This window comes from Rutidosis leptorrhynchoides, chromosome 3, assembly GCF_046630445.1.
Source record: "Rutidosis leptorrhynchoides isolate AG116_Rl617_1_P2 chromosome 3, CSIRO_AGI_Rlap_v1, whole genome shotgun sequence".
Classification (NCBI taxonomy): Eukaryota; Viridiplantae; Streptophyta; class Magnoliopsida; order Asterales; family Asteraceae; genus Rutidosis; species Rutidosis leptorrhynchoides.
This window is the reverse complement of record NC_092335.1, coordinates 662,697,220-662,769,308: the sequence shown is the minus strand read 5'-3', so window position 1 is coordinate 662,769,308 and position 72,089 is coordinate 662,697,220. Positions and strand designations below refer to the sequence as shown.

General features: G+C 34.2%; 1 non-coding gene across 1 annotated transcript; it reads left to right on the top strand.

The window, feature by feature from the left end:
- The first annotated feature begins 61,749 nt into the window (after positions 1 to 61,749).
- On the top strand, positions 61,750 to 61,856 carry LOC139903365 (small nucleolar RNA R71). The gene has a single exon (XR_011778190.1). It is a non-coding gene; the product is annotated as a small nucleolar RNA R71 (small nucleolar RNA).
- Positions 61,857 to 72,089: the final 10,233 nt, after the last annotated feature.

Sequence of the window (72,089 nt, the reverse complement as noted above, 5' to 3'; positions counted from 1 at the left end):
TACTTTAATAATTCACTTTAATAATTCATACTTTAATAATTCACTTTAATAATTCATACTTTAATAATTCACTTTAATAATTCAAAAATCTATTATAAATAGAATTCAATAGGTTTCATTATTTGATAGAAACTTGAAAATATTTTCTCTAAACTCTCTCAATCGATTTACATATATATATTTACTCCGTATTATTTCAAGATATTATCAGTATACATAAAATATTACGATGGAGTGCTGTCCGAGTGATTTCGAAATTGTTTTTCGAGCGGGATAGAGCTAAGGAAATTATGGGTTAAAGCTATGGAGGTTATGGGTATGGTTCGGGAGTATTGCTCGTGAGTCAAACTAGTGTTTATCATCTCCGTTGCGTCTAAGTACTTTTCCTGCAATATTGATACGTTCGTGAATCCAAGGCCAACATTGCACTTGTTCAATGACGTCATATGTATTTTTACTACCAAATACAGTATTGTGAGTTTCATTTGCTCCCTTTTATATATATTTTTGGGACTGAGAATACATGCGCTGTTTTTTATAAATGTTTTACGAAATAGGCACAAGTACTAAAACTAATTCTACGTGGGTTTAAACCAAAAATATACCCTTAGCTTGGTAACATTAAACTACTTGTCTATGTACGGTAGGCGCGAATCCTAAAGATAGATCTATTGGGCCTGATAAACCCCATCCTGACTATGGGATGCTTTAGTACTTCGAGGTTATTTTAAACACACCTGATCTGGTGTACTTCAGAGGGTAAAACATGAACGTTAAGGCTTGTTACCGAGTGCTTACAAATTATAGAATACTTTTATACACTTGCGAGTGTACATATATTTATAAACGGAAATCTTGTGGTCTATTAATATATTGAAATGATTGTTATGATAAACCTATGAACTCACCAACCTTTTGGTTGACACTTTAAAGCATGTTTATTCTCAGGTATTAAAGAAATCTTCCGCTGTGCATTAGCTCATTTTAAGGATATTATTTGGAGTCATTCATGGCATATTTTGAAAGACGTTGCATTCAAGTCATTGAGTTCATAAAGATTATTATTAAGTCAATTATAGTTGGATGTATTATGAAATGGTGTGTCAATTTTCGTTGTAAAGAAAGTTTATCTTTTAAAAACGAATGCAATGTTTGTAAAATGTATCATATAGAGGTCAAATACCTCGCGATGTAATCAACAATTGTGAATCGTTTATAATGTATATGAACGGGTCCTTTCAGTTGGTATCTGAGCGGTGGTCTTAGCGAACCAGGTCTGCATTAGTGTGTCTAACTGATAGTCGTTAGGATGCATTAGTGAGTCTGGACTTCGACCGTGTCTGCATGTCAAAAGTTTCGCTTATCATTTTTGTCGGAAATCATCTGCTTATCATCTTTAGGAAATTACCTGCTCATTATTCTTAGTCTAGACACCTTTTACTGTATTGATTGCATGAATAAGTGTATAGTCAAAATTCATATCTTAGCGTATCTGTTACTGTAGACCTTGCCTGATGTCTCTCGTAAATTTCTCCATAATTTAAGGGATCCTGGTACTATATATATCTATGCACATTATGCATTGAGAATACCATCCAACTATCAATTTTTGTCACTAAACTCTTCATACCAAAAATCTTTTCTGTGATCGCTTAAGATGGCCTCTACGAATTGACCAAGTTCCTCTGACTCCGAAGATAGCATGACAGGAGCACACCAACCAATCAACTACCGTGATTACTGGAGAAAATGGGGGTGGGTTCGCGACATACTCACCCTATGGAGAAGGGAAGAAGGTACTCCATATCATGAACCAAATCTACCACCTAACCTTAGAGTACTTGACCCGCTAACCGGCGAACCCGTTCGCAACACCGTTTATACCCTTTTTGCAAGAATTTTTCGTCTTGAGAATACCATTAACGGAACTAGAGAAGATATCCGACCTTTACCTCACACCGATAACCAACCAGGGTTAGTAGAAGAAGTTAAAGAACTCGGAGCTCGAGTGTTAACTTTAGAGAGTACGGTACACAATTTGCAAGCACCTGCAGTATCACCAACACCAGTAACATCACCATGCAGTATCACCAACACCAGTAACATCACCAGCCTCAGCACCAACAGCACTAGTACCACCAACAACAACATCCGCATCACCAGCTTCGACATCTCATTCTGTACCTCGAGTATAATCATCGTTCTTCATGACGTTCTACATCATTTATTTTCATTCGACATAGCAATTATGTAATATCGAATGTTTTAGAGATTATATATTCTTGTTCTAACGGTAAATCAAATGAGTTTAATATCATATTGACTCATTAAATTAATGATTACATCCGAAGAAAATATATAGGTATATATATTTTTTTTTCATAAAGATTGTAATTAAAAATTCTTTCGTACAAACTGTTAATGTTGAAAATATTTTAACGGGTAGGTAATACCTGAGGAATATTTAGATTTCACATTAATAAGTTACATTGTACATTCTTCGAATCTGATTCAACAGTCATTTACTATCCTACTTACAACCACTAATATACGTATCCGTTCACCGCAGAATAATCATTTTCATCCAATTTTATATTTGGATTTTGACCTATCAGAATCCAACAAGTGGCATAATGAAGAAAACATTGGACAAAATAAAATTTGTTAGAAAAAAACAAATTAACTATGAGAAATTTTGTTAAGAATCCACACTAACTGTTCCTAGCTAACTGTTCCTAGCTAACTGATTACATTTTATCTATCGCAATTTATTTATCGCAATTTATATCCTTGCAATTTTATTTATCGTCATTTAATTTCTGTTATTTATTTTTACGCACTTTAAATATCGAGACACGTATACAAGGTTTTGACATATCATATCGACACATATATATATTATTTGGAATAACCATAGACACTCTATATGCAGTAATGCTGGAGTTAGCTATACAGGGTTGAGGTTGATTCTACAATAATATATATACTTTGAGTTGTGATCGAGTCTGAGACATGTATACGGGTCACGATACGTATTAATTAATTCGAATATTATATATTAAACTATATATGAATTATTAGACTGTTAATTGTGGACTATCGACTGTGGACTAATAACATTAGAACAATTAAAATGAATTAAAATATTGATTATAACATATGAAACTAAACAATTCTTCAAGTTTGCCACTTGATTTCATCCTAAACTTCATTTGTATCTTGACGATTACAATCTGCATTCAAATCTTTCATGATTCTTGAAAACACCTCAATCGAGAGAATAAACCAACCGCACTTCATCTACGGAAGAAAAGATCGATGCATATAGTTATGCACCTGAAAACACTCGGAACCTGAGTAAACGTTTAACACGTATCTGTGGTAGTTCCCTGGGCGTTGTTATTACCAAAAATCACTTTGCAATTCCTTTTCAAAGTAGCAAATTTTGTCACAGCTCCAGCAAATCAATTTCGACTTTTCGTTCGAAACGACCATATCATAATTTTGAGATATATGCGTGCTCTTTATTGTTACCGGGGAACCTTTTATATTCCACCATATTACCATCAACGTTTAATCATCTAAAAACACAATTCTCTTGAAATCACCTTGGATTGATAATCGATGACCCAGATATGGTAGCATTAAATGCAGAGGAAACAGTAAAATCGTAGATGGTCTAAACGGCCAAAAGTTTGATAATAAAGAATGAAATGTTGGGAATGCTCGATAGAAAATTTGTTACTGAAAAACAGATTGAGCTAACCATGAAGGAGACCAATGACAAATACAAGGACCAAACTCTATATTCAAAGAATCCAGGTAATTCTGGATCTGATGAAATATTTAGAGAATGTCCTGCTTCGAAGTCATGTGAAAATCTTGCGGAAAATCTTTCTTCATCAACCTTCGATCTTAGAAATTCCAAAAATATCATCATAAATATCTTCGATATTTCTGAGGATATTTTCATAAGTATTCTTGTCCGAAATCATTTATCTCTTCGCGATATCAGTGTTATATCATAAAGGAAACTGTTTAGTTTCTAAAATCATCTTCGAGTTTGAAGTATGAATGTTTTCGAAGTAGTGTTGGGAACTGAAGCATGAGTTAGTATAATATAATGACACTTGATCAACGTGGTTATATTACAGTAAGTCATGCTGAGTTTCTAATTAAACATGATGATTCACAGACCATAACGTCATCATGTGCCATGTTACGCGACTCTTACATTCTATCTAATCTCTAAACATATCAAGAACATAATTTCTTGATAATTCTGTCTTTTCTCGTGAATTCTGGTAATTTAACCAATCAAGATCGTGCTATTACAATTTCTTCCTTAGAACATTAGTCATGTTCATTCGAAACTCCATACTTACGAATTCTGAACCATTATTCGCTGACTTAAAGTCGAGAAGAGAAAACAAAAGGATGGAACTCCAAAATATAAAGGAAATAAAGAGGGTGGATTTATAATGAAATATCCGACAGAGCAATCAAAACAGATTATCGCATTTAACCAAAGAAGATCCTATTCCTTAATCTCCGAAGAATCAAATTTTATTCAGATTTTAAAGATTTCTTTAAATCCCTTGAATTCTAGAAATCCACCGTGACTACGTCAAAAGTTAAATTTCAATCTCAAACTATTGTGACAGCTACCCTCGTACACTTCACATAATCGAATCGTTTTATCTACATTACTCAGTAATGATGAAACTCTATTTATCAACTCATATTGGTCATGAAAACAATTTTATGGTTAACCATGACGACCTTACTCAAATTTCGGGACGAAATTTCTTTAACGGGTAGGTATTGTGACGATCCGGAAATTTCCGACCAAATTGAAACTTTATCTTTATATTATTCCAACACGATAAGCAAAGTTTGTTAAGTTAAATCTCAAGAATTTTAAATTGTGTTCATACATTCATTATAACCTCAACTAAATTCCGACGATTCATAAACCGTTATATATAAATAAATATGTATATATATGTATTATAACTTAAAAATATTAATAAAGTATTAAACGTATAATACTTTACATGAACGTATTTATTTTAATATGTTTATCGATGGAATTAGAAGATAATATCAAATGATTGATTTATCAGATACATTATGATATGATTACGGGTCTATGTTATAAGGTCCACTGTGATTTAAGAAATCTATTCTTTTTGACGACATTCGGAAAATGGTAAAGTGATTTATAAGTAAGAACGTGGAGTGTAAATAACTTAGATGTTGGATATCGACAAGTTAAGTAACTCGACATTTTTCATTAAGATTATTTCATACGTTTATTTAACCTTTGAACTTTATCGCATGCTTCACCAACACACTGTAATTTAAAAACTTGAAACCTATTATGAAAATATATGATTTTACTTTTCTAAAACGTTTTATGATATAACGATTTCCATTATTTTAACCTTTAAACAAAATGCTTCTTAAATATATTTAGTTTTGGAAAACAAAATTATCATATTTATTTGATTTAGTTTCAAACGTACAAAAACGTTTTCAGTTTAAAAAGAACTTTGTTATTAAAACGTATATAACTTTTATAAATATCTAGAACCACTTTTAACAACTCATTACTTAACTAGTATGATAAAGATAACGATATTTATATTTTATTTTATTAAATATATATAACGATTTAAATTAATATTATATATATTTATACGCGTATTATACGTACATAGTTTTATACTTTTACTATACTTAAACTTTACCTTTACTTTATTTTTACTTTACCTTAACTTTAATAATTCATACTTTAATAATTCACTTTAATAATTCTACTTTAATAATTCACTTTAATAATTCGTACTTTAATAATTCACTTTAATAATTCATACTTTAATAATTCACTTTAATAATTCATACTTTAATAATTCACTTTAATAATTCATACTTTAATAATTCACTTTAATAATTCATACTTTAATAATTCACTTTAATAATTCATACTTTAATAATTCACTTTAATAATTCATACTTTAATAATTTACTTTAATAATTCATACTTTAATAATTCACTTTAATAATTCATACTTTAATAATTCATACTTCAATAATTCATACTTTAATAATTCACTTTAATAATTTATACTTTAATAATTTACTTTAATAATTCATACTTTAATAATTCACTTTAATAATTCATACTTTAATAATTCACTTTAATAATTCAAAAATCTATTATAAATAGAATTCAATAGGTTTCATTATTTGATAGAAACTTGAAAATATTTTCTCTAAACTCTCTCAATCGATTTACATATATATATTTACTCCGTATTATTTCAAGATATTATCAGTATACATAAAATATTACGATGGAGTGCTGTCCGAGTGATTTCGAAATTGTTTTTCAAGCGGGATAGAGCTAAGGAAATTATGGGTTAAAGCTATGGAGGTTATGGGTATGGTTCGGGAGTATTGCTCGTGAGTCAAACTAGTGTTTATCATCTCCGTTGCGTCTAAGTACTTTTCCTGCAATATTGAATCTCAATATTGATACGTTCGTGAATCCAAGGCCAATATTGCACTTGTTCAATAACGTCATATGTATTTTTACTACAAAATACAGTATTGTGAGTTTCATTTGCTCCCTTTTATATATATTTTTGGGACTGAGAATACATGCGCTGTTTTTTATAAATGTTTTACGAAATAGGCACAAGTACTAAAACTAATTCTACGTGGGTTTAAACCAAAAATATACCCTTAGCTTGGTAACATTAAACTACTTGTCTATGTACGGTAGGCGCGAATCCTAAAGATAGATCTATTGGGCCTGATAAACCCCATCCTGACTATGGGATGCTTTAGTACTTCGAGGTTATTTTAAACACACCTGATCTGGTGTACTTCAGAGGGTAAAACATGAACGTTAAGGCTTGTTACCGAGTGCCTACAAATTATAGAATACTTTTATACACTTGCGAGTGCACATATATTTATAAACGGAAATCTTGTGGTCTATTAATATATTGAAATGATTGTTATGATAAACCTATGAACTCACCAACCTTTTGGTTGACACTTTAAAGCATGTTTATTCTCAGGTATTAAAGAAATCTTCCGCTGTGCATTAGCTCATTTTAAGGATATTACTTGGAGTCATTCATGGCATATTTTGAAAGACGTTGCATTCAAGTCATTGAGTTCATAAAGATTATTATTAAGTCAATTATAGTTGGATGTATTATGAAATGGTGTGTCAATTTTCGTTGTAAAGAAAGTTTGTCTTTTAAAAACGAATGCAATGTTTGTAAAATGTATCATATAGAGGTCAAATACCTCGCGATGTAATCAACTATTGTGAATTGTTTATAATGTATATGAACGGGTCCTTTCACAAGGGAATACTAATGGGCAAGGCTGCGGAAGAGTTTTCAATATTAATGTGGCAGAAGCGCAGGAAGACCCGGAGCTTGCTACGGGTACGTTACTTATTGACAATACATCTGCTTATGTTTTATTTGATTTGGGTGCGGATAGAAGCTATGTGAGTAGAGATTTTTGTGCTAAATTAAGTCGTCCACTGACGCCTTTGGATAATAAATTTTTACTCGAATTAGCAAACGGTAAATTAATTACAGCAGATTATATATGTCGGAATCGAGAAATTAAACTGGTTAGCGAAACATTTAAGATTGATTTGATACCAATAGAGTTAGGAAGTTTTGATGTGATAATTGGCATGGACTGATTGAAAAAGGAGAGAGCAGAGATCATATGTTACAAAAATACAATTCGCATTGTACGAGAAAAAGGAAAACCCTTAATGGTGTACGGAGAAAAGAGCAACGCGAAGCTAAATCTTATTAGTAATTTGAAGGCGCAAAAGCTAATATGAAAAGGTTGCTATGCTGTTTTAGCACATGTCGAGAAAGTACAAACCGAAGAAAAGAACATCAATGATGTTCCCATCGCAAAAGAATTTCCCGATGTATTTCCGAAAGAATTACCGGGACTACCTCCACACCGATCCGTTGAATTTCAAATAGATCTTGTACCAGGAGCTGCACCAATAGCTCGTGCTCCATACAGACTCGCACCCAGCGAAATGAAGGAACTCCAAAGCCAATTACAAGAACTTTTAGAGCAATGTTTCATTCGACCAAGTACATCACCGTGGGGAGCTCCTGTTTTGTTTGTCAAAAGAAGGATGGTACATTCAGATTGTGTATCGACTACCGAGAGTTGAACAAACTTACCATCAAGAACCGTTATCCATTACTGAGAATCGACGACTTATTTGATCAACTACAAGGCTCGTCAGTTTATTCGAAGATCGATTTACATTCCGGGTATCATCAAATGCGGGTGAAGGAAGATGATATTCCAATGACTGCTTTCAGAATGCGTTACGGTCATTACGAGTTTATGGTTATGCCGTTTGGATTAACTAACGCACCAGCTATATTCATGGACCTCATGAACCGAGTGTGTGGGCCATATCTTGACAAGTTTGTCATTGTTTTCATCGATGACATACTCATTTACTCAAAGAATGATCAAGAGCACGAAGAACATTTAAGAAAAGTGCTAGAATTATTGAGGAAGGAACAACTGTACGCAAAATTTTCAAAGTGTGCATTTTGGTTGGAAGAAGTTCAATTCCTCGGTCACATAGTGAACAAAGAAGGTATTCAAGTAGATCCAGCAAAGATTGAAACCGTTGAAAAGTGGTAAACCCCAAAAACTCTGAAGCATATTCCCCAATTTTTAGGACTGGCTGGTTACTACAGAAGGTTCATACAAGATTTTTCCAAAATAGCAAAACCCTTGGCTGCATTAACGCATAAAGGGAAGAAATTTGAATGGAAGGATGAGCAGGAGAAAGCGTTTCAATTGTTGAAGAAAAAGTTAACAACGGCACCTATATTGTCATTGCCTGAAGGAAATGATAATTTTGTGATATATTATGATGCCTCAAAGCAAGGCCTCGGTTGTGTATTAATGCAATGAATGAAGGTAATTGCCTATGAGTCCAGACAATTGAAGATTCACGAGCAAAATTATACGACTCACGATTTGGAATTAGGTGATGTTGTTTTTGCATTAAAGACTTGGTGGCACTACTTATATGGGGTCAAAAGTATTATATATACCAACCACAAAAGTCTCCAACATATATTTAATCAGAAACAACTGAACATGAGGCAGCGTAGGTGGATTGAATTGTTAAATGATTACGATTTTGAGATTTGTTACCACCCGGGGAAGGCAAATGTGGTAGCCGACGCTTTGAGTAGAAAGGACAGAGAACCTATGCAGGTAAAAGCTATGAATATAATTATTAGTACTAACCTTACTACTCAAATAAAGGAGGCGCAACAAGGAGTTTTAAAAGAGGGAAATTTGAAGAATGAAATACCCAAAGTTTCGAAGAAACATCTTTATATTAGGGAAGACGGAACCCGTTATAGGGCTGAAAGAATTTGGGTACCAAAGATTGGAGATGTGAGAGAAATGGTACTTAAGGAAGCACATAAAACTAGATACTCAATACATCCCAGAGCGGGAAAGATGTACAAATATCTCAAGAAACACTTTTGGTGCCGGGTATGAAAGCCGATATTGCTAGATATGTAGGAGAATGTTTGACGTATTCTAAGGTCAAAGTTGAACATCAGAAACCATCAGGTCTACTTCAAAAACCCAAAATCCCAGAATGGAAATGGGAAAACATTACCATAGATTTCATTACTAAATTGCCAAGGACTGCAAGTGGTTATGATACTATTTGGGTAGTAGTTGATCGTCTCACCAAGTCAGCACACTTTCTGCCAATGAGAGAAGATGATAAAATGGAGAAGTTGGCGCCATTATACTTGAAGAAAGTTGTCTCCAGACACGGAATACCAGTCTCTATTATCTCTGATAGGGATGGAAGATTTATTTCAAGGTTTTGACAGACATTACAACAAGCATTGGGAACTCGTCTAGACATGAGTACTGCCTATCATTCACAAACTGAAGGGCAGAGTGAAAGGACGATACAGACGCTTGAAGACATGCTACGAGCATGTGTTATTGATTTTATAAATAGTTGGGATCGACATCTACCATTAGCAGAGTTTTCCTACAACAACAGTTACCACTCGAGTATTGAGATGGCACCGTTTGAGGCACTTTATGGTAGAAAGTGCAGGTCTCTGATTTGTTGGAGTGAAGTGGGCGATAGACATATAACGGGTCCAGAAATCATCCAAGAAACCACAGAGAAAATCATCCAAATTCAACAACGGTTGAAAACCGCCCAAAGTCGACAAAAGAGCTACGCGGACATTAAAAGAAAAGATATAGAATTTGAAATTGGAGAGATGGTCATGCTTAAGGTTTCACCTTAGAAAGGTGTTGTTCGATTTGGTAAACAGGGGAAACTAAATCCAAGGTACATTGGACCATTCAAGATAATAGATCGTGTCGGACCAGTAGCTTACCGACTTGACTTTCCTCAACAACTCGCCAGGGTACATAACACTTTTCATGTCTCGAATCTGAAGAAATATTTTGCTAAAGAAGATCTCACCATTCCGTTAGACGAAATCCAAATCAATGAATACCTTCAATTCATTGAAGAACCTGTTGAAATAATGGATCGTGAGGTTAAAAGACTTAAGCAAAATAAAATACCAATTGTTAAGGTTCAATGGACTGCTCGTAGAGGACCCGAGTTCACCTGGAAACGTGAAGATCAGATGAAGAAGAAATACTGGCACTTATTTCCAGAATATGCGTCAACACCTTCAACTGCTTAAAATTTCGGGACAAAATTTATTTAACGGGTAGGTAGTGTAGTGACCCGAACTTTTCCATGATTATATATACTAAATGAAAACTATATTTGCATGATTAAATGTTTCCAATATATTAAGCAATCAAACTTGTTAAGACTTGATTAATTGAAATGAGTTTCATGTAGACATGTGTCCACCCGAGTTGACCGGCGATTCACGAACGTTAAAACTTGTAAAAACTATAGAATGATATATATATATATATATATATATATATATATATATATATATATATATATATATATATATATATATATTGTTAACATGATATTATGATATATAGTATCTCACAAAGTATATTAACAATGAGTTATGTACATAAAATGAGATTATTGAATTAAGAAACTCGAAACGATATATTTAACTATTCTCGTTATGACAACGGCTTACTTGTTACACAATATTTAACATGATAAAATGATAATTATATATATATATATATATATATATATATATATATATATATATATATATATATATATATATATATATATATATATATATATATATATATATATATATATATATATATATATATATATATATATATCATCAAGTATGTTAACAATGAACTACATATGTAAAACAAGACTACTAACTTAAGAATTTCGAAACGAGACATATATGTTACGATTATCGTTGTAACAACATTTTAATGTATATATATCACATTAAGATATATTCATACATCATAATATCATGATAATGTAATAATTTAACATCTCATTAGATATAATAAACATTAGGTTAACAACATTAAATGAGATCATTAACTTAAAGGTTTCAAAACAACACTTACATTTAACGACTAACGATGACTTAACGACTCAGTTAAAATGTATATACATGTAGTATATTAAGATGTATTAGTACACTTTTGAAAGACTTCATGACACACACCAAAGTACTTCTACTTAACAAAAATGCTTACAATTACATTCTCATTCATTTTCATCAACAATTCTACTCGTATGCACCCATATTCGTACTCGTACAATACCCAGCTCCTAGACGTATATACTATTGGTATATACACATAATAATTCAGCTCTTAGCAGCCCTAGATAGTCAACAAACATGTGGAACCAACCATTTGGCAACTAGCATGAAATATCTAACAAAATTACAAACTAATGGAGCCTATATCTTGACTCCATTTTCATGAATTCATGCACCCTCACAAACACTTTCATTTTCCAACTTTTATGCATCAAACACATCTCTGTCAAGTGTTCTTCCATTGTTCTGAGTGTTCTTCATCATCTTCATCAAAATCTAGCTCAATCTAGTTCAAAAATCCTAACATAAAACAACTTACAAAACAACTACTCAAGAACATATCAAGAACACTTTCAAGGTTACTAGCTTACTTCCAATCTTGCAATTCCATTTTAAGTGATCATCCAATCTCAAGAAATCCTTGTTATTTACAGTAGGTTATCTTTCTAAATCAAGGTAATACTCATATTTAAACTTTGATTCAATTTCTATAACTATAACAATCTTAATTCGAGTGATAATCTTACTTGAACTTGTTTTCGTGTCATGATTCTACTTCAAGAACTTTCAAGCCATCCAAGATCCTTTGAAGCTAGATCAATATTTGTCACTTCAAGTAGGTTTACCTACTAAAATTGAGGTAGTAATGATGTTCATAACATCATTCGATTCATATATATATAACCATCTTATTCGAAGATCTAAACTAGTAATCACTAGAACATAGTTTTGTTAATTCTAAACTTGTTCGCAAACAAAGTTAATCCTTCTAACTTGACTTTTAAAATCAACTAAACACATGTTCTATATCTATATGATATGCTAACTTAATGATTTAAAACCTGGAAACACGATGAACACCGTAAAACCGGACATACGCCGTCGCAGTGAAATCGGGGGCTGTTTTGGGTTAGATAATTAAAAACTATGATTGATAATGCTAAAAACGAACATATATTTTATAGCATTATCCTTCAAGAAAGACAAGTGATGAAGATCAAAGGATCCGTTAGAAGACAAAAGCTCTTCGCAACAACAATTAAAAACACAAACGTGTTCTTAATATGCAATTACGTACCCTTAACAAGACGTACATATAAAATAAAGAGTGTAAAACTAAAAAATTATAATAATTCAAAGATGATTGGTAGCTTCTCCTCCGTGTACATATGAGGCTGAGTATATATAATAATTCAAGATAACAAAACGTAACCGACTATGTATCCTAACCTTATCACAATTGTGAGTTAAGGGAAACAAATATTTTAGATAAGTAAATAAATAAATAACATAAATAAAATCGGCAGTTTCTTTCGCAGCAAGTAAGACTTGAGTTGAGGTCCAATCCAATTAGCTCTTAGTCCCACATCAGTCTTCCCCACCTAAAAAGAACTCACCCTCGAGTTCCAACTCAAATAAGACAATATACCCGGATCAAAGATAAACCAATCAGTGACAACTCGGTGAGTCTAACTCAAATAAAATGATATGCCCGAGTCAAAGATAAACACATCAATGACAAACTCATCGTTGCCACTCCAAATTTGTTTGCGACGATCTCTTTCAAAACTATTATGCTCTATGAAATGTCCCGTTCTTATTGATTAAAAACGTTCCATATTAATTGATTTCGTTGCGAGGTTTTGACCTCTATATGAGACGTTTTTCAAAGACTGCATTCATTTTTAAAACAAACCATAACCTTTATTTCATAAATAAAGGTTTAAAAAGCTTTACGTAGATTATCAAATAATGATAATCTAAAATATCCTGTTTACACACGACCATTACATAATGGTTTACAATACAAATATGTTACATCGAAATCAGTTTCTTGAATGCAGTTTTTACACAATATCATACAAACATGGACTCCAAATCTTGTCCTTATTTTAGTATGCAATAGCGGAAGCTCTTAATATTCACCTGAGAATAAACATGCTTTAAACGTCAACAAAAATGTTGGTGAGTTATAGGTTTAACCTATATATATCAAATCGTAACAATAGACCACAAGATTTCATATTTCAATACACATCCCATACATAGAGATAAAAATCATTCATATGGTGAACACCTGGTAACCGACAATAACAAGATGCATATATAAGAATATCCCCATCATTCCGGGACACCCTTCGGATATGATATAAATTTCGAAGTACTAAAGCATCCGGTACTTTGGATGGGGTTTGTTAGGCCCAATAGATCTATCTTTAGGATTCGCGTCAATTAGGGTGTCTGTTACCTAATTCTTAGATTACCAGACTTAATAAAAAGGGGCATATTCGATTTCGATAATTCAACCATAGAATGTAGTTTCACGTACTTGTGTCTATTTTGTAAATCATTTATAAAACCTGCATGTATTCTCATCCCAAAAATATTAGATTTTAAAAGTGGGACTATAACTCACTTTCACAGATTTTTACTTCGTCGGGAAGTAAGACTTGGCCACTGTTGATTCACGAACCTATAACAATATATACATATATATTAAAGTATGTTCAAAATATATTTACAACACTTTTAATATATTTTGATGTTTTAAGTTTATTAAGTCAGCTGTCCTCGTTAGTAACCTATAACTAGTTGTCCACAGTTAGATGTACAGAAATAAATCGATAAATATTATCTTGAATCAATCCACGACCCAGTGTATACGTATCTCAGTATTGATCACAACTCAAACTATATATATTTTGGAATCAACCTCAACCCTGTATAGCTAACTCCAACATTCACATATAGAGTGTCTATGGTTGTTCCGAAATATATATAGATGTGTCGACATGATAGGTCGAAACATTGTATACGTGTCTATGATATCTCAAGATTACATAATATACAATACAAGTTGATTAAGTTATGGTTGGAATAGATTTGTTACCAATTTTCACGTAGCTAAAATGAGAAAAATTATCCAATCTTGTTTTACCCATAACTTCTTCATTTTAAATCCGTTTTGAGTGAATCAAATTGCTATGATTTCATATTGAACTCTATTTTATGAATCTAAACAGAAAAAGTATAGGTTTATAGTCGGAAAAATAAGTTACAAGTTGTTTTTGTAAAGGTAGTCATTTCAGTCGAAAGAACGATGTCTAGATGACCATTTTAGAAAACATACTTCCACTTTGAGTTTAACCATAATTTTTGGATATAGTTTCATGTTCATAATAAAAATCATTTTCTCAGAAGAACAACTTTTAAATCAAAGTTTATCATAGTTTTTAATTAACTAACCCAAAACAGCCCGCGGTGTTACTATGACGGCGTAAATCCGGTTTTACGGTGTTTTTCGTGTTTCCAGGTTTTAAATCATTAAGTTAGCATATCATATAGATATAGAACATGTGTTTAGTTGATTTTAAAAGTCAAGTTAGAAGGATTAACTTTTGTTTGCGAACAAGTTTAGAATTAACTAAACTATGTTCTAGTGATTACAAGTTTAAACCTTCGAATAAGATAGCTTTATATGTATGAATCGAATGATGTTATGAACATCATTACTACCTTAATTTCCTTGGATAAACCTACTGGAAAAGAGAAAAATGGATCTAGCTTCAATGGATCCTTGGATGGCTCGAAGTTCTTGAAGCAGAATCATGACACGAAAACAAGTTCAAGTAAGATCATCACTTGAAATAAGATTGTTATAGTTATAGAAATTGAACCAAAGTTTGAATATGATTATTACCTTGTATTAGAATGATAACCTACTGTAAGAAACAAAGATTTCTTGAGGTTGGATGATCACCTTACAAGATTGGAAGTGAGCTAGCAAACTTGAAAGTATTCTTGATTTTATGAAACTAGAACTTTTGGAATTTATGAAGAACACTTAGAACTTGAAGATAGAACTTGAGAGAGATCAATTAGATGAAGAAAATTGAAGAATGAAAGTGTTTGTAGGTGTTTTTGGTCGTTGGTGTATGGATTAGATATAAAGGATATGTAATTTTGTTTTCATGTAAATAAGTCATGAATGATTACTCATATTTTTGTAATTTTATGAGATATTTCATGCTAGTTGCCAAATGATGGTTCCCACATGTGTTAGGTGACTCACATGGGCTGCTAAGAGCTGATCATTGGAGTGTATATACCAATAGTACATACATCTAAAAGCTGTGTATTGTACGAGTACGAATACGGGTGCATACGAGTAGAATTGTTGATGAAACTGAACGTGGATGTAATTGTAAGCATTTTTGTTAAGTAGAAGTATTTTGATAAGTGTATTGAAGTCTTTCAAAAGTGTATAAATACATATTAAAAAACTACATGTATATACATTTTAACTGAGTCGTTAAGTCATCGTTAGTCGTTACATGTAAGTGTTGTTTTGAAACCTTTAGGTTAACGATCTTGTTAAATGTTGTTAACCCAATGTTTATAATATCAAATGAGATTTTAAATTATTATATTATCATGATATTATCATGTATGAATATCTCTTAATATGATATATATACATTAAATGTCTTTACAACGATAATCGTTACATATATGTCTCGTTTAAAAATCATTAAGTTAGTAGTCTTGTTTTTACATATGTAGTTCATTGTTAATATACTTTATGATATGTTATCTTATCATAGTATCATGTTAACTATATATATATATATCCATATATATGTCATCATATAGTTTTTACAAGTTTTAACGTTCGTGAATCACCGATCAACTTGGGTGGTCAATTGTCTATATGAAACATATTTCAATTAATCAAGTCTTAACAAGTTTGATTGCTTAACATGTTGGAAACATTTAATCATGTAAATATCAATCTCAATTAATATATATAAACATGGAAAAGTTCGGGTCACTACAGTACCTACCCGTTAAATAAATTTCGTCCCGAAATTTTAAGCTGTTGAAGGTGTTGACGAATCTTCTGGAAATAGATGCGGGTATTTCTTCTTCATCTGATCTTCACGCTCCCAGGTGAACTCGGGTCCTCTACGAGCATTCCATCGAACCTTAACAATTGGTATCTTGTTTTGCTTAAGTCTTTTAACCTCACGTTCCATTATTTCGACGGGTTCTTCGATGAATTGAAGTTTTTCGTTGATTTGGATTTCATCTAACGGAATAGTGAGATCTTCTTTAGCAAAACATTTCTTTAAATTCGAGACGTGGAAAGTGTTATGTACAGCCGCGAGTTGTTGAGGTAACTCTAGTCGGTAAGCTACTGGTCCGACACGATCAATAATCTTGAATGGTCCAATATACCTTGGATTTAATTTCCCTCGTTTACCAAATCGAACAACGCCTTTCCAAGGTGCAACTTTAAGCATGACCATCTCTCCAATTTCAAATTCTATATCTTTTCTTTTAATGTCAGCGTAGCTCTTTTGTCGACTTTGGGCGGTTTTCAACCGTTGTTGAATTTGGATGATCTTCTCGGTAGTTTCTTGTATAAACTCCGGACCCGTAATCTGTCTATCCCCCACTTCACTCCAACAAATCGGAGACCTGCACTTTCTACCATAAAGTGCTTCAAACGGCACCATCTCAATGCTTGAATGGTAGCTGTTGTTGTAGGAAAATTCTGCTAACGGTAGATGTCGATCCCAACTGTTTCCGAAATCAATAACACATGCTCGTAGCATGTCTTCAAGCGTTTGTATCGTCCTTTCGCTCTGCCCATTAGTTTGTGGATGATAGGCAGTACTCATGTCTAGACGAGTTCCTAATGCTTGCTGTAATGTCTGCCAGAATCTTGAAATAAATCTGCCATCCCTATCAGAGATAATAGAGATTGGTATTCCATGTCTGGAGACGACTTCCTTCAAATACAGTCGTGCTAACTTCTCCATCTTGTCATCTTCTCTTATTGGTAGGAAGTGTGCTGATTTGGTGAGACGATCAACTATTACCCAAATAGTATCAAAACCACTTGCAGTCCTTGGCAATTTAGTGATGAAATCCATGGTAATGTTTTCCCATTTCCATTCCGGGATTTCGGGTTGTTGAAGTAGACCTGATGGTTTCTGATGCTCAGCTTTGACCTTAGAACACGTCAAACATTCTCCTACGTATTTAGCAACATCGGCTTTCATACCCGGCCACCAAAAATGTTTCTTGAGATCCTTGTACATCTTCCCCGTTCCAGGATGTATTGAGTATCTGGTTTTATGAGCTTCTCTAAGTACCATTTCTCTCATATCTCCAAATTTTGGTACCCAAATCCTTTCAGCCCTATACCGGGTTCCGTCTTCCCGAATATTAAGATGCTTCTCCGATCCTTTGGGTATTTCATCCTTTAAATTTCCCTCTTTTAAAACTCCTTGTTGCGCCTCCTTTATTTGAGTAGTAATGTTATTATGAATCATTATATTCATAGATTTTACTCGAATGGGTTCTCTGTCCTTCCTGCTCAAGGCATCGGCTACCACATTTGCCTTCCCCGGGTGGTAACGAATCTCAAAGTCGTAATCATTCAATAATTCAATCCACCTACGCTGCCTCATATTCAGTTGTTTCTGATTAAATATGTGTTGAAGACTTTTGTGGTCGGTATATATAATACTTTTGACCCCATATAAGTAGTGCCTCCAAGTCTTTAATGCAAAAACAACCGCGCCTAATTCCAAATCATGCGTCGTATAATTTTGTTCGTGAATCTTCAATTGTCTAGACGCATAAGCAATCACCTTCGTTCGTTGCATTAATACACAACCGAGACCTTGCTTTGATGCATCACAATAAATCACAAAATCATCATTCCCTTCAGGCAATGACAATATAGGTGCCGTAGTTAGCTTTTTCTTCAATAACTGAAACGCTTTCTCTTGTTCATCATTCCATTCAAATTTCTTCCCTTTATGCGTTAATGCAGTCAAGGGTTTTGCTATTCTGGAAAAGTCTTGGATGAACCTTCTGTAGTAACCAGCTAGTCCTAAAAACTGGCGTATGTGTTTCGGAGTTTTCGGGGTTTCCCACTTTTCAACAGTTTCTATCTTTGCCGGATCCACCTTAATACCTTCTTTGTTCACTATGTGACCGAGGAATTGAACTTCTTCCAACCAAAATGCACACTTTGAAAACTTAGCGTACAATTCTTCCTTCCTCAATACTTCTAACACCTTTCTCAAATGTTCACCGTGTTCTTGGTCATTCTTTGAGTAAATAAGTATGTCATCAATGAAAACAATGACAAACTTGTCAAGGTATGGTCCACACACTCGGTTCATAAGGTCCATGAACACAGCTGGTGCATTAGTTAAACCAAACGGCATGACCATAAACTCGTAATGACCGTAACGTGTTCTGAAAGCAGTCTTTGGAATATCATCTTCTTTCACCCGCATTTGATGATACCCGAAACGTAAGTCAATCTTTGAATAAACAGACGAGCCTTGTAGTTAATCAAATAAGTCGCCGATTCTCGGTAGTGGGTAGCGGTTCTTGATGATAAGTTTGTTCAACTCTCGGTAGTCGATATACAACCTGAATGTACCATCTTTCTTCTTGACAAACAAAACAGGAGCTCCCCACGGTGATGTGCTTGGTCGAATGAAACCACGCTCTAAAAGTTCTTGTAATTGGCTTTGCAGTTCTTTCATCTCACTGGGTGCGAGTCTGTAAGGAGCACGAGCTATTGGTGCAGCTCCTGGTACAAGATCTATTTGAAATTCAACGGATCGATGTGGGGGTAATCCCGGTAATTCTTTCGGAAATACATCGGGAAATTCTTTTGCAATGGGAACATCATTGATGCTCTTTTCTTCAGTTTGTACTTTCTCGACGTGTGCTAGAACAGCATAGAAACCTTTTCTTATTAGTTTTTGTGCCTTCAAATTACTAATAAGATGTAGCTTCGTGTTGCCCTTTTCTCCGTACACCATTAAGGGTTTTCCTTTTTCTCGTATAATGCGAATTGCATTTTTGTAACAAACGATCTCCGCTTTCACTTCTTTCAACCAGTCCATACCGATTATCACATCAAAACTCCCTAACTCTACTGGTATCAAATCAATCTTAAATGTTTCGCTAACCAGTTTAATTTCTCGATTCCGACATATATTATCTGCTGAAATTAATTTACCATTTGCTAATTCGAGTAAAAATTTACTATCCAAAGGCGTCAATGGACAACTTAATTTAGCACAAAAATCTCTACTCATATAGCTTCTATCCGCACCCGAATCAAATAAAACGTAAGCAGATTTATTGTCAATAAGAAACGTACCCATAACAAGCTCCGGGTCTTCCTGTGCCTCTACCGCATTAATATTGAAAACTCTTCCACGGCCTTGTCCATTCGTGTTCTCCTGGTTCGGGCAATTTCTAATAATGTGGCCTGGTTTTCCACATTTATAACAAACTACATTGGCATAACTTGCTCCGACACTACTTGCTCTGCCATTACTCGTTCCGACACCATTTGTTCCTTTCGTTCTATTAACCCCTGGTCCGTAGACCTCACACTTCGCCGCGCTATGACCATTTCTTTTACACTTGTTGCAAAATTTGGTGCAGAACCCCGAGTGATTCTTTTCACACCTTTGGCATAGCTGCTTCTGATTGTTGTTGTTGTTGCGGTTATTATTGTTGTTGGGATGATTGTTGTAGTTGCTGTTGTTGTTGTTGTTGTTGTTGTTGGGCCGTTTGTTGTAGTTGCGATTGATGTTGCGATTGTTGGGATAATTGTTGCGATTATTGTTGTAATTGCTGTTGTTGTTGTATTGGTGATTCTTATCACCGTTTTCCTCCCACTTTCTTTTGACTTGCTTCACATTGGCCTCTTCAGCAGTCTGTTCTTTAATTCTTTCTTTAATCTGGTTCACTAGTTTGTGAGCCATTCTACATGCCTGTTGTATGGAGGCGGGCTCGTGTGAACTTATATCTTCTTGGATTCTTTTCGGTAATCCTTTCACAAACGCGTCGATCTTCTCTTCCTCATCTTCGAATGCTCCCGGACACAATAGGCACAATTCTGTGAATCGTCTTTCGTACGTGGTAATATCAAATCCTTGGGTTCGTAACCCTCTAAGTTCTGTCTTGAGCTTATTGACCTCGGTTCTGGGACGGTACTTCTCGTTCATCAAGTGCTTGAATGCTGACCACGGTAGTGCGTACGCATCATCTTGTCCCACTTGCTCTAGATAGGTATTCCACCATGTTAACGCAGAACCTGTGAAGGTATGCGTAGCGTACTTCACTTTGTCCTCTTCAGTACACTTACTTATGGCAAACACCGATTCAACCTTCTCGGTCCACCGTTTCAATCCGATCGGTCCTTCGGTTCCATCAAATTCCAAAGGTTTGCAGGCAGTGAATTCTTTGTAGGTGCATCCTACACGATTTCCTGTACTGCTAGATCCAAGGTTATTGTTGGTATGTAGCGCAGCCTGTACTGCGGCTATGTTTGAAGCTAGAAAAGTACGGAATTCCTCTTCATTCATATTCACGGTGTGTCGAGTAGTCGGTGCCATTTCCTTCAAAATAGTTAAATGGAACAAGTTAATCATACAGAATATTAAGAGTAGTTAATAGTATTTCGTAGCATAATATGAACTCATTTATAAAAGCTTTTTCTTCATATTAGCGTTTTATAAGTTTAAATTCGGGTAGTACCTACCCGTTAAGTTCATACTTAGTAGCTAATATACAATTCAACTACTACAATTCTATATGAAAAACTGATTGTAATAATATTTCGCGTTCAAACTTTTATACAATATTTTACAAACTTACAATACCGCTTATTTTACATAAAGCATGAAATATAGCACACAATAACTTTGATACAAGATAGTTGTGAAGACAATTCTAGCTAGTACACAAGTCGTTCAGCAAAGGCAATAAAGACACGTAATTCATACGTCCAGAAACAAGTCATGCATTCTGGTTTTACTAGGACTACTTCCCATCCTTGGTCTTGTGCAACATAACCGTTATGGCCGTTGATAAGACAGCGTGTTGTAACGTCATCAAAGGGACGAGGGTTACGTAATGTCCAACAGTCCCGTAATAATCTAAAAACCTCATTTCTTACCCCAATTACCGACTCCGTCACTTGTGGAAACGTTTTGTTTAATAGTTGTAGCCCGATGTTCTTGTTCTCACTTTGGTGAGAAGCGAACATTACTAATTCGTAAGCATAACATGCTTCTTTATGTTGCATGTTAGCCGCTTTTTCTAAATCACGAAGTCCAATATTCGGATATATTGAGTCAAAATAATTTCTTAACCCGTTGCATAAAATAGCATTTGGGTTCCCCGCAATATATGCGTCAAAGTAAACACATCGTAACTTATGGGTTTCCCAATGTGATATCCCCCATCTTTCAAACGAAAGTCTCTTATAAACCAAGACATTCTTGGAACGTTATTCGAATGTCTTACAAACTGATCTCGCCTTAAATAGTTGTGCCGAAGAATTCTGGCCGACTCTAGACAAGATTTCATCAATCATGTCTCCGGGTAGGTCTCTTAAAATATTGGGTTGTCTATCCATTTTGTGTTTTTAAACTGTAAAATAGAAAGAGTTAGTTTCATAAAAAAAATACTTATTAATACAAGCAATTTTTACATATATCATAAAGCATAAGAACACTATATTACATATATTACACCACACGAATACAACTATCTTATTCCGACTCGCTCATTTCTTCTTCTTCGGTTTTGGTTCGTTTTGCCAAGTTTCTAGGGATATATGATGTTCCCCTAATACGAGCCGTCGTTGTCCACATTGGTTTAGAAAAACCTGGTGGTTTAGAGGTTCCCGGGTCATTGTTACAACTTAAGGACTTCGGGGGTTGACGATACATATAAAGTTCATCGGGGTTGGAATTAGATTTCTCTATTTTTATGCCCTTTCTCTTATTATTTTCTTTTGCCTTTTTAAATTCAGTTGGGGTAATTTCTATAACATCATCGGAATTCTCGTCGGAATCCGATTCATCGGAGAATTGGTAATCCTCCCAATATTTTGCTTCCTTGGCGGAAACACCATTGACCATAATTAACTTTGGTCGGTTGGTTGAGGATTTTCTTTTACTTAACCGTTTTATTATTTCCCCCAACGGTTCTATTTCTTCATCCGGTTCCGATTCTTCTTCCGGTTCCGATTCTTCTTCCGGTTCCGACTCTTCTTCCGGTTCCTCTTCGGGAACTTGTGAATCAGTCCACAAATCATTCCAATTTACATTTGACTCTTCATTATTATTAGGTGAGTCAATGGGACTTGTTCTAGAGGTAGACATCTATCACATAATATCAAACACGTTAAGAGATTAATATATCACATAATATTCATATGTTAAAAATATATAGTTTCCAACAAAAATGTTAAGCAATCATTTTTAAAGAAAACACGGTCGAAGTCCAGACTCACTAATGCATCCTAACAAACTCGATAAGACACACTAATGCAAATTTTATGGTTCTCTAAGACCAACGCTCGGATACCAACTGAAATGTCCCGTTCTTATTGATTAAAAACGTTCCATATTAATTGATTTCGTTGCGAGGTTTTGACCTCTATATGAGACGTTTTTCAAAGACTGCATTCATTTTTAAAACAAACCATAACCTTTATTTCATAAATAAAGGTTTAAAAAGCTTTACGTAGATTATCAAATAATGATAATCTAAAATATCCTGTTTACACACGACCATTACATAATGGTTTACAATACAAATATGTTACATCGAAATCAGTTTCTTGAATGCAGTTTTTACACAATATCATACAAACATGGACTCCAAATCTTGTCCTTATTTTAGTATGCAACAGCGGAAGCTCTTAATATTCACCTGAGAATAAACATGCTTTAAACGTCAACAAAAATGTTGGTGAGTTATAGGTTTAACCTATATATATCAAATCGTAACAATAGACCACAAGATTTCATATTTCAATACACATCCCATACATAGAGATAAAAATCATTCATATGGTGAACACCTGGTAACCGACAATAACAAGATGCATATATAAGAATATCCCCATCATTCCGGGACACCCTTCGGATATGATATAAATTTTGAAGTACTAAAGCATCCGGTACTTTGGATGGGGTTTGTTAGGCCCAATAGATCTATCTTTAGGATTCGCGTCAATTAGGGTGTCTGTTCCTTAATTCTTAGATTACCAGACTTAATAAAAAGGGGCATATTCGATTTCGATAATTCAACCATAGAATGTAGTTTCACGTACTTGTGTCTATTTTGTAAATCATTTATAAAACCTGCATGTATTCTCATCCCAAAAATATTAGATTTTAAAAGTGGGACTATAACTCACTTTCACAGATTTTTACTTCGTCGGGAAGTAAGACTTGGCCACTGTTGATTCACGAACCTATAACAATATATACATATATATTAAAGTATGTTCAAAATATATTTACAACACTTTTAATATATTTTGATGTTTTAAGTTTATTAAGTCAGCTGTCCTCGTTAGTAACCTATAACTAGTTGTCCACAGTTAGATGTACAGAAATAAATCGATAAATATTATCTTGAATCAATCCACGACCCAGTGTATACGTATCTCAGTATTGATCACAACTCAAACTATATATATTTTGGAATCAACCTCAACCCTGTATAGCTAACTCCAACATTCACATATAGAGTGTCTATGGTTGTTCCGAAATATATATAGATGTGTCGACATGATAGGTTGAAACATTGTATACGTGTCTATGGTATCTCAAGATTACATAATATACAATACAAGTTGATTAAGTTATGGTTGGAATAGATTTGTTACCAATTTTCACGTAGCTAAAATGAGAAAAATTATCCAATCTTGTTTTACCCATAACTTCTTCATTTTAAATCCGTTTTGAGTGAATCAAATTGCTATGATTTCATATTGAACTCTATTTTATGAATCTAAACATAAAAAGTATAGGTTTATAGTCGGGAAAATAAGTTACAAGTCGTTTTTGTAAAGGTAGTCATTTCAGTCGAAAGAACGACGTCTAGATGACCATTTTAGAAAACATACTTCCACTTTGAGTTTAACCATAATTTTTGGATATAGTTTCATGTTCATAATAAAAATCATTTTCTCAGAATAACAACTTTTAAATCAAAGTTTATCATAGTTTTTAATTAACTAACCCAAAACAGCCCGCGGTGTTACTATGACGGCGTAAATCCGGTTTTACGGTGTTTTTCGTGTTTCCAGGTTTTAAATCATTAAGTTAGCATATCATATAGATATAGAAAATGTGTTTAGTTGATTTTAAAAGTCAAGTTAGAAGGATTAACTTTTGTTTGCGAACAAGTTTAGAATTAACTAAACTATGTTCTAGTGATTACAAGTTTAAACCTTCGAATAAGATAGCTTTATATGTATGAATCGAATGATGTTATGAACATCATTACTACCTTAATTTCCTTGGATAAACCTACTGGAAAAGAGAAAAATGGATCTAGCTTCAATGGATCCTTGGATGGCTCGAAGTTCTTGAAGCAGAATCATGACACGAAAACAAGTTCAAGTAAGATCATCACTTGAAATAAGATTGTTATAGTTATAGAAATTGAACCAAAGTTTGAATATGATTATTACCTTGTATTAGAATGATAACCTACTGTAAGAAACAAAGATTTCTTGAGGTTGGATGATCACCTTACAAGATTGGAAGTGAGCTAGCAAACTTGAAAGTATTCTTGATTTTATGAAACTAGAACTTTTGGAATTTATGAAGAACACTTAGAACTTGAAGATAGAACTTGAGAGAGATCAATTAGATGAAGAAAATTGAAGAATGAAAGTGTTTGTAGGTGTTTTTGGTCGTTGGTGTATGGATTAGATATAAAGGATATGTAATTTTGTTTTCATGTAAATAAGTCATGAATGATTACTCATATTTTTGTAATTTTATGAGATATTTCATGCTAGTTGCCAAATGATGGTTCCCACATGTGTTAGGTGACTCACATGGGCTGCTAAGAGCTGATCATTGGAGTGTATATACCAATAGTACATACATCTAAAAGCTGTGTATTGTACGAGTACGAATACGGGTGCATACGAGTAGAATTGTTGATGAAACTGAACGAGGATGTAATTGTAAGCATTTTTGTTAAGTAGAAGTATTTTGATAAGTGTATTGAAGTCTTTCAAAAGTGTATAAATACATATTAAAACACTACATGTATATACATTTTAACTGAGTCGTTAAGTCATCGTTAGTCGTTACATGTAAGTGTTGTTTTGAAACCTTTAGGTTAACGATCTTGTTAAATGTTGTTAACCCAATGTTTATAATATCAAATGAGATTTTAAATTATTATATTATCATGATATTATCATGTATGAATATCTCTTAATATGATATATATACATTAAATGTCTTTACAACGATAATCGTTACATATATGTCTCGTTTAAAAATCATTAAGTTAGTAGTCTTGTTTTTACATATGTAGTTCATTGTTAATATACTTTATGATATGTTTTCTTATCATAGTATCATGTTAACTATATATATATATATCCATATATATGTCATCATGTAGTTTTTACAAGTTTTAACTTTCGTGAATCACCGATCAACTTGGGTGGTCAATTGTCTATATGAAACATATTTCAATTAATCAAGTCTTAACAAGTTTGATTGCTTAACATGTTGAAAACATTTAATCATGTAAATATCAATCTCAATTAATATATATAAACATGGAAAAGTTCGGGTCACTACACTCTAAAACCCTTTTACCCTTCTCCCCTTCTCGAAAAGAACTCGACCTCGAGTTCTCATTGCACGGTTTATACACGAACAAATCTCCTTTATTAACACTCTTACTTGCATCTATGGAGTTATTCAAATAAGCATATGATACTTTCTTGCCTCCATAATCTTTTGAAATCTCTACAACTACACCTTCATCATGGATACCTTCCGAACTCGCGGCTAAATTACATAAGGATAAATTCTCTTCTATTAAATTAGAGCCTAACGAATTTGGATCTTCTTCAACACTAACAACTATATCATTCTGCATCTCCTCCAAAATAATTTCTTTTTCTGGACACGAGGATATATTTTCTGCCTCAAGCTGACTCTCTTCAACTATTTTATTATTTTCTGCCTCAAGTTGACTCTCTTTAACAGGATGACTCTGCTGGTAGAGTTGCGGTTGATAGTATGGTTGATGGTAAGGTTGTGGTTCATAGTAAATGGGGCATCGGTGATATTGTGGGAGTTCATATTGATAGTATTGTTGTGATTCGACTGAAGCATCGTAAGTAGCTCTTCGGGTTTCTTCTTCAAGCCATCGTTGTTTTGCACATTCGTTGGACTTGTTAACTATATCTAACGTGTTCTTGAGTCTTTTTAGGGCGTTAGCGAGATCGCGACTTTGATTACCCTTATCGGCCATTGAATAAGAAAAGAAAAAAAATTCTTTTTTTTTGATGAACAATATCAAATAGTAAAATTTGAAGATTGAACAGTTCTTTCTGACGGATGAACAGTATGGCGTGAACAGTACCGTGAACAGTGATTTCGGATTTTTTTTTTTTTTTTTTTTGAGATAGGATATCAAAACCCAAACGTGGGAGAGACCCAAGTAATCGAATTAAGATATGTGAGATAAACTATCAAAATTCAAACGTGGGAGAGACCCAACTAATCGGAATGATGATAGGATGGATCGATTGCTCTGAATACCAATTGATGAAGATCAAAGGATCCGTTGAAAGACAAAAGCTCTTCGCAACAACAATTAAAAACAAAAACGTGTTCTTAATATGCAATTACGTACTCTTAACAAGACGTTGTAACGACCCGGAAATTTCCGACCAAATTTAAACTCTAATCTCTATATGGTTCCGACACGATAAGCAAAAACCCTAAAGTTGACCCGCACTTTTTCGATCGTTCTATACTTATAAGATTAATATTTACATAAATTAAACCTTACCAACATGATAAGCAATCCAAATTGTTGAGACTTATGTTTTCGAAAAGAGTTTTACACAACGTTTGACCGTCTAGTTTGACCGATGATATCACGAACTATACAATATATGATAATTATACGTTTGTGTATATATATGTATATATACATATTTAACATGATCTAAGAATGTTTTAATATCTCATTTTGTATTAATAACAACAAGTTATATGTGTATTTTGAAACTACTAACTTAAGTTTTCAAAACGATAACAATACGTAACGTTATTTGACTTAAATACTTAAGACTATAATGTTTATACATATATTGTATAAGTAATGTATTTAATCACTTTTAAGAACTTAAATACATAAAATCATATAAGTGTATTCACAAAAGATAGCTATATTTGAATCCTCATTCCATTTTTCACAAAATTTCTATACGTATATTTAGAGTATTTGTACTCGTATCATACCTAGCTCCTATACGTATTTACTAATAGTAAATACACATCAAAATCACCACCTAACCAGCCATTATTCATGCCCTTAGAGCTAGGTAATTACTTTTGAATCATTGCAAGACTAATTACAAAAATACAAACTAGAATTTTGTCATGTTATCCTTAAAGATCACATTTTTAGGAGTATATATGTATCATCATTTTTGATTCATTTTTACTTCAATCTCTTAACTAAAAACACACACTCTTTCTTACTCTCTAAACTCCATAACAATCCAGCAAAGTTCCATAAAGATCTAGCTTCAAAAACCATACTAAAACACCATAAGAAAACCATACAAAAACACTTCAAGAAAACCTTCCAAGAACACCAACTTACTTCCAATCTTTCATCCACTTCCATCACCCTTTTGATTCTAGCTTCTTACTTCTCTTTTACAGCAAACTTATCCAAGGAACTTGAGGTAGAATCTATGTTCATAACCTTATTCGATTCATATATATATAGCTATCTTATTTTGTGGTACAAAAGTTTAACAACAAGAACATAGTTTGAATGTTTTCAAACTTGTTTGCAAACTAAATAGATCCTTCTAACTTAACTTTTAAAATACTTCAAGACCTATAATATAACTTATGTATATACTAATTTAACAAGGTAAAACTTGGTTTTTCAAAGTATAAGTATTTTTAGAAAAATGGTCATTAAATGATTTTGTTGTAACAAAAATGTTTAACTTCATATGTTTCACTAATGTTTCACTTATGCCGTATGATTTTGAATACAAACCAAGGTATTTACAGTTCATAGTCTTAAAGAAGAACTCGATCCAAGAAGATGGCAATTTGAATCAACGAAAACGGATTTGTAACGAAGAAACTATGACCGAAACAAAATTGGTTATCCTAGATCATTTCAACTACGGGATCAATTGGAAAAAAATGATATAAATCACATATTTCTAAGATAACATGATATTTTATATATATGTACTTATAATTCAATTTTATATGGTTCAGGATCACCCGTAAACAACACGAGAAGATTAATCATAAGATCCCATGTTTGTACGCAACACGTCATTTGACAACACCGGTACTTTATGTACGCAACACGTCATTTGACAACACCGGTACCATGGGTCAAGATTAATCTCGACCAATACATATACGATGGGGTTTTATTTATTTCGTTGGGGGTTTTATTTATTTCATTGCGGGTATATTAAACATCTAAAAATGAACCATTAAAATTGAATTACTAACAACGAGCTGCTAACTACGGACTAAGGAATTATTCAAAGTATTAAAAGTATAACAAGTATATATATGTGACGTTTGTTTAAAAAGAAAAGGTATTGATATATTATATATGGATAGGTTTGTGATATCAACCGGAGACCAAGTCAAATTATATATATCTTCAAGACGAAAGTGAGTATATAGTCCCACTTTTAAACTCTAAATATTTCGGGATGAGAATACATGTATTTTATGTTTTACGATATGGACACAAGTAACTGAAAAATATGTTCTACGTTGAGTTGTACCACTGGCATACTTCCCTGTAGCTTGGTAACTAATATTTACAGCGGTATTGTAAACGCGAATCCTGTTGATAGATCTATCGGGCCTGACAACCCCAACCGGACTGGACGACCAGTATTCAACGGTTGCACAGTACTTCGTTTTGTGACTACACTTGGTACGGTGTAGTAAGATTTCATATTAAAGGGAATATGCGACGTGATTAAATGTTAAGTATGGTTACCAAGTGCTCAACCACTTAGAATATTTTTATTAAAATGTTTATATATGAAATCTTGTGGTCCATCGTTATATCGCTGCTAGCATCAAACCTATATATCTCACCAACTTTATGTTGACGTTTTAAAGCATGTTATTCTCAGGTATGAATTAAGACTTCCGCTGTGCGTTAGCTCATATTAAGGATACTAGTTGGGACCATTTAAGCCATGATACAAGAACGTTGCATTCGAGTCATTGAAGATCATTAAAGACATTTATTAAGTAAATGACAGTTTAGGTCATTTGGATATCGAGAAATGTTTGACGAGTTTATTAATTTTTTTATGTAAAGATAGATTGCCTTTTAAGAATAAATGCAACGTTTGTAAAATGTATCATATAGAGGTCAAGTACCTCGCGATGTTATCAACTGTTGTAATTCGTTTGTAATCAATATGGACATCGTCCGGATGATTAGTTTCGGATCCTTTCAGTTGGTATCAGAGCGTTGGTCTTAGCGAACCAGGCCTTGCATTAGTGTGTCTAACTAGTAGTTGTTAGGGTACATTAAGTGAGTCTGGACTTTGACCGTGTCTGCCTGTCAAAAGTTTTGCTTATCAATCCTAGTCGGAAATCATCTGCTTATCATTCTTAGGGAACTGCCTGCTTATCATTCTTAAGTCTAGACACGTCTTACTGCATTTAGTGCATCGATAGTGTATAGACAAAATTTATATCCTAGCGTATCTGTTACTATAGACATTGCCTGACGTATTTCAAAGATTCTCCGTAATTCATGGGATTTTGATATTATATATACATATGTAAATTATGTATTGAAGAGTACCAAACCCAACTCCTATAATCTATTCCAAACCAAAAATTCATTTCTCCGACCATACAAGATGGATTCTTCATCCAGCTCAAATTCCTCCAACTTCGATAGCTTCGCCGACATGGATTTCCATTCGAGCTCCGAGAACAGCGTTACCGGAATGGATCAACCAATTTCCCATCATCTATTCTGGATGAATTGGGGATGGGTTCGTAATATACTAAATTTCTGGAGGCAAGAAGAAGGTGATCCATTCCATCCACCAAATTGTCCTCTTAACGATGAACCTGAAGCACTTACCGGCGAACCTATTCGAAACACCATTTTCTCGCTCATTTCTAGAGTATCTCGTCATGATTACATACTATCCCATATTTCAAATCTTGTTCATTCGCTCGTTCCAACCGTCAATCATCCCGGTATAATAGAAGAAGTCAACGAACTCCGTGCTCGGGTAGTGGTTTTGGAGAATATGGTGCGAAGGTTACAAACACCAACAGCAGCACCAGCAGCATAATCCGTACTACCATCGTCAACGCCGACAGTACCTTTATCACCCCAATCACAACCGCGCCTTAAATCTCAACATCACAATCTGTATCTCGAATATCAACATCACACGACTCAATATCTGTACTTCGAGTATGATCTTCGTTCTATATATCGTTCTACATCGATTATCTTCGCTTTACGTATCGTATGACGATTATGTAATTTCTAAAGTCTTAGAGATTATGTAACCTAGAATTAACGATAAATCAAATGAGTTTAATATCTTATTGACTCATTAAATCTATGATTATCTCTGAAGAAAATATATATGCAAGTATATTTTCATAAAGATAGTAATTAAAAATTCCTTCGTACAAACTATTAATGATGAAAATATTTTAACGGGTGGGTAGTACCCGAGGAATATTTAGAATTCACATTAATAAGTTATATTGTACATTCTTGAATCTGATTCAACGGTTATCTATTATCTTACTTACAACCACCGATATTCGTATCCGCTCACCCCAGAATAACCATTTTCAATCAAATTTCATATTCGGATTTTGACCTACCAGAATCCAACAAGTGGCATAAAGAAGAAAACATTGGACAAAATAAAAAAAAAATTGTTAGAAACACACGATTTAACTAATTAAAAATCTATTAAGGATTCCACGCTAACTGTTCCGGCTAACTTTGGACAATTAAAATGAATTAAAATGTTGATTGTAACATATGAAGCTAAACAATTCTTCAAGCTTGCCACTTGATTTTATCTTAAACCTCATTTGTAACTTGACGATTACAATTCGCATTCAAATCCTTTCATGATTCCTGAAAACACCTCGACCGAGAAGTTGAACCCGCCGCACCTTGCCTACGGAATGAAGATTTATACATACAGTTATACACCTGAAGAACTCTCGAACCCAAATTCATAATTTAACACATAACGTATTGAATCCTTTGCCATTTATTAGCAAGAACAACCCTACAATTCCTTTTCAAGAAGCTAATTTTGTCACAGCTCCACTTCGACTTTTCAGTGAGATTATTTCTATTATAATCATGATATTTATACCTTGTCCTTTCGCCGTCATTACCGGAAAACCTTTTATATCCCTCGACAACATCAACAGGTGCACCAGCAGATCGTTATCCTTTTGGCGAAATCAACAATCAGTATTTTGAAAATCTCGCGGAACTTCTTCCATCATATCTATAATGTCTATCCCTAAGAATTTCATAATCTGAACGTGAAGTTTCTGAAAAACACCCGGGACTATGAAATAGTTCTTGAAATGCTAACGAAGCAGCAAAAACTGTAAACGACTTTAACGGTCAAAAGTTTGATGACAAAGAATAGTAAGGTGGTAAAGCTGAAAAAAAAAAAGTTTAGAACTAGAAAACGGATGAAGCAAAGTATGAAAGAGGCTGTGGATAAATCACAGGGACTGAACCTGCTCTCAAAGAATACAAACGATTCCGTACCTGCTGAAACCGTCAGTAAGAACCCTACTCTTTATTCAAAACCTTGCCCGGATGATATTTTTCATCATCATCTTATCTTAGATATTATAAGATATCTTCATTTCATTCGTTATACATATTTTTCATATTTCTGGAGATATTTTTACAACTATTCCTATCTGCGATCATTTATCTCTCCGTAACATCTGCGTTACAATATAAAAGAAACTGTGTTAATTTCTAAATTCTGAAACCTCCGAGATTAAAATATAAATGATTTGAAGTAGTGTTGGGAACTGATGCATGAATTAGTATAATATAATGAAACTTGATCAACTTCATTATATTACAGTAAGTCATGTTAAGTTTCTAATGGAATGTGATGATTCACAGTACCGTCATCATGTGCCATGTTACACGGCTCTTACATTCTATCAAGTCTCCAAACATATTAGAACGTATCACCTTGTTAGTTCTATTTTTCCGGAATATTCGAGTAATTTAACGAATCAAGATCGTGCCATTACAATTTCATTCTAAAACCAATAGCTAGGTTCATTCCAAATTTCCTACCTACGAATTTCGAACCATTGTTCGCTTGGCTCGAGGACAGGAAGAAGAAACGAAGGGACAAAACCTCAGAATAGAAATAGGAACATAAACCACAGCAAATAAGAGAGAGCATTAACTGTGGATGACAATGATTTTAAGGGATGGGAGTAGGAACATCGAAATATAAGGGAAGGTATAAAACCTAACAACAACCCCGAAACTACAAACCGTGCATATCAATACGTATTGCAACGTAAAGGCACGGGAGAATTAAAAACATTATAATTCCAAGGAAAGGATAAAAGAGAATAGATTCTTCTGGTGATAGATGAAAAAGAAGAATGAAAGATATGAAAGTTAGAAATATAACAAGGATTAGAATGGGATGGAGCATATTAGCGAATGTCTTAAAGTAGGAACTAAAGAGAAAGAATAGAAGATGTGGGAAGAAAGAAAGGGAAGGAGGTAAATTTATAGTGAAATATTCGACAAAGAAATCAAAACAGATTGCCGCGTTAAATCAAAGAAGATCCTGATCGCCGCAAAACTAAATCTTATTACATAAGATTTTCTTTAAAACCCTTAAATCCCGGAAATCGATCATAATCACGTCATCGGTTACAACAATTCTATATTTACTCATTTCACTCTTTTGTGATAGCTTCGCTCGTGCGTCTCACATAACCGAATAGTTTTATCTAAATCTTTCAATAATGATAAAATTTCATTATTACCTCATATTCGTCATGAAAACATTCCTATTGTTATTTATGACAACCTCTACCAAATTTCGAGGACGAAATTTCTTTAACGGGTGGGTACTGTAACGACCCGGAAATTTCCGACCAAATTTAAACTCTAATCTCTATATGGTTCCGACACGATAAGCAAAAACCCTAAAGTTGACCCGCACTTTTTCGATCGTTCTATACTTATAAGATTAATATTTACATAAATTAAACCTTACCAACATGATAAGCAATCCAAATTGTTGAGACTTATGTTTTCGAAAAGAGTTTTACACAACGTTTGACCGTCTAGTTTGACCGATGATATCACGAACTATACAATATATGATAATTATACGTTTGTGTATATATATGTATATATACATATTTAACATGATCTAAGAATGTTTTAATATCTCATTTTGTATTAATAACAACAAGTTATATGTGTATTTTGAAACTACTAACTTAAGTTTTCAAAACGATAACAATACGTAACGTTATTTGACTTAAATACTTAAGACTATAATGTTTATACATATATTGTATAAGTAATGTATTTAATCACTTTTAAGAACTTAAATACATAAAATCATATAAGTGTATTCACAAAAGATAGCTATATTTGAATCCTCATTCCATTTTTCACAAAATTTCTATACGTATATTTAGAGTATTTGTACTCGTATCATACCTAGCTCCTATACGTATTTACTAATAGTAAATACACATCAAAATCACCACCTAACCAGCCATTATTCATGCCCTTAGAGCTAGGTAATTACTTTTGAATCATTGCAAGACTAATTACAAAAATACAAACTAGAATTTTGTCATGTTATCCTTAAAGATCACATTTTTAGGAGTATATATGTATCATCATTTTTGATTCATTTTTACTTCAATCTCTTAACTAAAAACACACACTCTTTCTTACTCTCTAAACTCCATAACAATCCAGCAAAGTTCCATAAAGATCTAGCTTCAAAAACCATACTAAAACACCATAAGAAAACCATACAAAAACACTTCAAGAAAACCTTCCAAGAACACCAACTTACTTCCAATCTTTCATCCACTTCCATCACCCTTTTGATTCTAGCTTCTTACTTCTCTTTTACAGCAAACTTATCCAAGGAACTTGAGGTAGAATCTATGTTCATAACCTTATTCGATTCATATATATATAGCTATCTTATTTTGTGGTACAAAAGTTTAACAACAAGAACATAGTTTGAATGTTTTCAAACTTGTTTGCAAACTAAATAGATCCTTCTAACTTAACTTTTAAAATACTTCAAGACCTATAATATAACTTATGTATATACTAATTTAACAAGGTAAAACTTGGTTTTTCAAAGTATAAGTATTTTTAGAAAAATGGTCATTAAATGATTTTGTTGTAACAAAAATGTTTAACTTCATATGTTTCACTAATGTTTCACTTATGCCGTATGATTTTGAATACAAACCAAGGTATTTACAGTTCATAGTCTTAAAGAAGAACTCGATCCAAGAAGATGGCAATTTGAATCAACGAAAACGGATTTGTAACGAAGAAACTATGACCGAAACAAAATTGGTTATCCTAGATCATTTCAACTACGGGATCAATTGGAAAAAAATGATATAAATCACATATTTCTAAGATAACATGATATTTTATATATATGTACTTATAATTCAATTTTATATGGTTCAGGATCACCCGTAAACAACACGAGAAGATTAATCATAAGATCCCATGTTTGTACGCAACACGTCATTTGACAACACCGGTACTTTATGTACGCAACACGTCATTTGACAACACCGGTACCATGGGTCAAGATTAATCTCGACCAATACATATACGATGGGGTTTTATTTATTTCGTTGGGGGTTTTATTTATTTCATTGCGGGTATATTAAACATCTAAAAATGAACCATTAAAATTGAATTACTAACAACGAGCTGCTAACTACGGACTAAGGAATTATTCAAAGTATTAAAAGTATAACAAGTATATATATGTGACGTTTGTTTAAAAAGAAAAGGTATTGATATATTATATATGGATAGGTTTGTGATATCAACCGGAGACCAAGTCAAATTATATATATCTTCAAGACGAAAGTGAGTATATAGTCCCACTTTTAAACTCTAAATATTTCGGGATGAGAATACATGTATTTTATGTTTTACGATATGGACACAAGTAACTGAAAAATATGTTCTACGTTGAGTTGTACCACTGGCATACTTCCCTGTAGCTTGGTAACTAATATTTACAGCGGTATTGTAAACGCGAATCCTGTTGATAGATCTATCGGGCCTGACAACCCCAACCGGACTGGACGACCAGTATTCAACGGTTGCACAGTACTTCGTTTTGTGACTACACTTGGTACGGTGTAGTAAGATTTCATATTAAAGGGAATATGCGACGTGATTAAATGTTAAGTATGGTTACCAAGTGCTCAACCACTTAGAATATTTTTATTAAAATGTTTATATATGAAATCTTGTGGTCCATCGTTATATCGCTGCTAGCATCAAACCTATATATCTCACCAACTTTATGTTGACGTTTTAAAGCATGTTATTCTCAGGTATGAATTAAGACTTCCGCTGTGCGTTAGCTCATATTAAGGATACTAGTTGGGACCATTTAAGCCATGATACAAGAACGTTGCATTCGAGTCATTGAAGATCATTAAAGACATTTATTAAGTAAATGACAGTTTAGGTCATTTGGATATCGAGAAATGTTTGACGAGTTTATTAATTTTTTTATGTAAAGATAGATTGCCTTTTAAGAATAAATGCAACGTTTGTAAAATGTATCATATAGAGGTCAAGTACCTCGCGATGTTATCAACTGTTGTAATTCGTTTGTAATCAATATGGACATCGTCCGGATGATTAGTTTCGGATCCTTTCAGACGTACATATAAAATAAAGAGTATAAAACTCAAAATTATATTAATTCAAAGATGATTGGTAGCTTCTCCTCCATGTACATATGAGGCTGAGTATATATAATAATTCAAGATAACAAAACGTAACCTACTATGTATCCTAACCTTATCACAATTGTGAGTTAAGGGAAACAAGTAAATAAATAAATAACATAAATAAAATCGGCAGTTTCTTTCCCAGCAAGTAAGACTTGAGTTGAGGTCCAATCCAATTAGCTCTTAGTCCTACATCAACAAGCTTTTAGTTGCAAATGTTCTATTTACAAGTGATATTCGTTTAAATAATAAAAGGTGAAGATAAAAGACAGATTCGACGATTTGAAGACGCATACGACCAAAAAGCTAAAAAATACAAAGTACAATCCAAGTGGTTCAATTTATTGATAAGAAACGTCTCAAAATTACAAGAGTACAAGCCACAAAACGCAAAGTACAAGATATTAAATCGTACGAAAGGACGTTCGAAAATCTGGAACCGGGACAGTAACCAACTATCAATGCGCGATGCAAAGGACCTAAAATTACAAGTCAACTATGCACAAGAATATAATATAATATATATATAATTATATAAAATTATATATATAATATTATATATATATAAAATAAAACGTCGGCAAACAAGAAAACAAAAGTATGCGAGCTGTCCCAGGCCTCCATACGATCGCATGGGAATAACACTCCCAGCATGGCCCCAAATTATTGGTCAGGTGCTATAAATTGCAAGTTTGGGCGACGAGTTATTTACACCTTCACATACATGTAGTGACCCGAACTTTTCCATAATTATATATATATTAAATGAAAACTATATTTGGATGATTAAATGTTTCCAACATATTAAGCAATCAAACTTGTTAATACTTGATTATTTGAAATGTGTTTCATATAGACAATTGACCACCCAAGTTGACCAACGATTCACGAACGTTAAAAACTTGTAAAAACTACTTGATGATATATATATATATATATATATATATATATATATATATATATATATATATATATATATGGATATATATATATGATTAACATGAGATCATGATAAGTAAGTATCTCACTAAGTATATTAACAATGAGTGATATACATAAAAATGAGATTATTCAATTAAGAAACTCGAAACGATATATATATATATATATATATATATATATATATATATATATATATATATATATATATATATATATATATATATATATATATATATATATATAACGATTATCGTTATAACAACGTCTTACTAAATACATATGAATCATATTAAGATATTGATACACTATGTTTAACATGATAAAATGATAGTTAAATATATCATTAAGGGTGTTAACAACAAATTACATATGTAAAACAAGACTACTAACTTAAGAGTTTCGAAACAATATATATATATATATATATATATATATATATATATATATATATATATATATATATATATATATATATATATATATATATATATATATAACGATTATCGTTGTAATCGTATTTTAACATATATATATGATGTTAAGATAGGTCAACATAACAATTTAACATCTCATTTAAGTATAATAACAATGAATTAACTACATTAAATGAGATCGTTAACTTAAAGGTTCCAAAACAACATTTACATGTAACGACTAACGATGACTTAACTACTCAGTTAAAATGTATATACATATAGTGTATTATGATGTATTAGTACACTTTTGAAAGACTTAAAAACACATATCAAAGTACTTCTACTTAACAAAAATGCTTACAATTACATTCTCATTCAATTTCATCAACAATTCTACTCGTATGCACCCGTATTCGTACTCGTACAATACACAGCTTCTAGAGGTATATACTATTGGTATATACACTCAATCATCAGCTCCTTAGCAGCCCTTGTGAGTCACCAACACATGTGGGAACCATCATTTAGCAACTAGCATGAAATATCTCATAAGATTACAAACTAATGAAGACTATATTGCCATCCTACTTCACGTGAACTAGCATCACCATAAACACATTCATTTTTCAACTTTCTTGAATCAAACTCACCTCTCTCAAGTTTTATCTCATTGTTCTAAGTGTTCTTCAGCATTTCCTTCATAATCTAGCTCAATCTAGTTGACCTAGATCAACTTACAAAACAACAACTCAAGAACACATCAAGAACACTTTCAAGTTTACTAGCTTACTTCCAATCTTGAAAATCCATTTCAAGTGATCATCCAATCTCAAGAAATCTTTTTTATTTACAGTAAGATATCTTTCTAATTCAAGGTAATACTCATATTCAAACTTTGATTCAATTCCTATAACTTTAACAATATTATTTCGAGTGAAAATCTTACTTGAACTTGTTTTCGTGTCATGATTCTACTTCAAGAACTTTCAAGCCATCCAAAAATCCTTTGAAGCTAGATCAATTTTTGTCACTTCCAGTAGGTTTACCTACTAAACTTATGGTAGTAATGATGTTCATAACATCATTCGATTCACATATATATAACTATCTTATTCGAAGATTTAAACATGTAATCACTAGAACATAGTTTAGTTAATTCTAAACTTGTTCGCAAACAAAGTTAATCCTTCTAACTTGACTTTTAAAATTAACTAAACACATGTTCTATATCTATATGATATGCTAACTTAATGATTTAAAACCTGGAAACACGATGAACACCGTAAAATCGGACATACGCCGTCGTAGTAAAATCGCGGGCTGTTTTGGGTTTGATAATTAAAAACTATGATAAACTTTGATTTAAAAGTTGTTCTTCTAGGAAAATGATTTTTCTTATTAACATGAAACTATATCCAAAAATCATAGTTAAACTCAAAGTGGAAGTATGTTTTTTCAAAATGGTCATCAAGACGTCGTTCTTTCGACTGAAATGACTACCTCTTACAATATTGACTTGTAACCTATTTTTCTGACTATAAACTTGTACTTTTCCTGTTTAGTTTCATAAATTTTAGTTCATTATGAAACCATAGCAACTTGAATCACTCAAAACGTATTTAAAATGAATAAGTTATGGGTAAAACAAGATTGGATAATTTTGCTTGTTGTAGCTACGTGAAATTTGTAACAAATCTATACAAATCATAACTTAACTAACTTATACTGTATTATACATATATTAGAACATATATTATGTAATCTTGGGATACCATAGACACGTATACAATGTTTTGACATATCATATCGACCCATCTATCTATATATTTCGGAACAACCATAGACACTCTATATGCAGTAATGCTTGAGTTAGTGATGTTATGCGAGGTGTATATGAAATAGCTTATATTTTACTAGGAAAAACTATTAAATACGATACAATTTTACACAAGATATTTATTTATTTATAGAATGGATATACTTAAACCTTGCTACAACACTTATAGGCAGTGTACCTAATCGTACAGTAGTGTAGTTTTTAGTAAGTCCGGTTCGTTCCACAGGGAAAATCTTTAAACAAAGCTTAACGCTATATTAGTTTTAATTTATAAAAATACAAATATATAAATAAGTAATATTATTATTATAAAAGGGGGGTTTTTACCGTTTAATGACCGGTTTGTCGATTTTAAAAACTTTAGTCGCAGTTAAAACCTAATGTAAAATAATAAAAATAAATATAACTTAATTTAAAGCGTAAAGTAAATAACGATAAGGAAATTGCGATAAATAAAAGTGCGATAAAATAAAATTGCGATAATTAAAAAGTACGATAATTAAAAGTGCAATTAAATACAAAGACAATAAATAAAAGTTCGATAATTAGAAGTGCAATTAAATGTAAAATAAAGGAAATTAAATATGAAATAAAATAATTATGCTTATTTAAACTTCCGTAATCATGATGTTTGGCGTGTTGATTTTAGTTTTATGCCAATGGGTTAATTGTCCTTTGTCCTGGATTATTTAATATGTACGTCTGATTTTTGTCCATAACAGTCCATCAGTCATAAATATAAAGTGCGATTATCCTCGTCAAATTATCCTTATACCCGAAGTCAAATATTCCAACTAATTGGGGACTTGAACTGTAACAAGATTTTAATACTTTGTTTAATAATTACACCAGGTTATCAACTGCGTGTAACCCAAGGTTTTAATACTTTGTTATCAATTATGCCAAGTATCATTGTACATAATTTCACCCCTGTTTTAATAATTCTAGTGACTATTAATCCATTCCCGTATCCGGTTAAATGAACGATTATTCGTACATATAAATACCCCGCCCATCGTGTCCGATTGAGTGTATATGGTTATTTATAGGTACGTCCAATTGTAAATCTTTATATTAAAATTAACAAACTATCATTTAGTTAAACAAATATAAAGCCCATTAATAGCCCATAGTCTAATTTCCACAAGTGTCGTTCTTTTGTCCAAACCCCAATTATGGTACAAAGCCCAATTACCCAATTTTAGTAATTAGCCCAACATCATGACTACTTCGGTATTAAATAGGCATAATAATAATTTAGCTACGAGACATTAATGTAAAAAGGTTGAACATAACTTACAATGATTAAAAGTAGCGTAGCGTTACGCGGACAGAATTTCGACTTACACCCTTACAACATTCGCTAACATACCTTTATTATTAGAAATTAAAATTAAAAGTAAAATTAAAATATAAATAAATATATATATATATATATATATATATATATATATATATATATATATATATATATATATATACGTTTAGATAGAGAGATTAAAGGATATATAAAACGTTCAGAATGCGCTAGCTTTTATAGGCATTTTCAGAATTTGGGGCTCCGCGAGTCGCGGTATTTTTGCCCTTCAAACTCCGCAAGTCGCGGAGTTTGCTTTTACAGCTCATCCCTTTTTGGATCTTCTTTGCCGACGTTTTATTATATAAATATAATATATATATAATTTATATAATTAATTATATATTATATTATATTTATATAGATAGTTAACTTGTAATTTTTAGTCCGTTGCATCGAGGGTTGAGAGTTGACTCTGGTCCCGGTTCCGGATTTTCGAACGTCCTTGCGTACAATTTAATATCTTGTACTTTGCGTTTTGAATCTTGTACTCTTGTAATTCTGAGACGTTTCTTATCAATAATTGGAACCACTTTGATTGTACTTTGTACTTTTGAGCTTTTTGGTCGTTTGCGTCTTCAATTCGTCGAATCTGTCCGTTGTCTTCACCTTTTATTATTTAAACGAATATCACTTGTAAATAGGACAATTGCAACTAAAAGCTTGTCTTTCTTGAGGGATAATGCTATGAAATATATGTTCGTTTTTAGCATTATCAAATATTCCCACACTTGAGCGTTGCTTGTCCTCAAGCAATATAGTCTTGAAATACTAGAATCACTTCTTTATTCTTCACACTTTGTACATCAGTGATTTCTATACGGCGGTATAAATAATGGTAGTAACGATGTGGTTTACAGTCTCACATGACTATAAAAATTTAGATCCATTAAGGAAATTGGATCTTTATGAAAACATTTGATCTTTTGAAAATTCATTCTAGCTTTTACCCTAGTTAAGTTTTCCGGAATAACCCTTCACCGGTGTTTGCAAAATATTTTTGTGGGTTTGGTGGGTTTCAGATTTGAAAATTGTAGCTCAAAACTTGTGGTTTTGTGTCACCCACTTGCTAACCTTGTATTGGGAAAGCAACACGTCCAGTATACTTGCTCCGCATATTACCTTTCGGTAAACTACCGTCCGGTTGTAAAGGAAAGCGATGAACAAGAACTGTTAAGGCAATGTCCCCTGACATGCTTTTAATTATGGTCTATAACGTGTCGGACGCAATTACTATCCTTTGTAGGAGCAATAGTAAAGCTCATCCTTATAATTTTCTGGTCTGGCACAAGGTCCTGTCTGTAGCGACCCCGACAAATCGTCAAGTGACGGCGTCGACTACGTAGGTCCCATTACATGGTCATAAGTCTTTAAGACAACGTTTGACCAAAATATGTCGCATTCATTTCAATGTAAAAGGGTGTTTCAAGTTTACAAAAGAAGTTCGACGGCTAGTTACATTACAATGTTAAACGTACAATTGAAACCTATGCGACACAATTTAAAAGTAGTCAAAAAGATGCTCCAAATATGCATGTATACTCGACATCCAAGCAAGTATCAAAAGAGTGCGGAAGCATGTATCACTTAAGCATTCAAAACCTGAGAAAAACATAGAAAAATCTGTCAACGAAAACGTTGGTGAAATCATAGGTTTAGTAAGTAAATTGTATTGAACCACAAGGTTCTTTATGAATTGCTTAACCAAAATCGTTCACATTCCAAAATAGTATTTGTATCACGAGCACCCAATTATCAAGGCTTAACCGAATCTTCCCTCTGAATTTTGAATTTAGTGTTAGAACTTACACTATACATTGTTGAAATTATATTCCATTCACTAACGGTAGCGAACCGTCTGAATGAGGGTTTGTTAAACCCGTATGGCCACACAACATAATTACACGCTTACACTTACACCCTGCAAGTGGAACTAATGATAATTGGATTGAGGACTTTTGTTCAAACTCGTATGCATCTTTGTATTCGTATTTGTTCACAATGTAAAAGCATGAAAAGTAAATAAGTATGAAATGTATGTGTTTCTCAGCCCACGATGTAAAGAATAAAAGTGATAAAAAAAAAGTGGGACTATGATCTCACCTTGTATGCACGAACAAAAAGTACTTCGACAAGTAACGTGTGCAAAGAACAATGCTAGTCTTGACCTAAACAATTAGGTTGTATCAATATCGATAGTCACGAAAGGTCAAAGATGTTCAATTAGTCCTATAGCTCAATACGACTCGATTAATATAGCATGTGAAGCAAATTGTCAAGTTTCATGCACGTTACAAGTAGTTAAACATGTTAGAACGATCGTATAATTGTTTGGTTAAGTTTGACTAAAAGTCAAACTTGGTCAAAGTCAAGGTCAACGGGGTCGGGTCGGGTATCCGACAATTTTCCCATGATGAGAAATCATTTATGAGCAGAATGGCCAAGTTTCATGGTAATCGGAGTTACGGTTAAGCGGGAAACATTTTGTGAAAGGAAAAATAAAAACAAAAATGAGCTGGGCATATGCGCGGCGCGCAATGGGTTGCGCGGCGCACACCCAAGTGTAAATCCTGGTCAGAACTTAACCACGAAGGCAAACATCTGGGATTTCTAATTCTGCGCGGCGCGCGGGTATATACGCGGCGCGCAATACCTGGGAAACATGCAGTTTGCAGAAAAATGGTCCAAGTCACGAACCAAAACTCAAATTAACATATTTTATGAACCGAAAACATCCAAAATGCATACTATATATCGTTGGAAAGGTAATTTTACAAGGAAAACAACTAAACACGTTTCATCAAACAAAAACATCAATTTCAATAACCGATTTTCCGTCAAGTGATCATTAAGAATCCATTTTCAAAGTTTCAAGTTCATCAAATGCATTTTAAGTTTCGGGAATCCAATTCACACATGTGATATGCCGTTTTGAAGGTTATCAAACACACATTGTAACAAAATTCTTATCTACAATATTTCATAGCATTTGGTGCATCAAAAGTTCATCTAAAGCTTATCAAACCCTAATCCAAGTTCACAAAATCACTAATCATGTTCTTGGAGTTTCCTTAATCAACCTATACATCAAAACGAAGCTAATGATACTAGTAACACTTTTAAAACATGCACTTTAACAATCTAACAACATTTGATCATCCAAAATCAAGGATTTAGCAAGTAATTTTCATATTGAACTAGTTACACCAAAAACAACGAATCGAGCATACAAATTACATACACGACATCACAATGAGCCATAGACACTAATTAACAACTTTTTTTAACTCAAAAACTCAAGAACACATAAAATTAGTGATTTTAGAAAGTTACCCAAATTTGATGAGATCGGTATGGAATCGAAGAGGAGATCACGAGGAGTTCAAATATGTAATTTGTTTGGCCCGAAGCTTGATCGATTTAATATGGATGATGATTTCCTTTTTGAAGGATTGAGAGAAAATGGAGAAGTATGAAAAGAAATTGGAAAAGAAATGAAAAAGAAAGATGGGGAGGAGGTTGACTAGTCAAAGTGCTAGTCACCTCTTTGTCTTTTTGGCAAAACTAGTCCCTCTAGTTTGTAGTCGGGTGCGGGAATTAACCGAACGAATATTTTGAATTACTCGGGAGTACCGGAGACGTTATAATCCAATAACGAAAATATTTTAAGAATGTAGCTAATGGAGGATACGAATCGAGATACTGAGGATATTAAATAATAAAAAAAAAAGACGGCGTTAAAAATAATTTAACGAAAAAATGCGGGATGTTACATTATCCACACCTCAAAAGAAATTTCGTCCCGAAATTTAGTTGGAAGTAACAGTCGATGTCTCTTACTCGAGACATAGTGTTGTTCAATCTACGGAGAAGTGAAGATACATCCTTAGGCATTTCCACGAATCTGAAGAGTCGGGGTGTTACGTAGTAGTAAGGTTTGGTTCTACGATCCACATGTTCAGCCGGTTTTCCTATGAAGCGGAGTTTGTCATCAATAGTTGGTGCATTTAGAATGATTGCACGTTCCTGTTCCGCAGGACACGTTTCTAAGTTTGTTACACAAAATGTAAGGTAAACGGAAACTTAATTGAGTCGGCAGTTCTAAACGGTAGGGAGCGGTTCCAATACGCCCCAAAGTTTCAAAAGGTTAAATATTGCGAATATAACCCTCCTCGATTTCCCAAAATGGATTACACCTTTCCAAGGTGCGGTTTCTCAATATTTCGCGGTTACACACTGGGATTTTGTGAGGTTTTCATCTAAGTTTGGTATAACTCTTTTGGCGACTACGGGTCGTCTCGAGCCCTTCTCGGACTTGAATGATCTCAATTGTTGTTTCCTGATGTAGTTCAGATTTCGGTGTTTGTTTGCCACATGCGTTGGTCCAACGAATAGGGGTATGACATTTGCGGTCATATAGGGTTTCGGAAGTGCGGCGTTAGTACAAGAACGGTAACTATCGTAGTATGAGGGATCAACTAAAAGCGATAATGCGAGTTTGAAACATGTCTTTCCAGGATGTAAATCGTTCGTTTGCTCGGTTCGTCGGTTTGTGAGAGATACGCGGTACCCATGTCTAAGCGGGTTCCCAAGGTTTCTTGCAAAACTAGAAGCGATACGAGTATTTTGATCCGAGGTAATTGGCATTGGCAATGGTACACCATATTAGAAAAAGAATTCCTTAAGATATGTTTGAACAAGTTAGTTAGGGATCAAAAATGTTCGTTAGGACTATTCACCCTCGTGGCGAATACTAATGTAATATGAAGAGTTTCTCTATCCATTGAGAAATGTTACAAAAGTTTCCTTATACGGAAGTGCGAGCGATAAGGATAGGAGTGAAATGAGAACTTAGAGTAGAGTGAGTTTACATCTCGAGGTTGCCATATCGAGCATCTAGTTGTCAAAAGTTGAGGTTTGAAAAAGAAACGAGATAGTACACATGGTTGTATAGTTCGGGGTTGAATAGTAGTTGGCCGATTATCAAAAACACAAGGGCGTTAAGTCAAAGAAGAGTGGAGTATCGTTGGATTGTGTGTTATCTTAATTTCCAGTAATATCAGACGGTAACGGTGAAATAACAGAGGTATGTAGTGTGGTACGTGATGACGAGAATATTGATCGGATCCACAATTTAGTATTTGAATCCTTCGTGCAAAATAACGAATTTTAGTTACGTTGATTTTGAGTCGAGAGAGTATGCCTTTCGGCGTTCAAGTAGAAATATTTCCATATTTGAGTTCCACCTGGTGCTATACGAATTAAGCTAGCAAGGTTGGTGTGAATAATCACGTTCAAGATTCGGGCACGTAGAGGTTTAGATTTCTACCTTAATGAGTTATCGAGGGTAAAGAACGAGCATCACGAGAAAAAGTCGAAAATGAATCTGCGGTAAGTCTGAGTCATGAGAGTTTCCTGATTACATGTGGCTTGATTTGGAGATTGATTGTAATGCCTCGACCATTAACATCATGGTCTAGAAAATTGGACTTCGTTCAACAGAAATTCTCACTCGGAGAATTTGGTATAAAGTTGCTCTTTTCTCAAAAGTTCGAGCGTAAGATGGTGATGTTGTTCGTTTTCCTTCTTTACTTAAATAAGTTAAGATGTCATCTATAAATACGATAACAGATTTGTCTAGATAAGTTGCATACGTGATTTAGGAGGTTCATGAATACGGACGGAGTCCTAAATAAATCAAACGGTACTAAGAGAGATTTACAACTAACGTTGCGAGTTCGGAAATGGCTTAGGAGACATCGTCTCCCTTAACACCCAATTGGTGATAACCGGAACGGAGGTCGATTTGGAATACACGGGATCCACGCAAATAATCATGAGGTAATGGATACGAGGGAGAGGGTATCGGTTTCCAACCGAAAATTACTCAGTTCACAACAATCTATACAAGATGATGGGGAAACATTTTTTTTTTTTTTTTTTTTTTTTTTTTTTAACGAATAGGTTTCGAGCTCCCTAGTTCTATAGGTGTCAAGTCAAAAGTCTTAACGTATATCCTCCAATAAAATTTATAGGCACACAATATTTTCCGTTGGTCACTTAAATTGCCTAAGTAGGGTCTAGGGGAAAAGGTGGAGTGCAAAGGGTACGAGTCAAAGTCTTGGTTATAAAACGTCTAGCTGTAACCGAATTGAATAAGTATGAAATATACGGTTGGTTGTGAAGAAACGTACCCGTGACTAGTCCATCGTCGTCTCGGGCATCCTAGGTGTCGATGTTGGAAGTTCAACGGCGGGTGTTGGGGTTGATTTTCTTATTTGGGCACGCACTCCTAAAATGACCCGGTTGGCCACATTCAAAACAAACACCCGTCTTGGGTGCATTGTGCTCCTTTTGAGCGACGGGAGCGGTATTCCTACAATCGTGGGCTACATGGCCACTTCTTTGACACTTCAAGCAAAATGGTTTGCCACATTCGCCTAAATGATGTTTGTAGCACTCGTTACAATACGGTAGGTGTCCGGTATAACCTTTCTTGCCGTTGGGGATGAAGGGCTTCTTGGCGGGGTTGTTGTAATTGCTTGATTGGGGGGCTTCCCATTTTCTTTTGTTGTCACCCGACTTATCCTCGGCTTTAGGTGCCGGCACTTCAATCTCGTCCACTGTTTCAATCAATTGGCGGGCCATATTCAAAGCCTCTTGGTGGTTAGCGGGTTTGGATGACATTACTCCTTGTTTGATGCTCTTGGGGAGACCATCCATGTAAAGTTCAACCCTTAAAGATTCGGGGTTCACAAGATTTGGGCACATCAAAGCAAGTTCGGAGAATCGTTGATTATAGGCCTTAAGGTCGTTCCCGACCGCTTTCAAAGCTCTTAGTTCTTGTTCGAGCCTTCGGGTTTCTTCGCGAGGAAAATATTCGGTGATCATCCTTCCTCTTAAGTCGGCCCAAGAGAGAGCGTGGGCTTCGTGGATACCCACCGATTGTACATACGAATTCCACCATGTGAGAGCGATACCGGCGAAGGTGTGAGTGGAATATCTAACCTTGTCTTGGTCTCGACAACCGCTTATGCTAAAGACGGCTTCCGTTTGCTCAAACCATCGGGTGAGCACAACCGGTCCCCCGGTTCCATCGAAAGTGTGAGGTTTGCACCCCATGAAATTCTTATAGGAGCATCCTTCGTTGGAATTTCCGGCTCCATTGTTGTTGTTGTTGTGATGATTGTTGTTATTGTTGTTTTTGGAGGAGTGACCGGCCATGGCCGCATCTACGGCAGTGGCTATCATACGTTGGAGGGCTTGTTCGGGAGTTTCGGGAGGAGCGCGTCGACGAGCCATTATTCCTTCAAAACACAAGAATATCGTTGGTTAGTATTTTCAACAATACTAACCGGAGTATGGAATAAGGATAGAGAGGAAATTTTTCCTTGACTCGCCTTAAATTCTTTACGTCATAATGTCGGAACGTCCATGTGAATCACCGTAATATAATCCCGGAAATTATATTACCCTGATTTACATGTGCATTTAACATTACTTTATAAAGTCAAGGTGGCGCGTCAACAAAATTTATCAACGTAAGATCAAGATCGAATACGAGTTAGCTATGATAGAAGAGTTCGAGTATAAATGCACAAATAGTCAAGTAATTCCTACTTCAGTCCATATGCCGGTTGTAGTCTAGATTCACCTATGTACCCTATGACTCGGGGTGGACACAAATGAACTCTAAATCCCTACAACCAAGGCTCTGAAACCACTTGTAGCGACCCCGACAAATCGTCAAGTGACGGCGTCGACTACGTAGGTCCCATTACATGGTCATAAGTCTTTAAGACAACGTTTGACCAAAATATGTCGCATTCATTTCAATGTAAAAGGGTGTTTCAAGTTTACAAAAGAAGTTCGACGGCTAGTTACATTACAATGTTAAACGTACAATTGAAACCTATGCGACACAATTTAAAAGTAGTCAAAAAGATGCTCCAAATATGCATGTATACTCGACATCCAAGCAAGTATCAAAAGAGTGCGGAAGCATGTATCACTTAAGCATTCAAAACCTGAGAAAAACATAGAAAAATCTGTCAACGAAAACGTTGGTGAAATCATAGGTTTAGTAAGTAAATTGTATTGAACCACAAGGTTCTTTATGAATTGCTTAACCAAAATCGTTCACATTCCAAAATAGTATTTGTATCACGAGCACCCAATTATCAAGGCTTAACCGAATCTTCCCTCTGAATTTTGAATTTAGTGTTAGAACTTACACTATACATTGTTGAAATTATATTCCATTCACTAACGGTAGCGAACCGTCTGAATGAGGGTTTGTTAAACCCGTATGGCCACACAACATAATTACACGCTTACACTTACACCCTGCAAGTGGAACTAATGATAATTGGATTGAGGACTTTTGTTCAAACTCGTATGCATCTTTGTATTCGTATTTGTTCACAATGTAAAAGCATGAAAAGTAAATAAGTATGAAATGTATGTGTTTCTCAGCCCACGATGTAAAGAATAAAAGTGATAAAAAAAAAGTGGGACTATGATCTCACCTTGTATGCACGAACAAAAAGTACTTCGACAAGTAACGTGTGCAAAGAACAATGCTAGTCTTGACCTAAACAATTAGGTTGTATCAATATCGATAGTCACGAAAGGTCAAAGATGTTCAATTAGTCCTATAGCTCAATACGACTCGATTAATATAGCATGTGAAGCAAATTGTCAAGTTTCATGCACGTTACAAGTAGTTAAACATGTTAGAACGATCGTATAATTGTTTGGTTAAGTTTGACTAAAAGTCAAACTTGGTCAAAGTCAAGGTCAACGGGGTCGGGTCGGGTATCCGACAATTTTCCCATGATGAGAAATCATTTATGAGCAGAATGGCCAAGTTTCATGTTAATCGGAGTTACGGTTAAGCGGGAAACATTTTGTGAAAGGAAAAATAAAAACAAAAATGAGTTGGGCATATGTGCGGCGCGCAATGGGTTGCGCGGCACGCACCCAAGTGTAAATCCTGGTCAGAACTTAGCCACGAAGGCAAACATCTGGGATTTCTAATATATGCGCGGCGCGCAATACCTGGGAAACATGCAGTTTGCAGAAAAATGGTCCAAGTCACGAACCAAAACTCAAATTAACATATTTTATGAACCGAAAACATCCAAAATGCATACTATATATCGTTGGAAAGGTAATTTGACAAGGAAAACAACTAAACACGTTTCATCAAACAAAAACATCAATTTCAATAACCGATTTTCCGTCAAGTGATCATTAAGAATCCATTTTCAAAGTTTCAAGTTCATCAAATGCATTTTAAGTTTCGGGAATCCAATTCACACATGTGATATGCCGTTTTGAAGGTGATCAAACACACATTGTAACAAAATTCTTATCTACAATATTTCATAGCATTTGGTGCATCGAAAGTTCATCTAAAGCTTATCAAACCCTAATCCAAGTTCACAAAATCACTAATCATGTTCTTGGAGTTTCCTTAATCAACCTATACATCAAAACGAAGCTAATGATACTAGTAACACTTTTAAAACATGCACTTTAACAATCTAACAACATTTGATCATCCAAAATCAAGGATTTAGCAAGTAATTTTCATATTGAACTAGTTACACCAAAAACAACGAATCGAGCATACAAATTACATACACGACATCACAATGAGCCATAGACACTAATTAACAACTTTTTTTAACTCAAAAACTCAAGAACACATAAAATTAGTGATTTTAGAAAGTTACCCAAATTTGATGAGATCGGTATGGAATCGAAGAGGAGATCACGAGGAGTTCAAATATGTAATTTGTTTGGCCCGAAGCTTGATCGATTTAATATGGATGATGATTTCCTTTTTGAAGGATTGAGAGAAAATGGAGAAGTATGAAAAGAAATTGGAAAAGAAATGAAAAAGAAAGATGGGGAGGAGGTTGACTAGTCAAAGTGCTAGTCACCTCTTTGTCTTTTTGGCAAAACTAGTCCCTCTAGTTTGTAGTCGGGTGCGGGAATTAACCAAACGAATATTTTGAATTACTCGGGAGTACCGGAGACGTTATAATCCAATAACGAAAATATTTTAAGAATGTAGCTAATGGAGGATACGAATCGAGATACTGAGGATATTAAATAATAAAAAAAAAGACGGCGTTAAAAATAATTTAACGGAAAAATGCGGGATGTTACACTGTCTTTGACCATGCTATGCAACCACCGTTCTTACGGTTGACACCCGATTTGGTTCAGGTGACCTAATGAATTCCAGGTGAATTCCTAGGATTTTACGTTCAATGGTAATGAAAGCATTGAAAATAGGTTTTCAGAAAACAAATCGGTTTGAAATTTTGATCAAAATATTTTCTCGTTCAAGCTCGAGTTTAGATATCATTGAATTCCATGAGTTTGTAATTCTCAATCTTTAAGGTCAATCTCTAGGATTGAGTAATATCAGGCTTAAATGCTGATTTTTAATCTTTAAGGAGATTATCCTTTCTGGAGGTCTGATTCATTAGTCTTATCAAGCTAATTTGCACGGCGCCCTCCCCATTTTACGAGACAGATCCTCTCATGGTTAGGATAAGTCTGACCACTTGGCGACCCTGTTTGATGCTGAGGTTCGTGGATTTCCTGCTGATTTTAGTGATGACTTTTCTAGATTTTTCATCAACCTACAGCTGGTCTGGACGACAACTTCATGACCTAAATCAAGAAGCGCGTTTCTTTTTCGGAAGACTTTACTTCCTTTTAATGATGGAATTGATTCATCGTGTAGATCCATCTTTTCTTACAGTAAATCGGGTAAAACTTTTTAGTTTAGTCCAAAGCAAAAGTATTTTCAGTTATTTGTTACAGAAATATGTGACATATGTTTAAAATAACTTGGTAAATTTTCCCACACTTGGCATTTATTTTCCTTTTTATTGTCCTCTATTCCATTTTAAATGAATTCTAACATTTTGGTTTGTTTCTCAATTTTTGTCCTTTCCGAGGTAACAATAATTTCGGTATTAACACCTAGTTTTATCGTTCATAAATATGTATAAACATGATTTTGAGTTCATTTAATTGAAAATTTTGAAATTTTTTTTACTAGAATTGGGTAGTCAGTATATAAGACTAGGGCTGTTCTTTATTATCAGAGAGCACTAGATTCTAATACAACTACTGCTTTACTAGTATTTCTAATGGTAACCAAGTGTATAAAGTAAAAATTTTAAAATCCGAAAGAATTTAACCCCTTCCCACACTTAAGATCTTGCAATGCCCTCATTTGCAAGAAATCAGTAACAATTTAAATTATTGAGGGTGATTAGCGTAGAAAAATGATCAAATTTTACCAAAGTTTCCAAACATATTGGCGTTTGTTTGCTGAATGATAAATGGTGCATATCATTTGTTCATTCCGTCTTGTTGTTACATCACATTTATTTTTCATCTTGTCGTCAAAATTAGTCGCTTTTGCTGAACTTAATGTCAGTCTTTGAAAATGCGTTGTTTTACCCTGTTGTGTACATAAGATAAACTACAAACATATATACATATTTTTGAAGTTTGGTATATTACCCCACATTCAAAAATTATTAAAATCTAATAATAAAAGTTAGAAAATTATAAAAACTATTACAATATCAACATAAGTGTTAAATGTAGTAACATTACAAAAATAAAATAAATAAAACTAAATAAATTAGGGTTGATACTGATACCAGTAGGGGTTCCATGCATAACCGTATGTGTTATAAAATGCTTCAGCTGGGTTATAAGTAGGATACGGTGGTTGGATTTCTATAGACCAGGGAGGAAATATGGGATTTGGAGTAGGAATATAGTTTCTACCTACATGTTGGCAATGAGCTATGATGTGGTTTTGATGAACTTGCCAATCTTCAAATGCTCGATGTCTAGCATTTTCATATTCTTGTGAAGCTATAAACCTTTGCATTTCTGTCATTTCATTTCCCCCTCCCACATTACCTGGCTGTTGATTTCTCTCAACCTGTGGATGTCTTCCATTATATGGTACTGCGGCATTATTTCGCCTCTTCAAAACCTTAGCACCATGATATACATTTAAACCAATTGTATCGTGGGGTTCTGGTTCTTCGATTAATAATCCCTCCCGACTTATATCCACATCGAGATACTCCGTAATTAATGTAATAAATATACCACCTCCTATTATACTGTGCGGTCTCATCCCCCTAACCATAGCCAATAAATAATAACCCACACAATAAGGTATACTTACAGCGCTTTGTGGGTCTCGAATACACATGTGGTAAAATAAATATTTCTCATTTACCTTTTCCTTATTTTTACCTCGCTGTGTAATTGAGTTCGCTAGAAACCTATGGATTACTCTTAATTCAGCTCTATCAATATCAAGATAAGAGTAATTTCCCCCTTTAAATCGGTGATGGCTAGTCATTTGACTCCATACACCATGCGTATCAAAATTTTCATCAATCTTCCTACCATTTAATATGAACCCTTGACAATCGGCAGATGCTAGCTCCTCAGGCGTATATATACGTAAGGCCTGAGCCATGTCTAGTAGAGACATGTGGCGCATCGAACCTCCTAACAAAAATCTAATAAAAGTTCGATCGGTTAAAGTAGCTACCCGATCATTTATTTCTATACTACACAATAATTCTTCACACCAAACTTTATATATAGGTCTACGCATGTTGAATAATCATACCCAATCGTTAAAAGTAGAATTACCATACCTCTGTGTAAGTAATTCTCTAATCCGTTCGGCCAATTCCACTACCTCTAATGGTTCCCATTCTATTACCCTAGGTACTTCAACAGCTTTAGAATGAAGAGTGTGTAAGCCCCTTTGGTATTTTGGATAATCTATCCAACGTCTGTCTAATCTCAAGTTCGGGTGCAAATCTTCCACATGCATATCTGAAAATGTCATAACTGGATGAGGTATATCTTGTTTGTAATAGTTATCAACATCCTGTTGTTCCGCATTCTCAGAAGGAGAAATGCGAGCTTGAGATGAAGATTCACCCCTTTCAGTCTGAAAAACACATCAAACACAATTTTTGTGCATCCAAATATGCATTAGTGTCAGCAAAATCATCAATCAAAATAATTACAATGACATGTTCAATTTATATCAAACTTATGCTCATTTTCATATTTTTATCAAATCTACACTTTTTCAAATAAGCATATACGAAAATGTTCGCCAAGTTCATAAGCATTCAACTCAAATAACATGTCAAAATAATCATTATTAGCAATTAAACAAGTTTCAAATGGCATTATCTCTCAAAAATCAAGTTCATGAATTTTAGACTTGAAAAAGTCCACTTTAATTCTCAAAAATCATGTTTAGGCTCAAAGTTTGGATCATTTAATTACCTAAACATGTTACACTACTTAATTTAGCAATAATTCATGACAAAAATCGGCCATAACCTGTTTATATCAAAAAGCCCCAAATTGCTCAAGAACACAAACCATAGATTACTCAAAATTTGACGTTTAAGGCTTCTAATCATGTTAAATAGCATCAATCTAGGTTATACAAGCATAATACATAAACAATTTAAGTATAATTACACTAAAAGCATCAAAATCGAATTGGATATAAATTTGTTCAAGAACACTAATTTTCGGATTAAATGGTGTTTAGGTGTAGAAATTTACCATTTTCCTTGAGTAATTCCTTGATAGCATCCTTCTCAACATGATTTTGTGAAAGATTTGATGAAAAATGGTGAAAAAATTCGATTTTGTGTGTGTTTTTCGTGTTTGTTTTCGCAGTTTTGTGCGGTGTTTGTGTGGATACTGATCTGTTCGGCCGTTTTTATTTTTTTCTGGATTTTGCAAACTGCGCGAGTCGCCGTGTTTACCCATTACAAACTCCGCGAGTCGCGATGTTTGTATTATTTTTTTTATTTTTTTTATAAAAACCTTAACTTATAAAACAATTAATTAATTAATTCTAAAATTTTGTTTCCCTTGTTATTTAGGACGAGGTCGTTTCGGAGCGATATCCTAGTCCGTCCCTCGACAAAATTTTAAAATTTGTCAATTTAAAGCGCGGTTTTAAAAGTAAAGATTTATGGGTTTTTAATGTTTTTGGCATACTTTAATTCAATAAGATTAAAAATAATGATAATAAAAGTTCTCGTCCCTCCCTCGGGTAAAGCAATTTCGGTTCAAAGACCTAGTCTTCAACTCACGATGAATTTTAAAAATCATATTTTTAACTTAGCGAAATAAAGTAAATTTTTGTTTTTAAATTCATACCAAACTTAAATTTAAAATGCATAAAATTAAAAATTCATATTATTAAAATTAAAAATTCACACCAAACTTATATTATATATTTTTTACATACAAACTTATATTAATTTTTCAAATATTTACAATTTTAAATATATTAATTTTAAAATTTGCACAATATTAATTTTAAAAATATGGTAAAAATAAAATTAAAAATCTTTTTGGCTTTTATCCCACTTTAATCAATCAAATATTATCAAAAATATGCGCCCCTCTTTTCGGTAAAGTAATTTCGGTTCCATGACCTAATTTAACTCATGACGAATTTTTGAAATATTTTGGGTTGATTGATTAAAGATATTTATACCTTAAGAATAAATGTTAAATTTCGCAGTGATGTAATAAATTTTTGTATGATATCAATAATTTCGGTCGCAAGACCTAATTTTATTGAATACCTATTTAATACTTTATAGCGAACAAATTAGCGTTTATTATCAAAAGGTTAAAAATAAAAATAAAAATAAAAACTGTACAAACTTACCTGTGAAATAGTATTCTTAGTGATATGCTCTAGCCCACTCATAAGATAGTCGGACTAATTGATTTTCCATGGCTACATAGGCGTAACCTCGAGCATTCAATGTTTTTTCTTCTAAACATATGAACGGTCCATCTCAGCATAAAGTAACAAATTCGATGTTTGAATAGGTTTGATTATTTGAACATTTACCTTCATGTGACCATTTTCCGCATTTGTGACATTTTTCAAGGTGTCGTGCTCTTCTTTTCGCTGCGGATTTTGATTTTCCTTTACCAAATTGTAACTTATTATCTTCACATCTGGATTCTTTTCTTACTCCGTCCAATTTATCTCTGATTACTGATACCAGTTCACTCAGAAGTGTGTCATTATTACGTTTAGTAATCAAAGCGTGTAGCATTAGATCATGGTTTAGTTCACAGGAAGTCTTCATTTCGTAAAACCTAAAAAAAATAAAAATTCAGAATGGGGGGAGAAGACTAGTTCTTTAAGGTCTGCTAGGGAAAGACCATTCGGGTTCCATTTTCGAGAACTACACGAAAACAGAAAATCTAACTCTAACAGAAATACATATTATCCTTTAAAGACTTGATTCTCCCCACACTTAGTTAGCTGTGGTATTGAAATTGTGATTAACTTCGTTGTCGACTTCCATCGGACTATCTATGTAGTGTTTAACTCTGTGACCATTAACCTTAAATTCAATCCCATTTGAATTTATTAATTCTACCGTTCCGTATGGGAAAACTCTTTTGACTATGAATGGTCCAGACCATCTTGATTTCAATTTTCCAGGAAATAGCTTGAATCGTGAATTGAAAAGAAGAACTCTGTCTCCTTCTTTAAATTCTTTTGAACTTCTGATTCTTTTATCATGCCATTTCTTCGTTCTTTCCTTATAGATTAACGAATTTTCATATGCTTCATGTCTTAATTCTTCTAATTCGTTTAATTGACTTAACCGTAGTCGTCCAGCTTCATGTAAATCAAGATTACATGTCTTCAAAGCCCAAAATGCTTTGTGTTCAATTTCTACTGGAAGATGACATGCTTTTCCATAAACGAGTCTAAAAGGTGTGGTTCCAATTGGAGTTTTGTAGGCTGCTCTAAAAGCCCAGAGTGCATCCTCCAATTTAATGGACCATTCCTTCGGATTTGTTCCTACGGTTTTTTCTAGAATACGTTTTAAAGCTCGGTTGGTATTTTCAACTTGTCCACTTATTTGTGGATGATAAGCGGTGGAGATTTTATGAGTTACTCCATATCTTTTAAGAACTTTCTCAAGTTGATTATTACAAAAATGAGTTCCCCGATCACTTATTAAAGCTTTCGGTGTTCCAAACCTTGCAAAAAGACGTTTTAAAAAGTTGACTACAACTCGTGCATCGTTAGTTGGGAGAGCTTGTGCTTTCGCCCATTTAGATACATAATCAATGGCTACAAGAATATATAGATTATTATGAGATTTTGGAAATGGACCCATAAAGTCAATACCCCAAATGTCAAATACTTCACATACTTGAATGACATTTTGTGGCATTTCATCACGTTGACTTATTTTTTCAGCCCTTTGACAAGCATCACAGGATTTGCAAAGAAGGTGTGCGTCTTTGTAAATTGTAGGCCAATAGAATCCAGCATCATAAACTTTTCTTGCTGTTAGTTGAGGCCCATAATGCCCTCCTGTTGGTCCTGTGTGACAATGGTTTAAGATTTTACTAGCTTCATCTCCGAATACACATCGGCGTATTATTCCATCGGGACAACTTTTAAACAAATGTGGATCTTCCCAGAAATAGTGTTTTATATCACTGAAGAATTTCTTTTGTTTTTGGTACGACAATCCTTTTTCAAGGAATCCACATACTAAGTAGTTTGCATAGTCTGCAAACCATGGAATTTCATTATAATCTATCTTCAATAGATATTCATCAGAAAAGTTGTCTTGTATGGCCGATTCATTTAGAACTTCTAATTTAGGATTTTCAAGACGAGAAAGATGATCGGCTGCGAGATTTTCTGCTCCCTTTTTATCTCGGATTTCAATATCAAACTCTTGTAATAGTAAGATCCAACGGATTAATCTTGGTTTAGCATCTTGTTTCGAAAATAGGTATCTAAGAGCAGAATGGTCAGTATAGACCACCGTTTTAGCTAGAACGAGATATGAACGAAATTTGTCAAAAGCAAAGACAATAGCAAGGAGTTCTTTTTCAGAAGTTGTGTAATTTGTTTGTGCTCCTTGTAACGTCTTACTAGTATAATATATAGGTTGAAATCGTTTTTCAATCCTTTGTCGTAAAACGGCTCCCATTGCAAAATCACTTGCATCGCACATTAGTTCAAATGGTAAATTCCAATTTGGAGTTATCATGATCGGCGCATTAGTGAGTTTTTCTTTAAGTATATTAAAAGATTTGATACATTCATCTGAAAAGATGAATGGAGCATCCTTTTCTAGGAGTTTATTCATAGGAGTGGCAATTTTAGAAAAATCTTTAATGAAACGTCGGTAAAAACCGGCATGCCCTAGAAAACTCCTAACTCCTTTAACATTGGTGGGATGTGAAAGTTTAGCAATTACATCTACTTTAGCTCTATCCACTTCAATTCCTTCCTATGAAATTTTATGTCCAAGAACGATGCCTTCTTTAACCATGAAATGGCATTTCTCTCAATTAAGAACTAGATTTGATTGTTCGCATCTAATAAGCATTCGTTCAAGATTAACTAGACATGTTTCAAATGTATCACCGAAGACTGAAAAGTCATCTATGAAAACTTCCATGCATTCTTCTATCATGTCGTGAAAAATCGCCATCATGCACCTTTGAAAGGTTGCAGGGTTGCAAAGTCCAAATGGCATGCGTTTGTAAGCAAAAGTACCATAAGGGCACGTGAATGTGGTTTTCTCTTGATCCTTGGGTGCTATTGGAATTTGAAAATATCCGAAAAAACCATCAAGAAGACAATAGTAACTATTTCCGGCTAATCTTTCTAACATTTGATCAATGAAAGGTAAGGGAAAGTGATCTTTTCTGGTGGCGTCATTTAATTTTCTATAATCAATACATACACGCCATCCTGTTACAGTCCTAGTAGGAATAAGCTCATTTTTTTCATTTGTAATGACAGTCATGCCACTCTTCTTAGGCACGCATTGAACTGGGCTTACCCATGGACTATCAGAAATTGGATAAATTAAACCTGCATCAAGCAGTTTAATAATTTCTTTCTTAACTACATCTTGCATATTAGGATTTAGTCTTCGTTGGCGTTGCACATACGTTTTATGACCTTCTTCCATAAGAATTTTATGTGTGCAATACGAAGGACTTATTCCTTTAATATCATGAATCTTCCATGCAATGGCTGGTTTATGAGCTTTCAACACAGAAATGAGTTGAGATTTTTCATTTTCAGTAAGAGAAGACGATATTATTACAGGTAATTCAGATTCACCATGTAAATAAGCGTATTCCAAATGGTTTGGAAGTGGCTTTAACTCTAATGTCGATGGTTCTTCTATCGATGATTTATATCGATATCTATCTTCTTCTTTTAGCATTTGAATTTCTTCTGTTGTTGGTTCATATCCATTAGCTATTAGTGTAGCTAACATTTCAGTTTCATCAATTGGTTCAGTTCCTTCTCCTAAAGAACATTCTCCTGTTCCTTGTAATTCTGGAAATTCTTCTAACAATTCTGCATATGATTCTATAGTTTGAATATAATAACATGTATCATCTGCAGATTGCGGTTGTTGCATTGATCTATCAACTGAAAAGGTAACACTCTCGTCCTCTATACTTAGGGTCAGTTTCTTACCAAACACGTCTATCATTGCTTTAGCCGTATTTAAGAATGGTCTTCCTAATATGAGAGGAACTTGAGAATCTTCTTCCATATCCAGAACAACAAAATCTACTGGAAATACTAAAGTACCAACTTTAACTAGCATGTTCTCCATTATCCCTCTAGGATATTTTATTGATCGATCGGCTAGTTGTATGCTTATTCTTGTTGGTTTCAATTCTCCAAGGTCTAGTTTAGTGTATAGTGAATACGGCATTAAATTTATACTAGCACCTAAGTCTGCCAATGCTTCTATTGAACTAAGACTACCCAGAAAACATGGAATTGTGAAACTTCCTGGATCTGATAATTTTTCTGGTATCTTATTCAACAGCACTGCTGAACAATTAGCATTCATAGTAACAGCCGAGAGTTCTTCCATTTTCTTTCTATTTGAGATTAGATCTTTCAGAAATTTAGCATATCTAGGCATTCCTGAAATCACATCAATGAAAGGAAGATTTACATTTATCAGTTTAAACATATACAAGAATTTGGATTGCTCGGCTTCAAGTTTCTCTTTTTTCATTTTACTCGGGTACGGAAGTGGTGGTTGGTATGGTTTAACATAAGGTTTAGCCTTAACTGTGTTATCTTCATTAACCTTTTCAACTACCGGTTCTTTTTCCTTATCTTGATCAGGTTGTGGTTCTTGTGGAGTAGGAATATCTTCATTAGAAATTACAGGTATTTCAGGTGGTTTAAGTGTAATACCACTTCTTGTGGTAATGGCTTTAGCTGTTTCATTCCGGGGGTTAGCATTTATATCACTAGGTAAACTTCCCGGTTTTCTTTCACCTATTAACCTTGCTAGGTTACTTACTTCTTGTTCCAAATTTTGAATAGAAGCTTGTTGATTTCTAAATGCTTGAGCATTTTGTTCATTGGTTTGTTTTTGAGATGTGAAAAACTGTGTTTGAGTTTCAACTAGCTTCGTCATCATATCTTCTAAATTCGGCTTTTTATCATCGGTTTGTTGTGGTGGTTTGTTTTGAAAATTAGGTCTTTGCTGGTTGTAAGTATTATTGGATACTTGTTGATTGCTAGGACCTTGTTGGTTGTTGTATGGAACATTTCGATTATAATTCTGGTTTTGATTGTAAATTGGTCTTGGCGGTTGATAATTATTCTGATAATTATTTACAGGCCTTTGGTTTATGTATGAAATATTTTCTCTTTGTTCCATTGTTAGCTCAATACTAAGACAATCTTTTTGTCAAATATGGTCCTCCACACTGCTCACAACTAATTCGTATTGAGTGAATATCTTTAGTCATCTTTTCCATTCGTCTCTCGACAGCATCTATGTTTGCGGAAATGGAATCTAAGTCATTGCTAGAATCTGCTCTAGCTGCTTTAGATGATCTAACGATATCTTTTTCTTGGTGCCACTCACGTGAGTGGGAAGCAGTGTTATCAATAATTTTTTAAGCATCAGTTTCTGTTTTATTCATAATAGAACCACCAGCTGCTATATCGATGTCTTTCCTTGTAGTGATGTCGCATCCTTGGTAGAATATTTGTACTATTTGACAGGTGTCTAAACCATGTTGCGGACATCCTTTAAATAACTTTACAAATCTTGTCCATGCCTCATATAGAGTTTCATTCGGTTTCTGTGTGAACGTAACAATTTCTCCTTGAAGTCTTACGGCTTTAGATGCCGGAAAGAATTGTTTAAGAAATTTTTCAACTAAAACGTCCCATGTATCAATCGCCCCTTCAGGTAACGATTCCAACCAATCTTTGGCTTCTCCCTTTAAAGTCCAGGGAAATAACATGAGATATATCTGTTCATCCTTAACTTCCTAGATTTTAAATAGTGTGCAGATCCTATTAAAGGTACGAAGATGTTCATTTGGATCTTCCTTCGGCGCACAACTAAATTGGCATTGATTAGTCACCATGTGTAGAATTTGTCCTTTGATTTCATAATCTGGCGCATTAATAACAGGATGAGTAATTGCGTGACCTTGGCCAGTGCGTGTAGTGACCCGAACTTTTCCATGTTTATATATATTAATTGAGATTGATGTTTACATGATTAAATGTTTCCAACATGTTAAGCAATCAAACTTGTTAAGACTTGATTAATTGAAATAGGTTTCATATAGACAATTGACCACCCAAGTTGACCGGTGATTCACGAACGTTAAAACTTGTAAAAAACTATATGATGACATATATATGGTTATATATATAGTTAACATGATATTATGATAAGTAAACATATCATTAATTATATTAACAATGAACTACATATGTAAAAAACAAGACTACTAACTTAATGATTTTGAAACGAGACATATATGTAACGTTTATCGTTGTAACGACATTTAATGTATATATATCATATTAAGAGATATTCGTACATCATAATATCATGATAATATAATAATTTAAAATCTCTTTTGTTATTATAAACATTGGGTTAACAACATTTAACAAGATCGTTAACCTAAAGGTTTCAAAACAACACTTACATGTAACGACTAACGATGACTTAACGACTCAGTTAAAATGTATATACATGTAGTGTTTTAATATGTATTTATACACTTTTGAAAGACTTCAATACACTTATCAAAATACTTCTACTTAACAAAAATGCTTACAATTACATTCTCGTTCAGTTTCATCAACAATTCTACTCGTATGCACCCGTATTCGTACTCGTACAATACACAGCTTTTAGATGTATGTACTATTGGTATATACACTCCAATGATTAGCTCTTAGCAGCCCATGTGAGTCACCTAACACATGTGGGAACCATCATTTGGCAACTAGCATGAAATATCTCATAAGATTACAAAAATATGAGTAATCATTCATGACTTATTTACATGAAAACAAAATTACATATCCTTTATATCTAATCCATACACCAACGACCAAAAACACCTACAAACACTTTCATTCTTCAATTTTCTTCATCTAATTGAACTCTCTCAAGTTCTATCTTCAAGTTCTAAGTGTTCTTCATAAATTCCAAAAGTTCTAGTTTCATAAAATCAAGAATACTTTCAAGTTTGCTAGCTCACTTCCAATCTTGTAAGGTGATCATCCAACCTCAAGAAATCTTTGTTTCTTACAGTAGGTTATCATTCTAATACAAGGTAATAATCATATTCAAACTTTGGTTCAATTTCTATAACTATAACAATCTTATTTCAAGTGATGATCTTACTTGAACTTGTTTTCGTGTCATGATTTTGCTTCAAGAACTTTGAGCCATCCAAGGATCCATTGAAGCTAGATCCATTTTTCTCTTTTCCAGTAGGTTCATCCAAGGAACTTAAGGTAGTAATGATGTTCATAACATCATTCGATTCATACATATAAAGCTATCTTATTCGAAGGTTTAAACTTGTAATCACTAGAACATAGTTTAGTTAATTCTAAACTTGTTCGCAAACAAAAGTTAATCCTTCTAACTTGACTTTTAAAATCAACTAAACACATGTTCTATATCTATATGATATGCTAACTTAATGATTTAAAACCTGGAAACACGAAAAACACCATAAAACCGGATTTACGCCGTCGTAGTAACACCGCGGGCTGTTTTGGGTTAGTTAATTAAAAACTATGATAAACTTTGATTTAAAAGTTGTTATTCTGAGAAAATGATTTTTATTATGAACATGAAACTATATCCAAAAATTATGGTTAAACTCAAAGTGGAAGTATGTTTTCTAAAATGGTCATCTAGACGTCGTTCTTTCGACTGAAATGACTACCTTTACAAAAACGACTTGTAACTTATTTTTCCGACTAGAAACCTATACTTTTTTTGTTTAGATTCATAAAATAGAGTTCAATATGAAACCATAGCAATTTGATTCACTCAAAACGGATTTAAAATGAAGAAGTTATGGGTAAAACAAGATTGGATAATTTTTCTCATTTTAGCTACGTGAAAATTGGTAACAAATCTATTCCAACCATAACTTAATCAACTTGTATTATATATTATGTAATCTTGAGATACCATAGACACGTATACAATGTTTCGACCTATCATGTCGACACATCTATATATATTTCGGAACAACCATAGACACTCTATATGTGAATGTTGGAGTTAGCTATACAGGGTTGAGGTTGATTCCAAAATATATATAGTTTGAGTTGTGATCAATACTGAGATACGTATACACTGGGTCGTGGATTGATTCAAGATAATATTTATCGATTTATTTCTGTACATCTAACTGTGGACAACTAGTTGTAGGTTACTAACGAGGACAGCTGACTTAATAAACTTAAAACATCAAAATATATTAAAAGTGTTGTAAATATATTTTGAACATACTTTGATATATATGTATATATTGTTATAGGTTCGTGAATCAACCAGTGGCCAAGTCTTACTTCCCGACGAAGTAAAAATCTGTGAAAGTGAGTTATAGTCCCACTTTTAAAATCTAATATTTTTGGGATGAGAATACATGCAGGTTTTATAAATGATTTACAAAATAGACACAAGTACGTGAAACTACATTCTATGGTTGAATTATCGAAATCGAATATGCCCCTTTTTATTAAGTCTGGTAATCTAAGAATTAGGGAACAGACACCCTAATTGACGCGAATCCTAAAGATAGATCTATTGGGCCTAACAAACCCCATCCAAAGTACCGGATGCTTTAGTACTTCGAAATTTATATCATATCCGAAGGGTGTCCCGGAATGATGGGGATATTCTTATATATGCATCTTGTTATTGTCGGTTACCAGGTGTTCACCATATGAATGATTTTTATCTCTATGTATGGGATGTGTATTGAAATATGAAATCTTGTGGTCTATTGTTACGATTTGATATATATAGGTTAAACCTATAACTCACCAACATTTTTGTTGACGTTTTAAGCATGTTTATTCTCAGGTGATTATTAAGAGCTTCCGCTGTCGCATACTTAAATAAGGACAAGATTTGGAGTCCATGCTTGTATGATATTGTGTAAAAACTGCATTCAAGAAACTTATTTTGTTGTAACATATTTGTATTGTAAACCATTATGTAATGGTCGTGTGTAAACAGGATATTTTAGATTATCATTATTTGATAATCTACGTAAAGCTTTTTAAACCTTTATTGATGAAATAAAGGTTATGGTTTGTTTAAAAATGAATGCAGTCTTTGAAAAACGTCTCATATAGAGGTCAAAACCTCGCAACGAAATCAATTAATATGGAACGTTTTTAATCAATAAGAACGGGACATTTCAGTTGGTATCCGAGCGTTGGTCTTAGAGAACCAGAAAATTTGCATTAGTGTGTCTTATCGAGTTTGTTAGGATGCATTAGTGAGTCTGGACTTCGACCGTGTTTTCTTTAAAAATGATTGCTTAACATTTTTGTTGGAAACTATATATTTTTAACATATGAATATTATGTGATATATTAATCTCTTAACGTGTTTGATATTATGTGATAGATGTCTACCTCTAGAACAAGTCCCATTGACTCACCTAATAATAATGAAGAGTCAAATGTAAATTGGAATGATTTGTGGACTGATTCACAAGTTCCCGAAGAGGAACCGGAAGAAGAGTCGGAACCGGAAGAAGAATCGGAACCGGAAGAAGAATCGGAACCGGATGAAGAAATAGAACCGGTGGGGGAAATAATAAAACGGTTAAGTAAAAGAAAATCCTCAACCAACCGACCAAAGTTAATTATGGTCAATGGTGTTTCCGCCAAGGAAGCAAAATATTGGGAGGATTACCAATTCTCCGATGAATCGGATTCCGACGAGAATTCCGATGATGTTATAGAAATTACCCCAACTGAATTTAAAAAGGCAAAAGAAAATAATAAGGGAAAGGGCATAAAAATAGAGAAATCTAATTCCAACCCCGATGAACTTTATATGTATCGTCAACCCCCGAAGTCCTTAAGTTGTAACAATGACCCGGGAACCTCTAAACCACCAGGTTTTTCTAAACCAATGTGGACAACGACGGCTCGTATTTGGGGAACATTATATATCCCTAGAAACTTGGCAAAACGAACCAAAACCAAAGAAGAAGAAACGAGCGAGTCGGAATAAGATAGTTGTATTCGTGTGGTGTAATATATGGAATATAGTGTTCTTATGCTTTATGATATATGTAAAAATTGCTTGTATTAATAAGTATTTTTTTTATGAATCTAACTCTTGTCTATTTTACAGTTTAAAAACACAAAATGGATAGACAACCCAATATTTTAAGAGACCTACCCGGAGACATGATTGATGAAATCTTGTCTAGAGTCGGCCAGAATTCTTCGGCACAACTATTTAAGGCGAGATCAGTTTGTAAGACATTCGAAGAACGTTCCAAGAATGTCTTGGTTTATAAGAGACTTTCGTTTGAAAGATGGGGGATATCACATTGGGAAACCCATAAGTTACGATGTGTTTACTTTGACGCATATATTGCGGGGAACCCAAATGCTATTTTACGCAACGGGTTAAGAAATTATTTTGACTCAATATATCCGAATATTGGACTTCGTGATTTAGAAAAAGCGGCTAACATGCAACATAAAGAAGCATGTTATGCTTACGGATTAGTAATGTTCGCTTCTCACCAAAGTGAGAACAAGAACATCGGGCTACAACTATTAAACAAAACGTTTCCACAAGTGACGGAGTCGGTAATTGGGGTAAGAAATGAGGTTTTTAGATTATTACGGGACTGTTGGACATTACGTAACCCTCGTCCCTTTGATGACGTTACAACACGCTGTCTTATCAACGGCCATAATGGTTATGTTGCACAAAACCAAGGATGGGAAGTAGTCCTAGTAAAACCAGAATGCATGACTTGTTTCTGGACGTATGAATTACGTGTCTTTATTGCCTTTGCTGAACGACTTGTGTACTAGCTAGAATTGTCTTCACAACTATCTTGTATCAAAGTTATTGTGTGCTATATTTCATGCTTTATGTAAAATAAGCGGTATTGTAAGTTTGTAAAATATTGTATAAAAGTTTGAACGCGAAATATTATTATAATCAGTTTTTCATATAGAATTGTAGTAGTTGAATTGTATATTAGCTACTAAGTATGAACTTAACGGGTAGGTACTACCCGAATTTAAACTTATAAAACGCTAATATGAAGAAAAAGCTTTTATAAATGAGTTCATATTATGCTACGAAATACTATTAACTACTCTTAATATTCTGTATGATTAACTTGTTCCATTTAACTATTTTGAAGGAAATGGCACCGACTACTCGACACACTGTGAATATGAATGAAGAGGAATTCCGTACTTTTCTAGCTTCAAACATAGCCGCAGTACAGGCTGCGCTACATACCAACAATAACCTTGGATCTAGCAGTACAGGAAATCGTGTAGGATGCACCTACAAAGAATTCACTGCCTGCAAACCTTTGGAATTTGATGGAACCGAAGGACCGATCGGATTGAAACGGTGGACCGAGAAGGTTGAATCGGTGTTTGCCATAAGTAAGTGTACTGAAGAGGACAAAGTGAAGTACGCTACGCATACCTTCACAGGTTCTGCGTTAACATGGTGGAATACCTATCTAGAGCAAGTGGGACAAGATGATGCGTACGCACTACCGTGGTCAGCATTCAAGCACTTGATGAACGAGAAGTACCGTCCCAGAACCGAGGTCAATAAGCTCAAGACAGAACTTAGAGGGTTACGAACCCAAGGATTTGATATTACCACGTACGAAAGACGATTCACAGAATTGTGCCTATTGTGTCCGGGAGCATTCGAAGATGAGGAAGAGAAGATCGACGCGTTTGTGAAAGGATTACCGGAAAGAATCCAAGAAGATATAAGTTCACACGAGCCCGCCTCCATACAACAGGCATGTAGAATGGCTCACAAACTAGTGAACCAGATTGAAGAAAGAATTAAAGAACAGACTGCTGAAGAGGCCAATGTGAAGCAAGTCAAAAGAAAGTGGGAGGAAAACGGTGATAAGAATCACCAATACAACAACAACAGCAATTACAACAATAATCGCAACAATTATCCCAACAATCGCAACATCAATCGCAACTACAACAAACGGCCCAACAACAACAACAACAACAACAGCAACTACAACAATCATCCCAACAACAATAATAACCGCAACAACAACAACAATCAGAAGCAACTATGCCAAAGGTGTGAAAAGAATCACTCGGGGTTCTGCACCAAATTTTGCAACAAGTGTAAAAGAAATGGTCATAGCGCGGCGAAGTGTGAGGTCTACGGACCAGGGGTTAATAGAACGAAAGGAACAAATGGTGTCGGAACGAGTAATGGCGGAGCAAGTAGTGTCGGAGCAAGTTATGCCAATGTAGTTTGTTATAAATGTGGAAAACCAGGCCACATTATTAGAAATTGCCCGAACCAGGAGAACACGAATGGACAAGGCCATGGAAGAGTTTTCAATATTAATGCGGTAGAGGCACAGGAAGACCCGGAGCTTGTTACGGGTACGTTTCTTATTGACAATAAATCTGCTTACGTTTTATTTGATTCGGGTGCGGATAGAAGCTATATGAGTAGAGATTTTTGTGCTAAATTAAGTTGTCCATTGACGCCTTTGGATAGTAAATTTTTACTCGAATTAGCAAATGGTAAATTAATTTCAGCAGATAATATATGTCGGAATCGAGAAATTAAACTGGTTAGTGAAACATTTAAGATTGATTTGATACCAGTAGAGTTAGGGAGTTTTGATGTGATAATCGGTATGGACTGGTTGAAAGAAGTGAAAGCGGAGATCGTTTGTTACAAAAATGCAATTCGCATTATACGAGAAAAAGGAAAACCCTTAATGGTGTACGGAGAAAAGGGCAACACGAAGCTACATCTTATTAGTAATTTGAAGGCACAAAAACTAATAAGAAAAGGTTGCTATGCTGTTCTAGCACACTTCGAGAAAGTACAAACTGAAGAAAAGAGCATCAATGATGTTCCCATTGCAAAAGAATTTCCCGATGTATTTCCGAAAGAATTACCGGGATTACCCCCACATCGATCCGTTGAATTTCAAATAGATCTTGTACCAGGAGCTGCACCAATAGCTCGTGCTCCTTACAGACTCGCACCCAGCGAGATGAAAGAACTGCAAAGCCAATTACAAGAACTTTTAGAGCGTGGTTTCATTCGACCAAGCACATCACCGTGGGGAGCTCCTGTTTTGTTTGTCAAGAAGAAAGATGGTACATTCAGGTTGTGTATCGACTACCGAGAGTTGAACAAACTTACCATCAAGAACCGCTACCCACTACCGAGAATCGACGACTTATTTGATCAACTACAAGGCTCGTCTGTTTATTCAAAGATTGACTTACGTTCCGGGTATCATCAAATGCGGGTGAAAGAAGATGATATTCCAAAGACTGCTTTCAGAACACGTTACGGTCATTACGAGTTTATGGTCATGCCGTTTGGTTTAACTAATGCACCAGCTGTGTTCATGGACCTTATGAACCGAGTGTGTGGACCATACCTTGACAAGTTTGTCATTGTTTTCATTGATGACATACTTATTTACTCAAAGAATGACCAAGAACACGGTGAACATTTGAGAAAGGTGTTAGAAGTATTGAGGAAGGAAGAATTGTACGCTAAGTTTTCAAAGTGTGCATTTTGGTTGGAAGAAGTTCAATTCCTCGGTCACATAGTGAACAAAGAAGGTATTAAGGTGGATCCGGCAAAGATAGAAACTGTTGAAAAGTGGGAAACCCCGAAAACTCCGAAACACATACGCCAGTTTTTAGGACTAGCTGGTTACTACAGAAGGTTCATCCAAGACTTTTCCAGAATAGCAAAACCCTTGACTGCATTAACGCATAAAGGGAAGAAATTTGAATGGAATGATGAACAAGAGAAAGCGTTTCAGTTATTGAAGAAAAAGCTAACTACGGCACCTATATTGTCATTGCCTGAAGGGAATGATGATTTTGTGATTTATTGTGATGCATCAAAGCAAGGTCTCGGTTGTGTATTAATGCAACGAACGAAGGTGATTGCTTATGCGTCTAGACAATTGAAGATTCACGAACAAAATTATACGACGCATGATTTGGAATTAGGCGCGGTTGTTTTTGCATTAAAGACTTGGAAGCACTACTTATATGGGGTCAAAAGTATTATATATACCGACCACAAAAGTCTTCAACACATATTTAATCAGAAACAACTGAATATGAGGCAGCGTAGGTGGATTGAATTATTGAATGATTACGACTTTGAGATTCGTTACCACCCGGGGAAGGCAAATGTGGTAGCCGATGCCTTGAGCAGGAAGGACAGAGAACCCATTCGAGTAAAATCTATGAATATAATGATTCATAATAACATTACTACTCAAATAAAGGAGGCGCAACAAGGAGTTTTAAAAGAGGGAAATTTAAAGGATGAAATACCCAAAGGATCGGAGAAGCATCTTAATATTCGGGAAGACGGAACTCGGTATAGGGCTGAAAGGATTTGGGTACCAAAATTTGGAGATATGAGAGAAATGGTACTTAGAGAAGCTCATAAAACCAGATACTCAATACATCCTGGAACGGGGAAGATGTACAAGGATCTCAAGAAACATTTTTGGTGGCCGGGTATGAAAGCCGATGTTGCTAAATACGTAGGAGAATGTTTGACGTGTTCTAAGGTCAAAGCTGAGCATCAGAAACCATCAGGTCTACTTCAACAACCCGAAATCCCGGAATGGAAATGGGAAAACATTACCATGGATTTCATCACTAAATTGCCAAGGACTGCAAGTGGTTTTGATACTATTTGGGTAATAGTTGATCGTCTCACCAAATCAGCACACTTCCTACCAATAAGAGAAGATGACAAGATGGAGAAGTTAGCACGACTGTATTTGAAGGAAGTCGTCTCCAGACATGGAATACCAATCTCTATTATCTCTGATAGGGATGGCAGATTTATTTCAAGATTCTGGCAGACATTACAGCAAGCATTAGGAACTCGTCTAGACATGAGTACTGCCTATCATCCACAAACTGATGGGCAGAGCGAAAGGACGATACAAACGCTTGAAGACATGCTACGAGCATGTGTTATTGATTTCGGAAACAGTTGGGATCGACATCTACCGTTAGCAGAATTTTCCTACAACAACAGCTACCATTCAAGCATTGAGATGGCGCCGTTTGAAGCACTTTATGGTAGAAAGTGCAGGTCTCCGATTTGTTGGAGTGAGGTGGGGGATAGACAGATTACGGGTCCGGAGATTATACAAGAAACTACCGAGAAGATCATCCAAATTCAACAACGGTTGAAAACCGCCCAAAGTCGACAAAAGAGCTACGCTGACATTAAAAGAAAAGATATAGAATTTGAAATTGGAGAGATGGTCATGCTTAAAGTTTCACCTTGGAAAGGCGTTGTTCGATTTGGTAAACGAGGGAAATTAAATCCAAGGTATATTGGACCATTCAAGATTATTGATCGTGTCGGACCAGTAGCTTACCGACTTGAGTTACCTCAACAACTCGCGGCTGTACATAACACTTTCCACGTCTCGAATTTGAAGAAATGTTTTGCTAAAGAAGATCTCACTATTCCGTTAGATGAAATCCAAATCAACGAAAAACTCCAATTCATCGAAGAACCCGTCGAAATAATGGATCGTGAGGTTAAAAGACTTAAGCAAAACAAGATACCAATTGTTAAGGTTCGATGGAATGCTCGTAGAGGACCCGAGTTCACCTGGGAGCGTGAAGATCAGATGAAGAAGAAATACCCGCATCTATTTCCAGAAGATTCGTCAACACCTTCAACAGCTTAAAATTTCGGGACGAAATTTATTTAACGGGTAGGTACTGTAGTGACCCGAACTTTTCCATGTTTATATATATTAATTGAGATTGATGTT